The sequence below is a fragment of the Numenius arquata genome, chromosome 8 (genome assembly GCF_964106895.1).
Source record: "Numenius arquata chromosome 8, bNumArq3.hap1.1, whole genome shotgun sequence".
Lineage (NCBI taxonomy): Eukaryota > Metazoa > Chordata > Aves > Charadriiformes > Scolopacidae > Numenius > Numenius arquata.
In genome coordinates, this window is record NC_133583.1 from 34,339,587 (window position 1) to 34,400,534 (window position 60,948).

At 45.4% G+C, this 60,948-nt stretch overlaps 1 protein-coding gene across 1 annotated transcript; it reads right to left on the reverse strand.

Annotated features, from left to right (window-relative positions):
• Positions 1–53,222: 53,222 nt before the first annotated feature.
• TNFSF4 (TNF superfamily member 4) lies at positions 53,223–60,173 on the reverse strand. The gene is made up of 3 exons (XM_074152619.1): positions 59,976–60,173; positions 55,584–55,626; positions 53,223–53,578 (listed from the first exon to the last, which is right to left on the reverse strand). Exons 1-3 carry the CDS (start codon positions 60,171–60,173, stop codon positions 53,223–53,225), a joined length of 597 nt encoding a protein of 198 aa, XP_074008720.1.
• Between the last annotated feature and the right edge of the window lie 775 nt (positions 60,174–60,948).

Sequence of the window (60,948 nt, forward strand, 5' to 3'; positions counted from 1 at the left end):
AGTGCTGGTAGAAAACTGTTGATGTTGGGGTGGAGGTGTTTTTTCTGTTGGTGGTAAAACTATGTCAGAGACTATGTGGGTGGTTCATCCCACATCTGCAGTTCTCCAAATGTCCACTTTCCAGAGCAGGCATTCCTGTTCTTGTGTGATAAGGAAGGAGGTCTGGCATTGGGAAGTGGGAGACAAGCTTCTGCATGAAAGTGGCAGAAAGCCACTTCTTCATATCTGTGTCTTGGCTGTTAAGTGGAGCCTGGCAGCAGCTCTATGCTTCCACATTCAGAGGATCATGCTCTCTGGGTATAACTCTGGGCAGAAAAGTAGGGAACTGGGGGCAATGTTCCCAGGGAGACCAGCCATGCCCCAAACCCACAAGTAGCTGAGCACCTGCTTGTGCTGTCTGAACAGGAAAGGTAAGATTTGTCCTGGGGCTTCTGAGTCATGAATACCAGGTGTGAGAAATGAGGAGATGAGGCTGCTCTGCCTAACCCTTCTTTGTGTCTATCCATCTATCCACCTGCTCTGGGTTCAAAAAGAGTCTGCTGCCAAAGGTGGTTAGAAGTCACACCATCTTGATTCAAATCCACAAGGGAAGAGGATTGGTATTTACAACTACAGTCCCAGAGACTGAGCCAAGCCAACTGCGCCAAGCATCAGGTGCCTGATAACTTCAGCAATCATCTTACTCTACAGCTAGTAGAGTATTTATGTTCTACATTTCTTGTGCTTGGATTCTTTATTTCTTTTCATTTTCTATCTTTCATTAATTCAAAAAGACCTCATGTCCTTGTGTTGCTTAAGATGAGGACAGCCATATTTAATCTCCCATCTGAGAGGTACACTCCTCCTGCCTTTGGGACCGTAGCTGTCCCTGGCATTGAGCATTAGAAACACGGATGGTGGGAGCAGTCAGCCAAGTGAATAGAAGGGAATCAGAAGATTGGAGATGTTGTCTTCATGTTTTCCCAATCGTCTGCCAAGAGATTTCCCTCATGTGATATGAGAGCACCAAGTCTTGGGCAGTAGTTAGTGATGTTGTCCCAAATGAGTTCTCTAGGCAAACTTGCTGAGTTAGTCTCCATTTGCCCTGAGAGGTTTCCTAGGACTGAATAATAGCAGAAACCTGTAGTATCAGGTTGATGCACACAATTCCTAGGGAAAAATGGTCTTTTGCCCCCTCATCAATGCTGTGAGTGATATAGCCCAGGCTGCACTGGCATTAGGGACATAGCTTGCTAGAGAAGGATTCTTACTTTCCAAAGGGATATGGTCATTTCTAGCTCCTCTCTGCTACCTGCATCCATGTACTCAGTTTTTCTTCCACCATCCTGGATTGAATGGCAGCATTTATCTGCAGTTAATGGTGAATCCAGAGATGTCACAGTTGTCTTTTGAAAAGAGAAAGGCAGGAGTACAAGAATGAGTTCATGTTTCCATTGTGACTTGGAAAACATTAGGTGGGGATCAGAAGGGATGGAAAGGAGGAGACAAGTGAAATGGCAAGTGTGAATATCTAGAAGGGGGTCAGAGAAGCCAAGAAAGTAAGGCAGCAGCTGCTTCCAAGGAAGAGATGCAGTGAAAGTCATGGGCAATACAGCAGATGAGAAAATCATTCTAAGTCTGAGCTGATGGAGTCTGGTATGTCCTGACACTATTAATTCTTCTCTTAGAGCACTCTAGGCTTCAACTCCATTGCTGTGCCTCACTGTCTGGCTATGACTGAAAAACAGATATTATTAAGGAGGATTTTACCAATAGCATTCAAGCTACAGCAATGTCAGGATGCCCTGGCTGAGGTTGGGAACCTGTGTGAGATGCAGTATGGGTGTGAAGTAAACAAAAGTTCTGTACAGATCTGAGTCCTGATGGGTACACAACTGGCATAGAGCAGAGGACTGTCAAAGATGAATAACTGCAATAAGGACAGGCTAAGGGTGTCATTGGGGACAACATATGTCCTTCCAAAGGGCTGCAGTGGGGCACAGATCTGTTTTGAGGTATGATAGGTGGGTGTGCAAAATCAGCAAGATGACTGAAGGAAAGAGGGCAGAGATCTTGCTCTTCACGGGGTGGAAAGATCTCAGGGTCTTATGATCTCTCTCTGACCTTCTTTGTGAAAGAGCTAACTTGAGAAGGGTAGTTCATGAAGTTTCCTGCTTCAACCTTACTAATTCCCAAAGTCAGAATGAGATAGTCTCAAAACTATTGGCTTCCTGCATTTTTTCCCCTCTGAAACTGCTGCCAAAGTTCTTCACTTTGTGTGGGCATAATTGGAATGCCACGGACATGACTTAAATCTTCCCACCCAAGGTCTTCCTTCCCAGAGCAAGGTCACCGTTTTTACTGTTTTTCCTTTTTGCATTAGCCTTCAAGACAGAAGAAAAAATCCAGGGTTTTCTTTCCCAGAACAGAGATACTTCTAATACTCTGCTCATATGGTTTTCATGACTTCCAAACTGTCACTGTGCAACTTTTTGTATATTTCTAATACTTGAACTCTGTAGAATCCCATGACTTCTGAAACTATGTCAGCGTGTGCCAGCAGACACCATCTGCATCGGCCTGCCATTAAAGTGCTCACTTCCCTTGTCTCATTAAGGGTGCTGCTATGAGCCCTGGTCTGTGATGCCAACAGAGAAGTATGTGTAAGATTGCACATTGCAGGCACACAGAACCTGAGCTGATCAGCCTAAGATCTTTGATGCTCTCCGCTGAGACCTATGATGCAAGTGAAAAAAAAATGCAGCTGAACTTCCTGAATTTGTAAACAAAGAGTGGTTCATCAGTTTAGTCTTTCAGGTGAAGCAGTGACAGCTGGGTAACATGAGCACCGACTGCAGTAGAAGCAGGTTGAGTCTGTTTTGCAGGCCCACCAAACACAGAGACCTCAATGTGAGCTGTGTGGGGCCATGGGGGCACTCGCAGCCAGGAGCTGGGGCACTGCTTCCCACCTCTGCCTCACACAATGCTGCCCTGCTGACTATCAAGCTGCCAGACTCAAAACTCTTCCCCTAGGCCCCCTGCTTCTGTTTGCTCAGGTGGATGCCCCTGTCTTGTTCTGTCTTTCCCCATAACCTGCGAGGTACGTTTTCAACTTGTAGAGGCAGCATTGTGGCTGGAGGCTGAGGTGATGTGTAAAGCATTAAAGATAAGCAGCTGTTTGTCTTGAAAAAGGAATTTGTTGTTTGGCAAGGTGCAGAGCAGCTGTGTTATGCAGCCTGTGCACAGGAAGTAGTTTTTGACATAGTACAGGCTAATTTTGTTCAGGCTGTTCTGGAAGCAGGAGGCTGTGATGCTAGTTTGGTGCTAGTGCTGTACCAACCTGAGCAATGTAAAGGAGACAAAAGTGCTTCATTGGTAGAAGTGACTGCTTTGTGATTTATCATCATGTTTGCTAAAAATACTAGGGCTGCAAAACTACCCAGTTTCTTTGCTGTGTTATATGCTATCTTTTACTCAATTATTTTAGAATAATGTTAGACAGGAATAACAAATTCAAGAAAAACACACACATGAGGGTAAAGATAAGTCCTGATTTGAGAGATTAGTTTCAGCAAGGGTCTGTGAACTCAGAACCATAAACTATTTTTGCATCCAGATATGCCTTTGGACTGTAGAGGGTGAACCCCTTTGTTTCTCTTGGATACATTGAGATTGAAATCAGACCTGATCATTCAGAACTGATTGATGCTGTTGGACACTTGTGATAAAGAGCTGTTTGTCTTAGTGACAGTGGTGGCTTGCTGGGAAAAGCCAGGGTGAGGTTAATATTGCCTTGTGTGGCACGGTTGACACACTGGAGCGAAGGGATGCCATCCAGAGGGACCTGGACAGGCCTGAGAGGTGGGCCCGTGCAAACCTCATGAAGTTTGACCAAGCCAAGTAGAAGGTCCTGCACCTGGGACGTGGCAATCCCAGCCACAAATACAGGTTGGACAGAGAATGGCTGGAGAGCAGTCCTGAGGAGAAGGACTTGGGGGTGTTGGTGGATGAGAAGCTTGACATGAGCTGGCAATGCACGCTGGCAGCCCAGAAAGCCAACTGCATCCTGGGCTGCATCAAAAGAAGTGCGGCCAGCAGGTTGAGGCAGGTGATTCTGCCCCTCTGCTCTCGTGAGGCCTCACCTGGAGTACTGTGTCCAGCTCTGGAGCCCTCAACACAGGAAGGACATAGACCTGTTGGAATGGGTCCAGCGGAGGGCCACAAAGATGATCAGAGGGCTGGAGCTCCTCTCATGTGAAGACAGGCCAAGAGAGTTGGGGTTGTTCAACCTGGAGAAGAGATGGCTCCAGGGAGACCTTATAATGGCCTTCCAGTACCTGAAGGGGGCCTACAGGAGAGAGGGGAAGGGACTCTTTATCAGGGAGTGGAGCAATAGAATGAGGGTTAATGGCTTTAAATTGAAAGAGGGGAGATTTAGATTAGATATGAGGAAGAAATTTTTTAATGTGAGTGTGGTGAGACATTGGAACAGGTTGTCCAGAGAAGTTGTGGATGCCCCATCCCTGGAAGTGTTCAAGGCCAGGCTGGATGGGGCTTAGAACAACCTGGTCTAGTGGGAGGTGTCCCTGCCCATGGCAGGGGGGTTGGAACTGGATGATCTTTAAGATCCCTTCCAACTCTAATCATTCTATGATTCTGTGATTACAAATTTAGTTTAACTTAGCTCTACTGCCCGTGCAAATTCTGGAAAGACTCTGGATTCTGGCTGTTACATGTAGATGGCGGGTGGAGAGGAAAATTCTGACACTAATAGGTGGTATTGTCAGTACAAAAAAAAGTTGGTTAGGATGGCATATAGAAACATCTGGTTGACCTTGAAACTGAAGTGAGAAATTACCATTAAGAACAGTAAAGGATTTCCCCAGCTGAGCAAACACCCTAAGCAAGGGTTAATCTAGAAATTGCATGGAATGCAAAGATAGCATGAATATACCATGTTCCAGCACCTAGTTCATGGATAAAAAGTTGAAATGAAACATGGAAAGAAAACAAGTAGTGGAAGTAAAATTTTTCAGCCTCATAAATAGAACAGCAGCTGTGAAGAAGTGGAGAAGCAATACTTATGTATATATACACACATATGTGCCTTGGACATCATCAAGAGTCAAGTAAAACGCTGATCCCTATCTCCATGTGGACCTCTTTCATGATGGAAATGACAGTGAAATTCCAAAAATAAATATGAACTAAGCTAAAAAGAGGTGCCAGGAGAATTGAAGCTAGGACTGGCCCTACTTCATATGTTCATTCCTTATATAAATACTTGGCCATTAAGTTTGCAGATGACATAGCCGGGATTAATATTATTATTGTGGAGGGCTATTTTTTCTTACAGGAACATTATTAGATGATCTTTTGAACTGAGGATTTAAAGCATTACAAAGCGCACGGTTGCCTCATAAGAGAAAAGGAGCAAGAAATTTTGCAATACCCTGGGAAGTTATTCCTGAGAGACGCTGGAGTAGGAGAGAGAAGGATGGATTGTCAGTGTGACTCAGCTGTAAGAAAGTCTTGTAAGGCTGTGGGATACATCAGACTTTAAATTCCTAGGAGAGACAAACAAGGATTAGTCTAATTGTAGAAGCTGTTTTTAAGACCCCCTTTGGAGCGTTGGGTACAGTTTTGATCCCTGATGTTTAAAAGAAAGTACATAAACCGAAGAGGAGCAAAGGGATTCCTAGGATGGCCAGATCAGCTTCAGAGATTCGTTCTTATGAAAAAAAGAGTGGAGAGTTTGTTGTTTAGCCTAGCAGATAGATTTACAGAATATGCCAAGTTTCTCTATATACATATAAAGCAGGATTTTACTTCAGTTTAAGATTAATTCTGAGTCCAAGACTAATCAATTATGAATAGATCAAGTTGAAAACTGCCAAAAGCTTTGTAACCATTCTGAAGAGCTGTTCAGTTTTCTGTGTGACTTGTGGGATTGCTTCTATATGGAGTTAAAGGAGGAGATTATTTGAGGGTAATCTTAGAGTAAGGGGTGGAAATTTTAATGGTACAAATCCTTGAATTACTGGTAGTGTTAGTTGTGGTAAGAAAGGGATGGAGAATATTTGACAGCTGTTAATCTTTGGTAATATTAATATTGTTACTGCTCTGGGATTCTGCTTGTCATCTACTGAGGTCAGGAAGTTTTTGTTTTCTCCCTGGTGCAAGATGAATTGTGCATTTAGTTTATTTGCCTCTCTGTAGGTATCAGATAGGGGTGACAATTGGAGGTAAAGAGACTGCATGAGGTGTGCTGGCTCTTTTGCTGGCATCAGATACTCTGGTGCTCAGTGGTCTGCCTGGCTTAGTAGATGGCCACGTTTCAGAAGAGAAAGGAATTTTTTCTCTGAGCCTGACAGTGACTGCAGTGTAGAGCATAGCCTTCCAACCACCAGGAAGGAGTTTCACCTGATAAATTTCCTTCTGTTGCTAAGAAAATAGAAAACATTTTGTGTTTCTAAATATCTAGTAAGTGGTGACTTAAAACAAACTTCACAAACACAAGGTATGAGGCCACTCTTTTGGCTAATAGTCGGAATAGCTACTGTTTCTTGGAAATTCATTGACTGGAAATGGTGGAGGAGGACTTCAGTATGTTAAAGATATAATGCAACTGCATAGGAAGCATGTTCAGATTCTGGCTTCATCACATGCAGTCTTTCCATTTGAAAGATTTCTTATTTTCCCTTTCTTATTGTCTATTTCCTGAGAAAAGCAATACTGAAATGTACTGTGTGTTCCTACTTTTTCATTGTTTTATAAATCCCTGTGCAAATGATATAGTTTGCATGGTTTAAAAAAAAAAAAAAAAAAAAAAGGAGAAATTAAATTATAGCCTCAGGAACTTTGTCATTGTCCTGGAGACTTTTAGTTTGTACTCAGAGTGCTTCCCCAAATGTAGCAACTTGCTAACCTCTTGAATATAGACTTTAAGAGAAAAACGGCATTTCAAGAAGGGGTCCTCAGCCTCACTTATTTAAGCAGACGATTAAGCGTAGGATTGAATGATTGTCCTCGTGTTTTATTGTACATGCTTATGAAGTTTATTTCCATGTGCCTTTCTATGACTAATGGTCTTATTGCAGTATGTGAAATAGTTGGCACAGATTAAAAATAATCATAACAAATTGCGCAGGACTGTTGTGCAATAATGAAGACAGGCATGAGCAGACAGAAAATTCCAACCCTTCTCTAGGGTTTTATTGAGATGTTGCTAAAATTTATAAATATCCATTTCTTCATTGTCTCATCCCCGTTGGATGTGATCTTTCCATACTCTGAAGTGTAAGAGAAGTCTCTCATAAATACAAAAAAAACCCAAAAACCAAAAAACACAAACACAAAAATGGAGAGAGCATGATTTCCCTGTGACTTGAATTATCTCATTGTTTAGATGAGGAAAAATACTGCTGTTCTGATTAAGGATTTGCGTGCATTTTGGTGACTCTGGTAGGTTAACCTTGGCTGTCTGCCAGGTGCCCACCCTGTTGTGCTCTCAGGCTCCCTCCTCCGCAGAACATGGGGAGAAAATAAGATGAAATAGCTCATGGGTCAAAACGAGGACAGGGAGATCACTCTCCAATTACCATCACATGCAAAAGGGACTTGACCTGGGGAAGGTTAATTTAATTTTTTGCCAGTTAATAACAGAGTAGGGTAGTGAGAAATAAAAACAAAATTTAAAAAACCTTCCTCCCACGCCCCTTTTTGCCAGGCTTAACTTCACTCCTGACTCTTCTTCATCCTCCCCCTGAAGTGTGCAGGGGGATGGGGAATGGGGGTTGTGGTCAGTTCATAACACTTTGTCTCTGCCGCTCCTTCCCTCTCATGCTGTTCCCCTTCTCCAGCATGGAGTCCCTCCCATGGGCTGCAGTGCTTCATGAATTTTTCCAATGTGGGTCCTTCCCGTGGGCTGTAGCTCTTCAAGAACTGCTCCGGCATGGGTCCTTTCCACAGGGTATAGTCCTTCAGGAACAGACCGCTCCAGTGTAGGTCCCCCATAGGCCACAGCTCCTGCCAGAAAACCTGCTCCTGCATGGGCTCCTCTCCAGAGGCTGCAGGTCCTGCCAGGAGCCTGCTCTGGCATCACATGTCCATGGGCTGCATCTTTCTTCAGGGCACATTCACCTGTTCTGGCACAGGGTCCTTCATGGGCTGCAGGCAGACAACCCACTTCACCATGGTCTTCACCGTGGGCTGCAGGGGAATCTTTCCGTTGGTGCCTGGAGCACCTCTTCCCCTCCTTCTTCATTGGCCTTGGTGTCTTCAGGGCTCTTTCTCTCACATTTTTCTCACTCCTCTCTCTCTCAACTGCTGTGCAGCATTTTTTACCCTTTCTTAAATAGGTTATCACAGAAGCACCACCAGCGTCACTAACTGGCTCAGCTTTGGCCAGTGGTTGGGTCTGTTTTGGAGACAGCTGGAACTGGCTCTGTCCAACATGGGAACAGCTCCTGATCTCTTCTCACAGAAGCTACCCCTGAAGCCTACCCTGCTACCATGAGGACCTTCTAACGCCTACCATGGTGCCTCCACCTAGAAGATAGTAAGTTTAGACTCCCTTAGGCAATGAAAAAGTCCAAATGTGGGCTGCTGTTACAGTTTTGAACTACAGAAATGTTTCTGGGATCTTTGTTATATAATGTGCTGCAGCTGTAAAAGACAACTAACCACTCTGAAAGACACACACATTTTTAACCCTTATTTCTAAAGTCTGGCATAATAATGAGCTGAGTGTCCTTAGGAAGGTCCTTAAAAAGCCTGTCATGACTGCCTAAGCTTTCCCTTCTCTAATGGGGGGAAAAAAAAGTCTCTTCCCTATTCCCATCCTGAGAACGTGCCCGAGTCTGCTACCTGTTCTCTCCTACAAGCTATTCCTGCTGCTCTCTTTCCCTGCATCTCTTCCTCCTGTCCTAGGGTACCGAGTCACACGCAGAAATGTTTCCTGGTTTCTGCTCCAGCATCAGATGGTCCCAAAGAGCAGAGCAAGCTGGAAACCTGAAAGGACTCCAGCAATAGCCAGGCATGAGAGAGCTTGACGAAGTTATGATGATAATGAATGAGACATGAGGCTAGCTCACAGATACATTAGCTCTGCTGGATAAGTCAGTGAGGGCATGTCTATGTGAGTGTCACATGTTTGCTCCATTTGCTCCAGCTGACCAAAACACCGTACCCTGCCTTGCCAGGAAGGCCAGAGATGGTGCTTGTCTGGAAATGAGGCAGGAATGTACATGTCTGCAACCAGGCGCAGAGACACAACCAGTGTATCCCTCAGCAACCTTCAACAGCAGGGGAGGACATTTCCCTTCATTCACCTGAAAGCTTTCTAAATTAAGCAGATGTCAGCCTCTGTAATTTATTACAGCTCTGCTGAGACTGTTGGTTGAGGATCTGGTCCTACACATTAAAAGCATAGTTTTGGGTTTTTTTTAATCTAAATCTTCTGTCTTGAAAAGAGTTGTCTCATCACCTAGAAAAAGGATTTTTCCTACCATCTGGCTGATGGTGCCTATTCAAGTATTCTCTGTCTGTGACCAGCACTACTGGGAAGAAAGCTTTGAAGAACACAGAGGACACAGATGCAATAAACTTTTCCTGGGACAAGTTTCTTGCTGATTCAGAAACTAGTTATGGGCCTGTGGGAATATCAGTTGTAGGGGTGAATAAAGCCATTCTTGTTTCATCAGGGTCTGCCACATCTCCTTGAGGATACAGTTGTTACTAGCCAAAATGTCATTTTAGGATAATGCAATGCTACTATTTCAAATATCCCATGCCTAAAACTAATTAATTCTTACCTAAGTACATTTGATCTTTAAACGTTAGTAATTTGTATTTGGTGGATTTGAACCACAAAAGGCAAGATGGAACAGTGACTTTAGTCATGTCTGCTTGGTGTTATTTCAGAGCCACCAGCCTTTTTAAAATAAAACAAAACCAAACAAATGCACTGGAAGGACTTAAAAGCGCAAGGTGATTTCCAATAAGCTTCAGTTTTGTTCACAGGTTGTTGGTTTTTTTAATTCCATCCCTTTTATGTGTTGTCCTGCGATCATAGTCTTAGTCATTACATTACAGGGTGTGAAGTATTTGAGACATTTTCATGCTGAATAAACCTAAGACCTGAGTTTTAAATATAGAAAACTTTCTATGTTCAAAGTGCAGTATGTCTTTCTCTGTTCATGTGTCTCACCATCACTTGTTATGCTGTTTTGATGCAGTTATCTATTTCGGTCATGGACTTTCATAAGCCAAAGGAGCTGATCATTTGTGAAGTTTTGGTGGTCACTGATTCTCATGTGTAGTTTCAGAGAAGCCACATGATAGTGAAAGGAGGAACGTAACGAATACTCTCTCAACAGCATCTGAAAGGGGATTCACAGAGCGTATCTTGCTGAGGTTGCCAATTTTTCTGTGTGCCGTAAGCAGTAAATCACTTCTCAGAACAAGAACTCGGACATAAACGAAACGTAGCCAACTGAAAGGGTACCTGTGCTAACTTTCATGCAAATGGAAAGATGCAAGCAAAAAGCCACCCCACAGGAGTAACTCCTCCTTGCTTGCACACCCTTTCCACTCTAGATGAGAACCTGCAGGGATCAAAAATACAGTTCCTCTTGTCATGCTCCATGCTGCCCATGTTGGTAATCATTCTCCAAAAGTTATCCCTTTTGGCGCTGCCAAAAGTACCATGTTTGTGATTTGTAACCATCATGTGTTTGAGTTGTACATCCACACTTAATTGTCTCAAATTGCTGTGGTCTTTGTTTATAGAGGAAGCAGAACGTCAAACCCCAGCTTGTTCTAATGTAAGGAATTCTCAGTGTTGGTTGTTTTGTTTTTTTCAAGTTTCTTCATCTGTGTCAGTGTTCTTTGATATGATCCCTGCAGGCCTGGTCTAGGAAAGAAGAGAGGTGAAATTTGGACATCTGACAGATTTGAGGAGGAAGAACTGTGCTTGACCAGGGACTGGGGGTATTTTTTGTCTAGAGGAAGCCTATATCAAAAGAACAAATTCCATTTAAACTACAAGTGAAACAGGCAGCTGCCACTTCAAATCTAGAAAGGTGTCATCAGTGAGCCTTTCAAATTAAAGTGCAGGGGAAAATTCCCAGGGAGCAGAATACACAAGTTTCAAGATGACACACAACCACTACTGATGAAGTCACAGAATTCTATGTCCATGAGGAAAGGGTAGAGGACAGTAATAGTCAAATGGGAAAAGAAAAACAGCCAGGACCAACCAAGTTCTGTTTAAATGAGGCATGGAAAAGAAAATCAAAACAGTGGTGCAACTATTTCTAGGTTAGATGTGGTTATACTACACATATCAGAAACTTGATGGACAAAAGATAGGCAGTGGTGTTTCTGTTAACACCACGTCAAATAGTAGAGAAGAGAGAAAGAGCAAGATCTGCTGAGGAAGAAGTGAGGGAGATATATGTATAATAAATAATATGTATTTAATATTTCTTTAAATGCATATAGAAGTCATTTTAGGTCAAACTAGGTGAATGACCTAGCAATTTCAGCAGTACCATGGAATCCAATGGATTAAAATTCTGGGCCCAGACAGGAAAAGAATAGTTTAGGGTCTGTGTCAACAAGTGCGTACCAGAGTAACTATGTTGCCTGTGATAACCAAGAGACGTCACAAAGGCTGCATGGGCAGGAAAGGCATCAGTAATGGAAAACTTCCACTACCTCTCTCTTTTCCTCTCACCCGCAGATTGGGCAAGTGTCACATCAAGACATGATGTACGTAAGAAATTTTGAAATGCAATGAGTGGTGGCTTTCTGGAAGAGCTGGCAAGGAAGCCTGTAAGAGGCAGTGGAGTCCCTTCCTTTTTCTCTGAGTATCAGACATGGTCCCAAAGGCTGTAATTGCTCTGTACCAGCGTTGCACTCTCAGCATCCCTGCAGGAGCCATCAAAGATGAAGGAAGCAGGCCCTCCAGGCTCACAAATGTAACCAGCTTCAGAAAGGGAAGCTGTATAAGAATGAGGAAGCTTGTCAGGAAAACAGTGATAAAAGAAGCAGTAAGAAAGTTAAACTTTCCAGGAAGAAGGGGTTTACACCCCATGTTGGAGACTGAGCCAGCATGTATTGGCCATCCACATCTAGGGAGAAGCTGAAGGAAGCAGCTGGCTGAATGGCCAGGCAAGGGTGGTATTGGCAGCCACAAGGCATTCTTCAAAAAGTTAAATGAAATGAGGAAAATGGACAGGGTCTTGAACTCCACCAGGTTACTTGTAAAATACAACAAGGCTGCTCAAAAAAATCTGAGGAATGAGCATGTCCTTTTTTAAGCCCTTCTAGAGCCTAATGGGTGGGTAGGGGCTTCTGAGTACCAGAGAAGGAACCGCAGTAGGTAAGGTCAAAGCCGAAATGCTAAACAAATCATGTGGCTTTGCGTTGATGTGGGAGGAACAGGCAGGTTTCCTCAGCTACTGTGCGTCAAAGCATCTACTTAGCAGAAAGGTGTGTGAAAGGTGATGAGATGAAGCTTAAATAGCTGTTGTTGGTCACTGGTCGCTACATGGAGCTGCTTTCTGTCCTAGTACAGCTCTGAGAGTCAGAAAAATGTGTAGCAAACCACTTTGTAACCTTACACAAATCATTTATGCCCTACTGAGCATCCCTTGCTTCCTATAAGATTAGGATAACCACTTTCTCTTAAAAGTCCTCCATCAGTTATGTGGGATTCCAATACTGCAGCAGTCGTGCCTGTGCAACGCTGTGTAGACAGGACTTACTGTCCTGTCTTACTTGAATGAGTAACTCCCTGCCCATATCTCCACTCCATCACCTGCATGCAGAGAGCAATGCTGAATGAGCAACCTCTGTGAGCCAATATCTAAAATGTGATATTGAGGGCCTGTGAGTCTTTTTCTTGGAGTAGCTTATTTTTATGAATATCTGAGATGCTTTGAGCCTGATATCTCTGGGGTTGTGATCACAGACATCCATCTGATGGTGTGAGATCAGCTCTTCCGAAAATTATGGAGTGTTGGGGCAGCGGTAGGGCATCTTTTGGTGTGGCTTTGAGTTGTGGGTTTGGGTGTGGGGTTGAGGGGGAGGTTTAAGCATTTTGACTTTAAATTTAGTCTAATTTTAGATGCCTGAATATCAGGAGTTTAGCAGAAGATAGGCTCTAAGACTTAGTCTTTACTTTGTATATGACAACGTATGCATTTAGAGGTAAAGAGAGCTCAAGTATCATTGTTTTAGAAAGAAAACTAACTTACAGTAAGTCACAGCAGACAACAGATGTGTGGCCAAAGAGAAACATACATAGACAATCCTGGACATGATAATTAAATTGTAACCGACCCATTTTCTATGGAAAAGACAATAATCTTCCTGCTCAGTATGAGAAATAAATCTGAGACTTGATTCTTGACTTGTTTATAGATGCTGAGTAAGCAGGTTTTGTGCACAATAAGAGATTTTGTAAAATATGTCAGATTAATATTAATACTAGATATGTTGCAAAAGGTCTGGAAATTAAGATTAGCAGTGGCCACATGTATCAAAAACAAAGCAGAAATCTCTGTTAAATACCTCAGATTGGATATGTGTTGTTAAGTTACTGTAAAGATTGATTGGTCGAGCATTCAGAAAGCAGGAAATGCAGCCCTTAGAGCCGCCTCTGCAGCTTTGGCTTGGTTCCCTGTGTACAGAAATCAGGACAAGCTTTTATTCACTGACCGTATTCTTACTCAATGTTTGCATGTTTCAGGACCTTTCCTTCTTCAGGGCAAGGATTATGATGTTCCTTAATATTTTTTGTTGTTGTTAAAGTGCAAAATGACCTTTTCATCTAGCCTGCAGCTATGGATCCTTGTAGCTCTTAAAAACCAGAGTCCAGCATTTCAAGTCAGAGAATGAGGAATATACATTTAGCAGCCACTTTTAAAAGGTTTGGGTTTTGTCATTTGCTTAACAACACACAAACATGCTGTTGGCAGAAGGAGGGACGAAAGTAAAATGATCAAATCATCCTTAAGTCATCTATCTGTGAGGCTACTGTCTGCCAGCTTGCAGTCCTCTGTTCTGTGCTCTATACATGCCCCAATTTCTGTAGCAAATAAAACAGAGCTTAGACAGACTAGATCTTCCTTTCTTACAGAATCAGATCCACCCCTAATGGAGGTATTTGCTGTGCAGAAAATGAGACCTGGTGCTGTGAGAATGTGCCATGACATATCTTGGTGCACACGCACACAAATAGCTAGAAAATTATAATTAGCATTTGCAAAGCAGTTTACAATCTGATATTTCCTAAACTTTGAATACGTGAGATGATGATATGAAAATACTGTCTTTTAAAATGTTTTCTTTGTGCCCCTCTGTTAATGGTAGAAGAAGAGAGGCAAAAGAGGACTCGGGTCCTGAAGGATTAATTAAATAGAAATAAAGTGTCAAAATCCCCAAGCAGACCCCTGAGACTACTTTTGTGTAGTCTCCTGCAGCGAAGGGAGGGAGAAGCTTCCTGAATCAGTCTGGAAAGTCAAGGTGCCACAAGTGCTACTTGGGCTTGTGCGCAGGGTGGCTCAGCCTGGACAGTACTCAGCATAATATTGCATTGCTCCCTGCAATGTCCTGGGGCAGAGAAGGACCTGCCTTCTGGGTGCCTTCTCCAGCGGGCTTCATCCAGTAAATATTTTCAGGATCTTAACAGGAGAAAAATTTGGCCAAGTGAAGGAATAGTTATGTCTGCCTGCAGTAAAAGACAGCAGTGTCTCTTTTTTGCTACAATCTCTGCTCTGCAAAGGGCACACAGTCACCACCATAACCCACAGCAAAAAGTGAACAGGAAAGCCCCAAGAAGGCACATCTCCTTTTCCTCATCTGTGGGCATTTTTGTTGCCATTGAGGAACAGCCATGGACATTCAGAAGAAGTCATTGTCTGCTTTAAATTATTTTCCTAGGAAAAAGTATGAGGTAGACTTTACAGAATCCCGTGTTTATGTGCTTTGCTCATATAGTTCAGCCAAGTGGAAACAGATCCAGATATATACATTAGTAGGATGAAAATCTGGGAAATCGACTTCTTATTTAAAGCACACAACCCCTGCAGACCATTTTTAAAGGGACATAATGTCCCTTTAAAACAGAGATGTAAAGGACACCCGAGCACTGCTCTGAAGGGATAAATCATCTGAATGTCTTTATCACAAGGGATTTGGGTCTTCTCAAAGCAACTTGAAATTCCCACTCTGCCAGTTTAGAGTGCCACAGTGGGTGGCAGGAAAGTCACACACTGTGTAAGATGTGGCCTTTGTTGCTTAGTATTATCCAAAAGAGATTCATGGCTAGGCCAGCTGTCTACAGATGAAAATTGGACATCTACATTCTTGGCATGTCTCCGTGTTTTTATCCATCTCCAAACAAGGGAGATAAAGAATCATGTTATCCAGATCTTTGCGGGGAAGGTGGACAGAGGGTGAAAAGCCGTCATCATTTCATTGAAGTCCTGGTTCAGGAATGAAGGCAGAGTTACGATAATCCCAGATGTCTCCCAGGTCATTTGACCTCATGCTACTCACTTAGCCGCTTTGCACTTTGTTTCCTTTCCTTACAAGCTGGAATGCGAATTCCCCTATTCTGTACTTACAGCAGTTTAGCTCACAAGCAATTTGGGGCAGGGAATTCATGTTTGTGCAGTCTCAGGTGCCACAGGCCCTTTCACTCAAATTGCATTAATAAACAACTACTGGTAGAGTAACCAAGTGGCTTCATGTGTGCCATGCAAGGGAAAGACTGCCTACAAAGCAGGCTCCCTCCAGGCACATCAGGAACTATCCCACCAATGCCAAGTGAGTAGGTAGACCTAACCGAGTGAGACCTCAACTACCTGCTTATCCAACAACAGGCAGAGTTAAGATGAAGTATGCAGGTGAACTCCAGTAATGGAATAGTAGTTTTCTGAGCACTCTTTGAAGAAATGTCTCCCAGGTCTCAGTTCTGATCTAATGGTTATAGAATTTGTCCAAGGTCAGAGCCAGGACACCTCCTTTTTTCTGTGTTTTGGGATATATGGAGGCCTGCAGGACTCCAATAGGATTGCAGGAAATAACATTAAAGTAATTTGATCCATATTTTTATTGTGTTTCTTTGCTCATTTAATTGACAGTAACAATTAATCAAATAGTAAACTATTAGTCGAGCCTTTGTCCTTAGAGGCATACTGGAATCCCTGCTTGTATTAAAATTATCCAAATAAACTGTCAACGCAAAGCTTAGGATGATCCTTCCTAAGGGCAGGATGATGTCGTCAGCCCCCACATATTACAGATACATGCCAGGATGATTAGACGGGAGATGTTACTGTATTGGATTTATGTCCTCAGTCTCTGCCACTTACAGAAGAGTTACTATAAACAGTTAAAAATAAACTGTTTATATGGATTTTCCCACCAAATAGTATTAGTATTTCTAATGGCTATGGGCTATGGGCTTATGTTTTCAAAGCTAAGGCTGTTGTGCAACCATCTAAATTTCAGCACATAAGCAAAAATTTAAAAAGCATATATATAAACATCTTGACAGCTAAGAAAATATTTCCTAATATCTTTTCATCAATAGTGAATTCCCAGAGTTCAGCTCCAGCTGTACAGTTTTGACTCATATTTGAATGAGTTTGAGACAAATTCCAGTCCTGAAAATAGAAGCAAGGCCTTCTTTCTAACCTTCTTTCTGACATATAGTGTATGAAGATGGTTATTTTCACACAGTTTTGCCTGAGCAGCAAAAGAAAATGCCATACCAAAACCAGAAGAGTTTCATGGGTTTATGAAAGGCAGGTCCTGCTTGACAAACTGGATCTCCTTCTATGATAAGGTGGCCTTCTTAGTAGATAAGGGAAAGGCTGTGGATGTTGTTTACCTGGACTTTAGTAAAGCCTTTGATACCATTTCCCACAGCATTCTCCTGGAGAAACCGGCTGCTCATGGCTTGGATGGTCATACGCTTTGCTGGGTAGAAAACTGGCTGAATGACTGGGCCCAAAGACTTGTGGTGAATGGAGTCAAATCCAGTTAGTGGCCAGTTCACCTGGAAGTGGTGTTCCCCAGGGCTCAGTATTGGGCCAATTCTCTTTCATATCCTTATCAATGACCTAGATGAGGGGATTGAGTTCATCCTTAGTAAGTATGCGCATTGGGCGAGAGTGTTGATCTGCTTGAGGGTAGGTAGGATGGCTCTACAGAGTGATCTGACAGGCTGGATCGATGGGCTGAGGCCAATTATATGAGGTTCAACAAAGCCAAGTGCCAAGTCCTGCACTTAGGGTCACAACAAGCCCATGCAGTGCTGCAGGCTTGTGCAAGAGTGCCTGGAAAGCTGCTGGGCAGAAAAGGACCTGAGGGTGTTGGTTGACAGCTGGCTGAATATGAGCCAGCAGTGTGCCCAGGTGGCCAAGAAGGCCAACAGCATCCTGGCCTGCATCAGGAATAGTGGGGCCAGCAGGACTAGGGAAGTGATTGTCTCCCTCTGCTCGGCACTGGTGAGGCTGCACCTTGATTACTGTGTTCGGTTTTGGACCCCTCACTACAAGAAAGATATTGAGGTGCTGGAGCAGGTCCAGAGAAGGGCAACGAACCTGCTGAGGGGTCTAGAACACAAGTCTTATGAGGAGCAGCTGAGTGAACTGGGGTTGATTAGTCTGAAAAAAAGGAGGCTCAAGGGAGACCTTATCGCTCTCTAAAACTACCTGAAAGGAGGTCGTAGCAAGTTGGGGGTCAGTCTCTTCTCCCAAGTAACAAGCGATAGGACAAGAGGAAATGACCTGCAGTTGCACCAGGGGAGGTTTAGGATGGATATTAGGAAAAATTTCTTCACCAAAACAGTAATCAAATGTTGGAACAGGCTGCCCAAGAAAGTGGTGGAATCACCATTCCTGGAGGTATTTAAAAGACAGGTAGACATGGTGCTTAAGGACATGGTTTAGTGGTGGTTTGGGCAGTGTTAGGTTAACAGTTGGACTTGATGATATTAAAGGTCCCTTCCAACCTGGACAATTCTATGATTCTATCATTGTCCTGGTGCATGTGGCTGAATAATGGATTTTGGTAAATGTTCTAGACCAAAATTTGATCTTTTGAGGTCTTTCTTCATGGCCTACGTGAAGACTAAGCTACTATAAATTGTCATCTTTCTCATGTAAAGGGGAAAATCAGGTCAAGAGGCGTATGTATGCTGAGAATAAAAAGATTATGAAAGGGTCAAAATTCCAGGAAAGAGTTTAACATCAGTTACATGAAAAAGGTGTTTGAGGTTAATTCTTTACGGTTAGGAAAAGGCTGAGATCAGACTGTTTATCTGTATGCATCTGTGTATCATCTGTATTCACACTAACGCCTCCAACTGTTTTGCACAACCAAATAGGAAAGGGGAATCATCTCAATTTACTAGAGTTTTGATGTGAATGCAGCTGACTAGTACAAGACAGAGATCAGGGAACAGTTGAACCCTATCACACAGGGCAGTGTAAACTCCGAGTCCTGGAAGGACTTCTCTCAGAGCTGTATCTACTTTCAACACGAGATAATCCAGGCACAAAATCCAGGTTTATGGAAGAAGTAAGCTTTGTTCATCTCACTGTTTATTAAACTGCATGGCCATACCCATCCAGTGAGGACTGTAAATACTGGCAATTCGTGGGGAGTAAGTTCTGAGTTACTATCCCTTTTCCCTTTACTGAAAAGTAAATATTAAATGAAAGAGGAGATCTGCACTGTACTTGCATAGTCTAAAGCTTCCCCTGTGCCCAAAGGGGAAAAGATTTTCCAATTTTTACTTGAAGAGAGTTGTGCCAAACAAGACTTACTGTTACAGATTCACCCCTGGTTTCCCTACCCACTAGCTTTCGCATAGTCCCTTTTCAGAAAAGTACTTAAACACGTATGTAATTTTCAGCTCTGCTGTTTAGGCAGATGCTTGAATGGCTAGTTCATCAGGTACTGTGAGCTGCATTTCTGCTTAAGGCCCTCATCCGGCTAATGAAGAAGAAAAGAAAAGCTGTGAATATGAGTTGCAGTGGAGATCTGCAGAGGGGCAGAGTTTGAAGAGCTGTCCTGCGCCCACTCTGACTCTTTCTCAGATTAAAACTTCAGCACTCAAAGAAAGCTGCCTAACTTCATAAATAGGGGCTGCAGAGGCCTGTCAGAGTTCTGTGGTGTATGGTTTGCTTCCTCATCCATGTAAAGGCCTTTCCTTGACTTACAGCTCAGAGGTTGCTCAGGTGTTTGGTCTCCCTCATATCAGAGTACCTGTCCCCATTTCACTTATCATAGGTGTAGACTTGGTATTAAATATCTTGGCTTCAAGCTGCAGGTTCAGGCATCAGGTTTAGATCTGGAATTTGAAAACTCTTCCCAGCATTCAGTTCCAGCTGCACAGTTTTGACTCTTATTTTAAGGAATTTGAGACACATTCCAGCCCTGAAAATAGAAACAAGACCTTCTCTATAAGTTCATGGGCTGCTAAAATGAGCACAAAAAAGCCCCAAATTGGAAATTGTTTTTGTATTCCTTCCCACCATGTCATGCAATATTTCTTCCATGCATCTCAAAAATTTCTATAGGTTTTCCTAAGTTAAATCTCATAACATGGTCTGTAGCATGTAACATTTAAGTAAACTATGGCTTGTTGACAATGTCATAATGGTTTCCGTATATCTCTGATTTTTAGTAATTTTTCTTACATGCTTTACTTGTTCTTCCATTATTGCTAGTCTCAAATACTCAAAAATTTTGACTGAGACCTGAAATACTGTGAAACCAGCTATAAAATCTGAAGATTAACAGAAGCTAAAGGCTTAGTTTCTGTTATCTTGGAACTTTTTGATACCTCTGGGTTTTTTTTATTCTTTTTTACTTTTCCTCCAAAACCTCTCAAGAAAAGAGCAAACCCTTTAACTGAAACCTGCATTTCTGATATCTGGTGCTGTGATAAAGCCACTGGCAAGGCTTGTGATGAAAGTTTTGTGGCACTGTTTGGGGAGAGATGGCAGCGAGCTGTCAGCATTGCAGGAGAGTTAAGATGAGGGAGGGAAAGGATCACTGGGATCACTGGGAGCAAAAGCCTTGTACATAGAGGAGAGGGCATCAACCAGACAGACCTTTTTTCAGGATGGAAATGTTTGAAGGGCTTGAGATGACTCAAGCCTTCCAGTAGGAAAGATGAGTGCTAGGGAACATACAAGGGTGGAGCTGGGTGAAGGTGTTGCCTGTGATAGCAAGAAGTGAGTTTGGGATTGCAGAATGAAACAGCACCCAGCTCTCACTTCTTACGCTATCCTGTAAAAAATACATTGTGATTTTATACTAGGATTGAGTCATACCCTGTAACTTCCCTTCAGTGGCTCTTCTGTGAATTGTTTACTTTGCAAAGACAGGGCTTGCTGCTTCCAAATCCTTCCTACTTCTTCAGAGTTTTGTCAGAGGGGTAGGCAGGGTGCTGGCCCATATCAGCAAATGTCTTCTGCAGCAGCATGGCCATACCATGAGGCAGTTTCTCCAATACCACTCAGTGGCTGAGGCCTTGTACTGTTTATAAAAAGGTTCAAAACCTAATGTGTTTTCTGTGTTGTGTGTAAAGCCTTGCTGGCTGTACCCCGTCACTGCTCTGTGGGCACTGGGACCTGAGGTGCTATGAGATCTTTCTGTGTAGGGATGGCATGAAATCAGAATTTCTTTCCCACAGATTGATGCTGTATGTCAAAGGAAAAAAAAATGTTGTTGTGTCAGAAGCAGAAATGGGTTTCTGCTACCCAGCTAGCCAAAGCCCGGGGATCCATAGCGCAGGCAGGTGTCCTTTGGCTCTGCGGCCAAAGGAAGCGTTGGGTGAGCACTGTGCTGGCCAGCCTGCTAACACCGCTGTACTCTGCACCATGGTCACATTTGTGGCATTTGGAAGCATTTTTGTCCACTTCTGGGGTATTGTGAATATATTATATTGTTTCTTCAAAAGAGGTAACAGGTGAATGAGAATTGAATCCAGAGGTACACTTCCTGGGTTTGTTTTCTGAATGCTCTTATCACTGCTTTTACTGTCTGTGGTGAGGATGTTTGCTTAATACCTTCCCCTGAGTCGCATGATCAATTCTCATCTCTGCTTGTCTTGGACTTCTGCTGACTCTAAGGGAATCACATCATCTTGCTGTGCCTTTCTTCCCTATCTTGAAGCAACCCAAATTAAAGGTTGACATTTACTTCTTCTCCATGACTGGGCTCCCTGTTTGTGAAGAGAGGACAGCATCATCCGCCCGCTTCACCAGTCAGAAAGTTTACCTTGTTTTTGAGACACATGCATATGTACAGGGTTCTGCATGACAGAAATGAAGACAGAAAACCTCTCAATGCACAGTATGTTTATAACCAGCACGAGCAGAGAGTGTGTGGGAGCTGTGCTGGGACAAGTCTTCAGGGACTACTACTGCATGTTGTATTACTCACCTATCACCAGAGATGATGGCTGGGGACATAAGATGCTCTCAACACATCATCATCTTAGGCAGAAACCACTGTGACTTTGGGCAGTTCAAAACTGGGACTGCTTTGCTCCAGGGTCTGCTGGCTACTCCCTCTGAATGACCAGGCTCAGTAGTGTTTCTCAGAGCAGCCTGAGAAGCCCCTGTAATGATGTTGTTCTAAACAGTGTGTGTATGTGCAACAGCATCAGAAGGGTCTCTGTGTGTACTTAGAGGAAAGGTTGTACTGGTTTTCATGTGCCTTGTGGTGCTTTTTGCCCAAAAGTCTGAATTAAATTTTCAAATCATTCTATGACAAAAAATTGGCAACCTCTGTTGACTATGGAGAGTGTAGTGTACCAAGGTGTGATGATGATAGGTGGCTTGTGGCTTTTTGTTGAACAGAAAAATTGCTGAATATATTGTGGTTATTTCAACTCAACTATTTATTTTTTAAAAAAATCTAATTATTCCTTTTATAGGACCACATTTTTGCTAATTTCTGAAGACACAGAACTCTGTACTTCAAGAGCCATTTGCATCTCTGATCCTGGGTGGGGAGGGTGTGCAGTGTATTAAGCTTCTGGGAAAGCAGAAACTCCCTGAGTCCTGTAAAGAAAAAAAAGCACATTTTTTTCCTGGCTGAAGGCACATGACTATCTATTTATACAATTAATCTCATGATGCATTCACTCTCGTTTAAATCATACTTCCTGTAGATTAGAAAGCACATATAATTAAAAGGCATCATGGCACAGAGAAATATACTACTTTTTCATAACCCCACATCTCAGTGAAAATGATATCTGTGTGGCAAGTGATAATTTCAAAATGTCAAAAAAAGAAAGTTTTTTATGTAAATTACTTTTTCACAACTGCATTGATTTGATAATTGTGCATAACAGTTTTCAGAGGAGTCAGATTTTCAACATGAGGCGTTTGGGGAACCTTGTCTTTTAGGTCTGCTATGCATTCCCTGATGGCAGGGCAAGGCAAGGAGACACATTTCAATTTTCAAGGAATCTGAACTGAACAGTTTGGTCACTGGCAGGTTGGGGAGGAAGGGCTGGAGAGCTCTTATTATTTCTTGACATTCATGATGCTGGCCCCATGCAATGTGAGTACTGTTGTGTGAAGAGATTTATAGACGTGTCATGGGCAAAGCCCAACTCAGAGAGAGAAACAGACTTTCTTATTTATTTCTAAAATGAAGGGCAGGGATTGGAGGCCAAACAGCTTGCATAAGAAGCCATGGAAATCACTGTTGTGAGCATCCATCATCTCCACCTAGAGTGACTTTCTGGTGGGTATGTTGAAAACATCCCATGGAGAAAGGAGAACTCCAGATGGTTTCACTCCAGTGGCATTTCCACATCTGATTTCTGCTTTCATCCCTGCTTTGGATGCCTGAGTCTTGGAGGCAGACCTTCAGGCCAGGGTGTTGCAGAGTCTGGAATTTTACTGGTCTGAAAAGTAGAACAGAAAGTCCTTCATCCCCAGTGGACCATTTTGGGCTTGTTTTGTGTTTTGGAAAGTACCTGGGGAGGGTGGTGGTGTGTGCTTCTTGACATAACAGCTTCTGTCAAATTCTGAATCTTTATTGCTTGGGTCTCCTGCCTGGTGCTTTTCCTACCTGCATCAAGGCTTAATGTGCTTTGGTGTGCAGGCTGCCCTGGGTACAGAAATCCCCCCTCTTCCCCATCCCCATGAGGCTGGGGAGGATGCAGCTCACCTGCGTGCTGGGAGGAGGACCGAGTTTGGCACTGCTATGGGACTGTGCAGCTCAAACTAACCTTACTCCGTGCTGATACTGCCACTGTCTCGGAGCAGAAGAGACACTTTAGTGAAAGTAGATGAAGGGTAGAGAAATGTGTCAGTCAGTTATCTTCTCGGTCTGTATCAAAGGAGTGAGATACACTTGCGGTTTGTAAGATTATTTTTTTTTTATTATTTTAAACTAAGGGAAATCAACAAAGCAAAGTAAGAACAAGAGTAACATTCTGATCGGTAACAGCTTGTATGAAACAAAATACAAGACTGCAGACGTCTCTGCAGAAAATTGCCTCTCAGTTCTTTAGAGTTACAATACATAGAATATAAAATTATAAAACCAAATAGCCCCAGTCCACCTCAAATCACTATTTATTTCCAGCCAGCTTCTTGCTTGCTTTGCTTTCCCATGAAAATCCATCCACAAGACTGCAACATGCTCTGAGGAATGGTAGAGGAGTTTTCACCCATGAAGGTCCAGGTGGCAGGAAAGCAAAGCACAGAACCCCTGGGAGAGCCTGCCCAGGAATGGGAGAGGAACCATGCTATGGGACAGCTGGGCTGTTGTGCAGCCACAGAAGCCTGATTTCCAAGAGCACTTTGCCTTTGCTGATGCCTTGAGACCTTCCTGTGATCTGCAGATGATTTGATGCTCATCATCCCAGGAAGCACAACAGACATCCAAGGCCTCAAAGTGAGCAGCACCTCAGTACCTGCTGGTTTCTCAAGCGGGTAAGGGTGCGCTGCTCCCCTGCTAGCTCATGTTTCCCATGTCCCTGCTGTGGTACTGGCATAGCTTGTGCTTTGTGCTGGGTGTCAAAGCTGTGCCTGTAGTAGGGAGGGATGCTCAGCCCTTCCTCATTTTGTGTTAGGACTGTGTCTGCTCTGCCCTACTCTGCTTACAACACCTGCTACACACCATAGCAAAAAATGCAAGGCACAGTTCTCCAGTCCTCCATCCTCTGCTGTCCACTCCTTGCTCACTCTCGTCATATGCATCTTTCTCTTCTCCGCAAGCTCTACTTACATACAGCAACTTTCATTGCTTTTGTGTGCTACTTAGCCAGCAGTGATACATCCTTTATGGCAGCTGGATGCAAAACAGCTGCATTGGCTGGATCTGTAAGCTCACTGTGGTGTGTATGTCTGGACTGTGGCAGGGAGTTGACATGAATTCAACAGTGGTACAGTACTGCTTGGGCTTGACTGGAAAGGCCCTTGTGCTCTGAACTAACCATGAAGATGTATCTTCCCTGGGGAAGCTCCTATGTGGTGTTTCCTTTGCAAGAGGCAAGGCTATGGATAGGGCTGAGAAGATTTCCTTCCGTCACGGACTGTTTCTGAACTATTTCATCCCTTTGCTTGAGGCATGTCGTTTCACAGGCAGGCTGTGCAGGAAGGATATAGAATACCTTAGCTTTACATAGCACCTTTTGTTAGAAGGGACCCAAGGTACTGACACGTACCCAACTCTGAAATGCAACCTGCTACAGAGCAGAGCTCCTCCCCAGCTCAGAACACACTGAATACAGTGACCTGTTTTTCCAGGATCTCAGAGTCAACCACATAATGCATTGAGAACTTTTTCTCCCAGAAGCATCTTTCTTTCATCCTTCGTGATGATTAGGTGCCATCCATTAGTAACAAAGTTTGCTATTCACTTTGTTTTACACCTTACTCTGTCACTGCAGGATACCAGCCTACTATCGCATGTACTCCAGCAAGTTGAATTTCATACAAAGAGAAATTGCAGACTCTTCATCCATGCCCTAAGGTTTCCTGGAGGGAATAAGGGAGGAGCTGGCTCAGAGCAGAATACTGCTATATTTTATACAGGCCCCAGTAAGACTGATTCCCTGCCAGAATTTCGTCAAGATGAAAATTTGCTTTACAGTACAACTTATCTCCCCTCTGCAGGAAAAAGGGTCTCCCAAAGTTTATCGTGCCCTTGTCATCTCCCCCCTGTGATCCTACAACCTTGTTGAGGATGATGTTTGGCTCTTTGAACAGCATCAGTGTAAAAGACCGGTTCATAACTTCTCTGCGGTTGACCTGAGCGTAAATGAAGTAGTTGCCTCTCTGCTCAATCACGAGGTACTGGTCATGCTCCTTCTGCACGAATCCATTGCAGTGCTCTAAGTTCCACTCCCAGCTCACGGGATCTTCGATGTTTTGTATAGAATTTTTTACTGAGGAAAACACAGACAAAATGTGTATGGTGATTAATGATGTTTAAGGACAACCTTTTCCTGTATATGAGCATGTTTTGTTAGTTTCCCACTGGTATGTCTCACTCCTGAATTTTATTTTTTTTTTGTTGTTGTTGTTATTATTGTTGATCTTTTTGAGTTTATTAACTCCTCAGAAGTGCTAGGAAGGGGTCTCAGTCTGCCGGGAGAGGCTGTGAAGGACCCCCATGGTTATGAGTGACTTGCAGGGGCTTCCACCAGGACAGGTTAGCTGCTGAAAAAATGGGGAAACTTCAAGGCTGGGGTTGGGTCCGAGCTGGTCCCTAATAAGAAAAAATTCATGGGCAGATCTTCAGCCGGATCTAAGGTTGATGAGGGTGGTTACAGTAATCTGCTTGCTGGCTGCTGTGGCTATAGTCCTTCACGAGAGCTAAGCCTGCATGATCTTCTCAGTTTTCCCCCCTCTCTCTGCACTGGATGGACACATGCTGCCAGCGTTAAAGCTAATGATGGGTGGCAGCTGTTGTACCCCTCGCCGCGTGCACTGACAAACTGGGTAAGGAGACAGCAGCGCACAGCAAATGTTAGACTGCATGCCATGGGGGTATAGGTATCTGCGGTACATAATGCAGTGGGGGATCAATGCAGAATAGATCAAATAGCGTATAACGGGGACACTCAGCTCAGGCCACAATGCTGGTCAGTACCTTCAGCCACTGCATCTGCCTGGGGGAGCTCCTGGCTGGTTAGGCTCTTGCACAGTCAATAGTCATTAGCTGAAGTTTTATGCATGCAGAAGTTTTTAATTTATTTAATTCAATCTCTATGAGGGTCTGAGGTTATATATAGGGTGTTGGTTTAGGACTGCCCTAGGTTGTGCTTAGGGAACTGTTGACTAACATTTGGCAGCAGTAAATCTGACCCTTGTGACGCTGATTTTACCAGCCATTTTCAGAGAGGTGCACGTGGCTGATTCTGGCAGAGAGAGATGGTCGCTGAATAATAGCCCTGGGTGCAGCACTGGGGAGCTTTGTTTGTCATGGCGACAGTGCCCTATGGGCTCTGTATTTCTGCAGTTAGAACTCACACCTGTCCTTGGAGCAATTGTAGCCAGGCATGAGGGCTGTGAGGTGGTTGTCTTTGTCACAGCACAAGTCTGACAAAACCAGAAATTGGGTCTCTAGCATCTGTATACTCACAAGATCCATGTGCCCAGCACAGCTCTGGTGCCTGTGGAAAGAAGCAGTGCTTGGTCAGTGTTTTGTGCTGCAATTTTTCCATCTATCAGTGAGCTCAAGAAGAAGATTATCATTACAAGAGCACAAAAACATTCTCCCAGGAAGGGAAATAACCTTTTTATGCATCATTCATAACAATCACAAGCAATGATTTGTTATGAAAACACAGTTGTTTTCCAACAGTTTGAAATGTTTAAGATAGATCAGCATTTTTCATATCCACTTTGGTGGTATTTTCACAAAATAAAAAAGACAACCACCAGCAGTGCATAGAGGAGGTCTATGCTCCTCTCGGGTGACAGAACTTTCATTTCATCCCTGGACTCAGCTCTTATGGACTTGTGTGGACTTGTCACAAGTGATGTCTCTGTGGACAAAGACTCGACTTAAAGCCAGTGCATGCACATGGGAAGCTTTTAAGCAGAATGGGGGGAACTGCTTCTGACTTTTAAGCCTACTTCTCTTTAACCACTATACTATGCTTAGCTCAAGGCGACAGGCACAGTGCTTTCTGATCCACTAGTCCACTAGTGATCTGATCCACTAGTAGCTTTCCAGTGCCCTTCCAGCTGAGGGAAGGAGGTGGCTCTGTGGGTGCCCGGGTGGTAAACTGTCAGTGACAAGAGATTTCAGTCTATTCCTGTGACGCATGGCTCGGTGTTTGCTTATGGAGGTCATGCTCTTCCTACACAGCAGCTATGTTCTCTCTCTGGCTAGAGCCCATAAAACTTGGGATGGGCTCACAGACACAAGATCCCAATTCTGTTTCACATCTTAAAGGATGCAGGCTCTGAAATGCTTAAAAATCACTGCTGAAACACAACGTCATCTGTTCCTTAGGAGGTTGCTGTCCTGAGTGCTGGGAAGGTTGTCATTTCCCTCACAGGGAAAGGCTTTCTTTACCCAGTCCCGCTTTCTTCAATTGATGCGAATCAACAGGACTAAAGGCAGTTCTTTCACTTAATAAAGTGACTTTCTGCAATACAAAAAAAGAGTGGGGGGTGTGGAATACGTGTGCAGTGCTGCATGCATCTGCGTGCTCATTGCTATCAGAGGGATGCAGTTGAGACTGCAGGTCACTGAACTGCTGCTTCACAACTCCCAGATAGATGAGAAAGGCTGTGGGAGTGGGACTAAAAGTACCAAAGCAATTAAAAAATATTTTTTCTTTTATATAGTCTGCTAAGTGATAGTGCTGTAAGATGCAGAGCAGGCTCCTCCCTTGTGGGAATTTAGCAGTTTTCGTATTTTACAGAAACAATCCATGCCTTGTAGGATCAGCCCTTAGAGGGGTTCCTCATGTCATTATGCCACAAGAAGCTGACGGACTATGAGAACAAGCCATCCTGCCTCTTAACAGGAGGGGACTTTTTCCTTGTCCTTTTTGTCCTCAGAACTGAAACTGGAGGGAGTTTACATCACACGGGATATGTAAACCAGCATCCCAAACTAGCACTTGGATCCTCCAGAAAGACTGATTCATGGCTTGGAAATCAGAAAATAAAAGCCTGGCCTTCAGCAAATGAGTCACTTGGCTCACCCCTGTATTTCTGTTCATTACAGTACAGAGATACAGACAGAAAAAGAGCACTGAAATCAACAAACGAAATGCAGAAGACAACTTGACTCAGTAACCGCTAGTTGGGCTAGATTGTATTAGCACTTAGTAAAATCAGGAGTGAAAAGGCTTCATGCCTGCTGAAATACCAGGATTCCTCAGCCTCTCCTGTCCTTACAGAATGTCATCAGTTGATATCACGTTGGGACAGTGTACATCATTTGTACAGGAGAGAAAACAAAAGAGAAATATTTTTTTTAAAAAAAAAACACAATCTTACAGAAATTAAAGCAAAATACTGAAGACATTTACCCAAGGAGTTGATGGAAATGTTATCAGCTGATATCTTGAAAAGTAAAAGCATTAGCTGTCTCCAAAAGAGAATGACTAGGTTGCGGTTAGTTGATAGCATCAACACAGCGATGTTAATCATTAGGAATAATACGTGTGTTGTATACTCCAGAGTTAGGAATTTTGCTTTGTCCTTACCTGCTTATGACGAAGCAAACAGAAGACTACAGGAACCAGGGCTGAAATCATAATCAAAACAAATATTAAAGTATAAAAAGCCAATTGATAACATGTGAATTTCCTTTGCTGTGGAATATTTCCATTCTCCAGCAAGTTTGGTGCTTCCATGATGCTTATCCTCAAGACAGCGAGAGGTAAGGATGCAAACAGCACCAGGATCGAGAAAGACACTGCCAGAATTCCCGAGTTCCTTATTGCCGCAGCGGAGCATGGACACGATTATATGCTGAAGATTTCCCCCAATAAAGCCAAGAGGAGGAGCCACAGTGTGTTTCGTCACTAGCCTGGGCTAAGAGGCATTTCCTCGTGAAACTGAGGCAGAGAACTTTCATTTGGCTCCTGGCCCAGAATGACTAAAATGAAACTCCGGCAACAGGCTGCAGGGGCTCTGAAAATCACCTCAGACTTTCATGCAAGGAGTCAAGCTTACAAACTCTCCAGCAAACATGAAGTGAAGGGATGAGATGCCAAGCACAGGAACCTGCTTCTGTCTCCACAAGTACCGGTGTTTTTTATGGCTGAGAAACTGGCATCAGATTAAATCTATTTCTCATTTTGACAGCACAGATCTGAGCACTGATGACAGAAGGGCATTTTTGCAGTTCCCTGGAGACATGATTCATGCATCAAAAGTGAAATTACACACACTTAGAAATATGACTTCGAGCAAGCACTGCTGTGGAGCCACGAGTATAGCCTTAGTGGCAATGGAAAGAGTTGCACGCAACCACCAGCCTTGACTTCCATACTGACACCATTCAAGGAGAAAGAGGGAGAGTAGGAGAAGAGTTGCGATTTTGTAAATAGCTCTCAATTTGCAGTTCGAAATGGGCTGGAAGATTTTCAAAGTCCTCCTAAAATAATTTTTAGTTTTGCCCTTTCTTTTTCCTACCTACTTTTTGAATTCCTTACAGTGGGAACAAAATTGTGAGTTAGGAGTTGGGGGGGCACGCAAAAAAAAAGAAAAAGAAAAGAAAAAGCAGATAGGCATGAGAAGTAAAACACAAAGGAAAATTTAAACAACACGTAAAAGAAATATAACTTTGTCAACCTTGAAAGTAGTTTCTATTTTTACATTCTGCACATTCTTTTGAATTTTCTTTCAATATGAAAAAGTGTTCTTTGTTGGTGTTTATTTAAAAAAGAAATTCTGACACACGCAGATGTCACTTAGACATCTCTGCCAGCTCTGCTGTACTCCCTTGCTGGGGATGGGATACATGGAAAATGTCCTTTATATGCTTTAGTCTTGCTTCTGCTCTTCTTCCTCCTCTTCCCAACCTACAGAAGAAGCCTCAACTCTTCCAGCTGCACAAGACCAAAGTTAAATATTTGTGTGTTGCAGAGGGTTGGAACGGAAACAGAAAACTGGAAAGGGCACAAGAACAAAACTAAAAAACCTGAACTGTTGTGTTAATACTCTGCTTCATCTTTCAAATTCTCAGCGGTACAGTGGGTGCTTGGCATGCCTTTAATCCAGGGTGAGAGAGAGGGAAACCTGCTTGTGCCTGCCTCCAGAAAACTGCTGAGCTGCTGGGGAGCTCCTAACCATATTGCTGCTGATATGGGAGAACATGCCATCACCAGCCCAAAGCCACCCACCACTCCCCTGGCTTTTTGCAGTCAAACCCAGAGCTTCTTAGAGGAAAATGGGAGGGAGTTACTTGGAGCGAAGCTAAACGTGGGAGGACAGTGATGGAGGCAGCAGCGAGCTGCCTGCTCAGGGCTGGCCCCTGACAGGGTTGTTTGCCCCTCAGGGCACACTTTGGTGTAGGTTCAGGGCAAGCTGCGGGAATTAAACGCCCCAGACAGCCCCAGCGTTACTTTCCTGTGTCCCCAGCCCATATAGGTTTTCTGCCTGCCTTGGTAGTGATTCCTCATGACTAATGTAAAGGAGACGGGGTACTTTCCACAAACTCCTCCCTACAAAAAGCAATTAAGGACTTGGTCTGTGTGGGAAGACCTATTAACCTCTATGACATATGCCTTCCTCTGCACCCTGCCCTGGTGTGACCCCAGGGAAGAGCAAATGACTGTCCCTACACTAACATTAATTTAAGCCATGCATGCGAGAGCCCCTGCTGATCCAGCTGTTCCCCTAAGCAGGACCAAACCTTGTAGTCACCCTGAAATGCAGCAACACCAGTATGACAAATACATACCACCAGCTGCAAACAGGGATTGTTTATAGACAGAAAGCCTGCTTCTCCCTGGGCACTCCCACAGGCTGGTTTAGAAGCCCCGTTTTAACCTGCACTGGCCTGCGGCTCCAACCCCACAGCCCCAGACGCAAAGCCTGCCACTTGTTAAACTCCTGGCTTTAACCACAAAAAAAGGCCTAAGCAATCTTCATTTTAAAGCATGCAAATGAGACTTCCTGTGACATCCCATATAGTGCAGAGGCAGCAAAAGATCTAAAAAGAAGTATATTTAAAAAAAAACAACAAACAAAACAAGAAAATATTGCAAGAAGAAAATAAGATCTACCAACAGCAATTTCAGCATTTTTTTTTTAACCTGCAAAACAACCACCTTTTTTTGTTCAAACAAAAAATTATCATTTCTACCACAAATAGAGCTCAGGGGCAGAAAAGGTCAGTCCCAGTACCCAAAATTTGCCAGTTACTTAGATTAATACAGGGTTAAAATGGGAAGGATCATACAGGATCAATAAGGGGCTGCAGTTGGATACTTACAGACTTTGAACAAGCACTTCACTTGGTGGTGGTGGAGTCCATTTATTTTTATTAATTACATTATATTCTATAAGTATGGATACAGTAGCTTGCGTGACTCACTGTTAAGTGGCAGCACTGAAGGACTGTGGCCAGGGACGGTAAATCTGCCTTTCCATCATTTTATCTGTAAATATACCACCTGGAGCATGGCGGGGAGAGAACCCCAGTGCTGTAGCACTGTGCCAGGATCCCAGTGATGCCACAAGCCCTGTGCTGGGCTGGAGGAGCCCTGGCAGCAGTCGGCAAGTGGCAACATTTCATTCTGCAGTTCCCACCAGCCTCAACCAGGCTTGGGAGCTGTGAAAGCACTGTTTAAATTAGGGGGTTCTTTTTCTTTGCAATAATATTTATGGCTGCATCTCCACTATATTTTCCCTACAGACCCCAGGAGTTTTTGTTCAGCCGTATTTAACCATGTTACCCCTGGTCAAAAAACAGACTTATACTAAGCACAGCAGACCAGCGGATGCGATCACTGCCATGTTTGGGCTCATTTTCTTCCTCGTTTCTTGGCACTTCTCAAAAGTAGCCTTAGCTCTTGAAATATGATTTTGCAACGAATATGTTTATTAATAGGGCACCCACCATAAGGTCTTGTCCTTCCTTTTCTTTCCTTTCTCTCTTCTAACAGCCTGTTAGGAAGGGATGGAAACAAATCCAGTGCAGAAGCAGCTGCACTCCATACGAAGCAGCAGGATGTGATTCTTACCTGCCTTTTCTCCCTTGCTTCCTTTTCCTAGTTTATTTAAAAGAAAAGTGTTTGACAAGCTTCACACTAGCAATGTCACAACTCAAAATACTTGCAGTTTATCTCTAGCCTTTGAATTTGCATTGTGTTGGAGTGCATGGGTGCAGGCATTTGACTCTGCCAATTGACTCTGCCAATTTTAAAATATGAAGTATGTGTTCAGAAGATTAAAGCAGAATGGGAAGTTCATGTGTTCAACTGCTGTGCAGTCCAAAGCTCACTTCCTCTGCCTAAGCCTGGCCCTGGGGACTTTGCGGTAATTTCATGGCTGAGGCCAATATGGGACTCGAAGACTTACCACAGCATATTCAGGGAGGAACTTTCCATTAGCCTGCTGACGCTATGTGACAACATTCATTAGTGTGTTTGTTCCAGCCCCTCTCGCTCAGACATGGGACTGTGCTTTGCAACCTGTCCCTGGGGAGCTGTTTTTCAAAGCATCATCAGTCACAGAATCCTGTGTGGTTTTCATCATCAAATATTAGCACCGCCCAGTATGACATCTGCGTAACTTACCCTTGTGTAAGTTTTCCAAGTCCTGACCAGCTTGTTTTCAGTGACAGCAAAGGTTGCCCCATCTTTACTTTGTGGTGCAGCCTTTCTTTATGTGTGTCTATGGGAAGACTGGCATGTTTCCAGTTGCCACAGCTTTCCAAGGATATGAGAAAGGCTGAAGAAGCACAGAAAAGCCCTAGTGGAGTTTCAACCCCAGTCTGCAGGAGCAGAGAAAAAGAAAGATTAAGAGATCTTGAATTTCAGATCTATCTATTGCATTGAATGTGTGGGCATTACTGCTGTCCTCATTTTCATCGAAGTGTTTTGGAGGGGCAACAAAATCAACAGGCAAAACTGAAAAATTAGCTGCCATTGGGAAAATGAACCGTGGTAAATTGCCTTGTCAGTGCAGCCCATGGGCACCGTCCCATGCCTCAGGGCTGTGGACCCTGGGGTTGACCCAGAGCCGGAGCAGGGACAGCAGCGGTGAGCCCCACAGTGGAAATCCCTGGCAGTAGGCACGAAGGAAGCGGTGGTCCACACTGACAGCCTGTCCTGGCAGCCACTGAGGGCAGCTGCTGGTATGGCTCCTGCTGAAGCAGGCTGGAACGCCTGCGTGTCTTGCTCTGTGTTGCCTTCTAGTACTCACAACCACCACATGCTAAAAGTACTCTTCTAAAATGTGGGCAAGCTGCAGTGAAACCTCTGATGTCGAGTAAGGACTGCAAACACCTAATACATCTCTCTGATTCAGGCTTCATTTGCTTTAAGGCCTAGCCGTTGCTAGAAGTGTGTGACTCCATGCCTGACAGTGAAAATGTCTTGCTTTGATTAGGCTGTGCTGAGGGTACTCACCCGTGGAGGCTCAGTGGGAAGCTTGCCACTCCTGACATGTGCTTCCATGGGACCAACAGCCACTGGGTGGTCCACCCAAGCTAGCACCAAGCTAGCACAGGGGTGCAGAGCAGGGAGGTGGGAGTGATGGTCTGACAAGAAGCACTTTTTGCACTGGTGTTGGCCAAAGGGCCCAGCTGGTGTCAGGAGGACAGCAGTAGTTATCAGAAAAGCCTTGAGTGTTTCCCGCTGCAGGTTTTTTCCAAAACACAGTTCTTTACCTGAGTACAATAGTCAAATTTTCAACTTAGCAAACTCTCCCTCCTTACATATTGCTTGCTGTCTCCCTGGGGTGCAGCCTTCTCCTGGGTGTTTGGGAGATTCCTCTGATTTTGCCTTATGCTGTCAGCAAAACAGTGGTGCTTTTGAGATTGAAGACTGGGATGAGTCCTGCAAGGACTGTGATGCCCATGTGGTGCATCTGCCCATAGCACAGGAGAAGATTCCTCTGGGGCCTTGGAGGGACCCCAGGCACATGAGCTTTCCCCAGCGTACAGCTGTTGGAATGATGTCTGTACTTGAGCTGAGGACTACAGACTGTGTAAAATTTGTGATGTTCCTGCCTATGTTTTTCCCTCAGCAAAGTACTCTCAGTGTTAAAGACTTGTGTCTTGTGCATTGTCTGTCTTCAGTTTCTATCCACTATATTTCTTTTGGCCCCTGGCTGCCAGGTTAGTGAGTGGTATGATCTGAATAGTGACTGATTTCAGGGGTGGGTGAAGCAATGGCTGAATAATAAATGGGACCTTAGGCAGAAAGTTGTCCTCTGTGCAGTTGATGTTGTGGCCAGTGATTGGAGCCTTAATCCAGCAAAGCCAGCAGCTCCTGGAAGAAGGCTCGAGGCAGTTCCAGGCCATGAGGTGATGGGCAGCATGCCCTCCTCTGAGGAGAGCTGTGGGAATGGGAGGAGTGGGAAGAGGGGCTGAGTCCAGTTCACACCTGTCATCCATAGCAAGCTGTCGTAATTCTGAGGGACTTAACTACATGGATGGATGTTTTGTATTTGAAATGTTCCATTGCACAACAGATGCTTCTGGTTTTGGTTTTCCAAAAGCTGGTATTCCTTATTCCTGTTCAGTGCTTTTGATCAGAGATCAAAGAGCATTTATTCTGGTGCACAATATCAGCACTGCTCCTACATCTTCCCATGGAACCAGGGCAGGTTCAGGGCTGGAGGCACCTCCCCACTAGCAGCAGGGCTGGCCCAGGGTTTTGTCTGGCTCCCTGGCTATGCTGAGCTGCTCACCGCCTTGCTGTGTTGCTAGGTTTGAAAAGAGTTAATGCAGAGGCTGGCTGTCAATTCAGTTTGTGTGTTGACTGCAAGATAGCAAAGTCATCTGGTGTTTTGTGGTAGGCTCCCAAGAACAGGGGAAGGGGATGGTAATGTGTGCTGCCTTTTTACTTGGCATGAAGTGTCTCCCTGCTGCAACATGAGTAAGATGGGTGTGCTGTGCCTGGCTGGCTTTCCACCTGCTGGCGGTTGAATACAACACAAAATTTTCAAGGTGCAGCATATGTGGATGGTGGAAAAGGGAGAGGGGAGAGCATTGTGCTAGCCTTTGACAAACTGTGTTTATTTGTAATGGGGAACAAGCTGTTGCAGGTCTCCCAGCTTCACGCAAGTCGCCTGTCCCCTGTGTTTTCTCTCACCACATAATTTCTTTTTACTGGTGCCAGGTATGAGTGTCAGGTGGGCCAGCCCACAAAACAGGGCTGCACTTCTGAGCTAACCCCTCTGCTCCCGCACTCATCATCTCTCATAGTAGCCTCCTTTGCTTTTCACCTCTGCACTGACATTTCAGAGTTAATGTTCACTTCCTCCTGGTCTCCCTTAACCAGCAGCTGTGTAGGACGGTGTCGTCATATGTAAACACTACAGATGACGCATCCTCTACCCTCCTCTTCCTTTCCTTATGCTGACTTTCCTCTGCTTTCTCTCCCAACGTTTTTCCTTTTTGTATTTTCCATTTGTGCACATTTTATCATCGTAAAAGCTGGATCTGCCACTGGTGCTCCACTGAAGGTAACCACTCTCCTCTGATGCAGCTGATAGAGCTACCATGACAAACTTGTGTGAGGCATAGGTGGTCCCGTACCATGGTGTTTCCCAGCAGGGGTTTCATCAAGTAGTGGGAAATTCCATGTTCTCTATTACATGTTCAGGCAGACCAGGGTTCTAGCTTCTGTGAACCCAGTGTTTGCTGGTTGTCAGCAGGTTGTGTGCTGGTGTGGTGAGGTTGTCTCTGACACACACCAGCGTTTTGTCTTTTTGGAGTGTGTTTGTACTGGGTTAGTTCCTCCTGCTTTTTCCAAATTGTTAAGCAGCACACATTTTGTGAGGTCACAGAATTACCTTGGGCAGTGTGCCCAGGCTGCTGTGATTACCCTTCTAGGTAGAAGTGAACATGCAACAAAACAAAGAAAGAGGTTTTGCAGTAATATGTTCAGGACAAGCAGCAGGGGTGCAGGCTCTGCCTCCTCTATGCTGCTGTAGGCTTTACTCCTCTAAATAGTGAGGAGAAGCAAGCCTTGCTTTGTACCTGCTTCTAAGTCTGCACTGAGCATGAAAGGTCTCTGAGATACAGTGGTGTCACCCAAAGCAAACCGCAAGAACAGCAGCTCTGCATCTCATCTCTATAGGGAGACCAGATCGCTACCACTAATACAATGACTGGTGTGAAGACTAGTTCTGTCCATCCCAGGTCACCCCTCCTAGAGCCACTGGGCCAGGCTCTCTGCAGAATCATCTCTATTCATTGCTGAGACTCCTCCATGACCACAGACACTAGGGCTTTTTTTCTTTCCTGCAAGTCCAAAGGTACAAAAGAGAGATGCTTGAGAGGATCCCATCTCATCTTAAGCAGCCTCACCAGTTTCCCTCTAGGCTTAAACCAAGAAAGTGTCCTAGCAGGTCTCTGGGTTTCCTACTTGCTCCTTCAGTTTGCTCCCCTCACGGCAATCATACATGTGCCCTAAATGTTGGAAGCTGACTCTCGCAGCATTTGAGAAGGATTTCCAGAAGTGCTTCTTGTGTTCCTTCAGATGCTAGTTGAGAGCTGAAGTGTGGTGTTAAACATGCTTGCTGGTCCAGAGCTGAAAAGCAGCAAGCTGTGCTTGGCTGCCTTGAAGCTGAAATATTTTCAGGACTGAATAAGCATCTTAGAACCTGGGAACTTTCATCAGAACTTATTCAGGAAAATTTTTCAAAAACTTCTGGACTCCTGTGGTATCATATGAATTACTCCAGAATCACATTTTACACAGATAGTCAGTTGGATTTCGGTGAAAGAGGCTTCCTTGGCTTCCTTGTGTGGTTCTTGGCTTCTCTGTGAATGTTTTTGAATTGAGTGTGGTTAAGAATTAGTGACTGACAACTTGGAAACTTATCTGAAAATTAGACTTGTTTCTCATATAAAAAAATTTAAAGAAGTGTAAAGTAAGAGTAATCTGAGGAACACTGGAAAATTTTGGCTGTAGTATCTTCTCTAGAATTGCTTTTTCCCATGTGAGCTTAGAACTATGTTTTTCCTGGTGTGTGAGGAAATTATGCGTTGTGTGTTGTGACATTGGATGCCCTCCAGCTGTGATGCTTTTACCAGCAGCCTGTAGTCTGTAAAGCCTTCCTCTAGAGAGACGGCATTTTGCTGTCATCTTTCCTTCCCCTGCCAGCTTTAGTCTCATTCTCCCCACTCCGCTTCCTGCTGAGTGCAGCAGCAGTGGCGGCTGTGCAGAAGCCAAAATGGGAGCTTTTGAAAGGACTTTGCCATAGATCCAAGTGTGAGGGGGCTTGGGTGAGTCTGTCCTAGGTTGAGCCTGTGAAATGACACCAGCTATCCCTGGGAACTCTCTCCCTCTCCCCATACTTATTTCTCCCTTAGCAGCCCATGGCAAGAGGGGTGTGCTAACTTGGAGCTGGGCAGTATCCACAAATATCCCCTAGCAGCAAGATAAAAGATGTGTTTGAGAAAGAAGAGGAGCTTGTATCTCTGCCCAGCTTCTATTCAGTAGGAAGAATGAAAAGCAATTGCCTTGTCTTTATGCCCATTCTGTTCTAGTTCTTTCCTGTGAAGATGTATGTGTCAAACACAATCTGATGGTGGAGTTACATTTAGCCACTTTCTTTTCCTTGTTCTCTAACTAACTTTTTCCTTTGGTAGTAATGCCTGTAAACGTTAACTGTTAAAGTAGCCAATTTGAAAGCTATCAGAAACCATAACAGGAAAAAATCTCACCAAAGAAAGCAACACAAAGGCAGTGGTAGCACCATGTGGTTTGGGTACTACTATATTGCGACAAGGCTTGAGTGTCTTCATCAGCATAATGAAAAAGAACAAAATATAGAGAAACCATAGAGCATTATTAATTATCTTTGAATGTGTTCTCAGCTTGTATCAGTAGTTAGAGATGGGCAAGAGTCACCCTTTGGGCCAGGGATGCAGGTCTAGGCTTGGTGATATGCCTGTTCCAGGCCCTTGGAAGTGCTTTCCCAGAGCTAAGGGTGTCGGGGCCATCTAAGCTGTAGATGGTCTTTGAGGAGGGTTGCACAGATAAAAATTTGAGTCTCATGTTGCAAATGCTAGTTTGTTGAAAGAACTCAGAGTCTCCATCACAGAGCCAACTCATTCCCCTTGCTCAGGTCCTGCACTCTGACTGAAACACAAGCAGGGGACTCCAGATAGGGAGATACTTCTCTGTCTCAAACCCTGTAGTAAAACGGTGATTTGTCTAGTCCAGAAGGCTGTAGAGTGCTTCCCAATTCCTCAGCTGCTGTCACTTGGGTTGGAAAAGGCAGTGCAACCTCACACTCTGCTTTGCTTCCTTTTGTTGCAGAAGCTTGGGTGCTGTAGCGTGAGACTGTAAGCATTAGCAGAAATGGCATGAATGGGACAGGGTGGAAAAAGTTCTAATTATGTCACAAGGTCTTCTAAAGAGGCCAAATAGAGAAGTGGTTGGTCTCATGTTTGAGCTGTCCTCACCCAGCGAGTACCAGTGGTCTTGGTTTAGCTAGGAAATCACAGTGGTTCTGCACTGGCCTCAGAAAGTCTGTTTGACTCAATTTTTTTGCAGACAGATGGGTGAGTTAGTTCTCAAGTCTCAGTAAAGCTGTCCCAGAAAGCTGGTGCTTGTTCTCTCCTTCTTCTGTAAGCATCATGTGCCCCAGGGAGGTCCTCTGTCCCCTCACCTCATCCCATGGCAGGAGCACCAGTACTTGCATGGTACCTAAAAAGGAATTTGTCTAAACTGCTCTTAAAGATCCCAAAGACACCTTCTGTTCTAGGGCTCCACTCTCCTTAAAAATGTGGAGTTTCTCCTCAGCCTCCCATGGGCTCCCGGACTAAGCCTGTGGCCCCTTTCATATTCACGACAGGCACAGAGAACAGATTATTCCTTTCTCTTTGCATCAGTCATTTACAGACCTGATATCTGTCCAGAGGACAACAGGACTCTTGGGAGATGTTTTCTACACCTCCAAATATCCCACTTTTCATTTGGATTATGTGTGACTGATTCCCACCCTTTCTGGAAGGGGACAATATTCGGGACTAGTCACAGCCCTCCCACATGTTTCTTCAAACTTTCATGTACAGCACGATGTCTGCCTTGTCCAGTGTCATCTTCAGCCTGGTCCCAGCACACTGTAACCCCCAGATGCTTGTCTCTCAAACTGTTTGTTCTTTATTGTATTTCTGTTGCAGATCATTCCTGCTTAGGCAGAGCATAAGCTTGCATGTTCTTTCTGAATTGCGCCTCATTTTTTCAGAGCCTCTCTTCAGATGTCTAGATCACTTGAGCTTCACCCTTCCCTTCTGTAACACTCCCAGCTTTGTGTCCAAGATTGAGAGCCTACACTTATTGTTCTATACCCAGCCCCTCACATAGCACAGTAATCTGAGTCAATTTTGGGGTCTCACTGTAGGAAGGTATTCACCTTGGCTTCAACAGGACTTAAGCTATGCCCAAGAGCTAGCCTCATGAGGTTTAACAGGGCGAAGTGCAAGGTCCAGCACCTGGGTTGGGGCAACCCGCTGTACCAATACAGGGTGGGGGATGAAGGGATTGAGAGCAGCCCTGCTGAGAAGGACTTGGGGGTACTGGTAGATGAAAAACTGGACATGAGCCAACAATGTGCACTCACAGCCCAGAAAGCGAACTGTATCCTAGGCTGCATAAGAGGAAGTATGGCAACCAGGTCGAGGGAGTTGATTCTACCCCTCTACTCCATTCTTGTAAGAACCCACCTGGAGAACTCCATCCAGGTCCTCAGTTCAGGGAAGACATGGACCAGTCGGAGCAGGTCAAGAGGAGGGCCACAAAGACAATCAGAGGGATGGAACACCTCTCCGATGAAGAAAGGCTGAGAGAGTTGGGGCTGTTGAGCCTGGAGAAGGCAAGGCCCCGGGGAGACCTTATTGAAGCCTTTCAGTATTTAAAGGGGGCTTATAAGAAAGATGGGGACAGACTTTTTAGTAGGGCCTGTAGTGATAGGACAAGGGGTAATGGCTTTAAACTAAAAGAAGGTAGATTCAAACTAGATATAAGGAAGAAATTTTTTACAGTGAGGACAGTGAAACACTGGAACAGGTTGCCCAGAGAGGTTGTAGATGCCCCATCCTTGGGAACATTCAAGGTCAGGCTGGACAGGGCGTTGAACAACCTGATCTAGTTGAAGATGACCCTGCTCATTGCAGGGGGGTTGGACTAGATGACCTTTAAAGGTCGCTTCCAATCCAAACCATTCTGTGATTCTATGATATCATCTTGGTCCATATTCATTACTGGAGCTGCAGGGACTTCTGTTAGTAGAGTGCTCAGGTTATTAGTTTAGATGGATTTACTTCAGTTACAAATTTGTCCAATCCTTCTTTTTTTTCCTTCTCTTTCACATGCTGTTTGTGTAACAATGGTACTTGGCTCCTCTGTGGTGTGGAACAAGTATGAAGCAATCCCCCTTCTAGCACCATGGGAGGTTGCGTACAGAAGGCTGGGATCTGGTTTTAATGTTAAATCATTGAGTTCTTGGGCATGCCGTGGACTGTGTGGAGTAGTCCCTGGGCACACTGGTGTACCCAGAGCATGTCATAGCCAAGGGAAGAGGAGTGGAGGAAAAAGAGCAGTTGTTATCTCATTCATCTCTTTCACTTTCCTTCCAAATCGCTTTAAGAAAGTGAAGTGCTGTTTGTTTACTCATCCATCCTACTCCTCATCTGGCAGAGATCCCAGCCTGCTGAGATGTGCAAGAAGAAATCCTCCTAAAAGCTGTGAAACGTTGGCGTGTTTCTTCCCCAGCCCAGGGCTGGGGAGGCTTGCATCACCCACCCCCGGACACTGAAATTCTCCTTCTCTTTCCTTCAGAAAGCCTTACAAATCAGCATCCCACATTGCATCAGCATCTGGCAGCCTGCCTCTCTGCTTCTGCCCTCACTGGTAAAATGAAACTATGGCCCTGCTGTTGCATGTCACTCAGCTTGGAGCCATTTGTCTGTTCTGGGCCAGCCTGCTGAGACACCCGGCTCTGAAAACCTTGGCAGTGCATTAGCTCAGCAACAGCAGCGTGCTAGACAGTGTAAGCCATGCAGGGTAAATGGCCCTGTGTGAGAGCCAGCTCCTGCCTTTCATGCCACACCTGACTGGGCAGAGCCTTGCTGTGGGGTAAAGGTCCCCAGCCCCTGCACTGCCCATCTCTGCCCTGTCTGTCCCTGCTCCCCACAGTGTTGCTTAAGGGTGGCTGTGCTAGTTGTATTTTCATAGCCTTGTGCATGGATGTTTTTTTAAAGTTTCCCCCTCCTGACTTCCTTCACATTGCATCATCAGGCGCTGATTTTATTTCTTCCATATATTTGAAGAACCATTGCATTACCAGCAAAGCCAACATTAGGAAACAGTGGAGCCAGGGCTGTGCGAGCAGCCTCTCGTGCCCTGTCTTGTGGAACTCCCTGCTCTTGATCACACGTGCTTTGCAAGAGGGCATTTCTTCCTCTGGCAGGGCAGTGGGCGGCGGGTGCTGCCACAGGGGCAGCCAGCCCTGGCACACTGCAGTGAGCGTGTGCCCCCACAGGGCCCACAGGCACACAAGGGCAAGCAGCCTGGGCTGACAGTGCTGTGGCTTGGGTGCATAGTTCTGTGGATGCATTTTTCAAAGTATTTACCTTTCCATTCAATCTTGTATAACAGTGGACAAGCAGAGTGGGCTCAGAAGCCCTCACAGCATGGTATCTTGCCCTTATGCATTGAGACTGCAGTGTATTCAATTTCTTTGTGTTCAGTAGTTTGTGAGGGATTTGTCTTGTGTGAATCTACTGTTTTCTGAGCCTATCCAACCTTTTAGCTTCCTCCTGCTAAAACCTGCTATTTGTCCATTTAATGAGATGCTTACCTCTAAGTGACTTTGCTTTCTAAGGAGCAGCGAGCATCGGTCACAGCTCACCCTCCTGACACTGGTCACTCTTAGGGTCCATTTGGCGTCATGCAGCTGCAGGGCTTTCTTTGGTCTTTCTGGAGTGGTGTGGTTCAGGGTGTCCCCTTTCTCCTCTGACCATTCATGATCTGGGGATGGAGGCAGGGATCTGGCAGAGAAAAATCTTTGGAGAAAGGAGTTACCGAACCCCTATGCCACTTCTGAGGATATCAGTGCAGGGAGTTTTTTGGAGTTCGTAGCATTGCGCCATTCAGAAAAACAAAAAGCATCTCCTGTGTAATTTGTGGTGAGCAAGCCAAATTGTAAATGACTGTGAAACAGCAGCCACGCTGTGTTGTGGCCCATGCACTCACTAATATGCTCCAAGAGGACCACAGGCTTGAGCGGGCACGTGTCAGGCGCCTGTCCTCAGACCTGCCTCTGCTCCCTGGGGACAGGATGCACACGCGCTCGTGGCCAGCGCCTGAGACACTGTGACCTGCCTCTGGCTGCCTTGGCTGATGGGCTGGGACCCACAGCAGCCTCTCCTGCTAGGAGCTGTTTCTACTTGGCAGTTTGCAAACCCACTCCACTCCTAGAAACCCTGTGGCTCTGTGTCAAAAGCTCCTCTGCAGGAGTTTCCTTCCCATGTTTACTTAGCAGCTGGTTTCTGAGCTCTTTCCAGAAGGAGGGGAGTAGGATGGAAACGCCATGAAGAAAAGCAGGCTGGGGATCCCAGTCACGCACCAAAGGCAGCCCCTTCTACTTTCATGCTGGGCTTGCTGAAAAACTGGGGAGTGATGGCCTAGCACTGGCCTGGGGCTCAGCCAGGGGTCAGTTCTGTCACCCATCACCCTGCAGCCTCCCCACCGAACTGGGTGGCTGCCTACCATCTCTGCTCGCTTGCTTTTTGCCTTCCCAGAGCTGACCTTTTGTTACTGCTGTCTCCAGCAAGGTTTAAGAAAACATGAGTCACGCTCAGCCCAGATCAGAAGTAGAATCCAGCCCTCCAGCTCCTTCATGCCTTGTCACTGCCAACCTTCCAGGCTTTTAGTTACTCACGCAGCCTTCCTGATGCCTGGGAGATGTCCTGGACAGGCTCTGTAGCTTGTTTGAAAAACCAGTTGAAGGTTCCATGGAATGGAATGTTTGAATGTCTGGTTTACTAATTCACTGAAAATTGTAAAAATCAAGAAAGAAAAGCATTTGCCCCTGCTCCTCTTTGCAGACAAAAATATCAGAAGTTCAGTCACCCTCATATGAAGCGTTTTGTTTTGCTCTTACAGTCTTCATTTGTTTGGCTTTGAAACAACCACTGTTAGTTTTGAAATGAAGCCTTATTTTTAAATGAAACATGGAAGCATTTAATCTTGAAAGGAATTAACAGGAAGTTATTTCCTGTGGGAACGTGTCTGCTCTAATTTCAGTCCAAATGACTCAGTCCAACCCCTCAACTGATTTTATTGAACTACTGAATTGCATTCAAAGGAAACAGGTTGGTGGTTTTGGCAGAAATTAAGGGATTTCCACCCAAATCAAGCATGCTTGCTCAGATGAAGAGCAGTCATAAACTTTATCCTAAAATCTAACCTGTGAGAAGACCTTTCAGAGGCATGATGCTTGAGAGCCTGCATCAACAGCCACCATTTTCTGTATGCTCAAAGCCCTGCTCACAGCTGAGGTGTGGATGCTGAGGAGCCCAGCACACTGACCCTGGGCTCATCTCCCTCCATTTGCTGAGTCCCAGGCCCCTGTTCCAATCACCTTCTTCATTGCCTCTCTTGATCTGTCATTGTATTCACTGTTATTGGAGCTTCACCTCTGCAGCTCGGTGTGTCAGGTCTCCAGCAGCGATTTAACTGTTTGAATTGCATGTTGTCCAGGTGTGCTGTGAGCTGCTATGCAGGACATGGCCATTTGAAGACTGACATTTTGGTGGTGTTACCATTGCCAAGCTGCAGTGTGGGTGGGTGGGCAGCAGCAGTAACAGCTCATCCCCAGGGAAGGCACACTGTACTTTTCCATGGGCTTTTATTTGATAGGGTTTAACTTGCTGTGTTTTGTTGGTGGGAGAGAAGGATATAGAGATTACGTGTTGGGAGTGTCAAATGGATGATCAGTCATACTTTTTAAGTTGGTCATCCCTTTCCCCTGTGACAGCAGTCATAGCAACCTGTGCTTGGCTTCTGCATGTCCCTACCACAGTACCGGCATGAGCGAGTTCATTTCAGTAGAAAGCTGAAAAAACAAGGAAATTCCCCCAAGCACAGCACATGTGGGAATACAGCCAGCAGTTGAAGGGCAGCTTACCTGATGTTTTACACCCCGCTGGTGCGTGGAGGTTTGAAAGTGAAAGCTGACCCTCTCTATTTACTTATCTGCTGTCTCTATTTACTTTCAAAACAGAAAAGCTGATTGAGACTCAGCCAGAAGCAAAATTAAGACTTTGGGCAGTTTTGCAGCCATAGTGAGTTTTTCTGCCTAGCCCCAGGAACTGATGATCTGGCATTACCAGTTCGCACCTGTTGCATCCCTGTTTAATTATTATCCTCCTTCTGAAGCCTCTCCCATCAGTCTCCCCTGGCAAAAGGTCAGAAACCTCTTTTCCTGCTCCTCTTGGCTAAAGGAAATGTTATTTATGAGCTCGGAGAAGTGGACAGAAGCTGACAGATCCCAGCTGCCCACCCGATACCTGGCAGGATGATCTCATTTGGCACAGTGTTCATCCAAGGTGGGGGCAAAGGAGAGGAAGAGCAGGTAGGGAAGGTGCAGCCGGAAAGGGGGTGTATTTTCGTTTGCAAATGTTCTGACTTCAGGGCATCCCAGGAAAATGGAGCAAGAAAGGTCTTGTGATGACAAGGCAGCCTTGCAGGGTGCAACATGCCCCCTCACTCTTGCTGTGATGCAATCCCTTGGGAGCTCCCACCTCCTCATCCACGTAAGGTTTATTTTGTTTACAAAGATCCAGATGTTTCCCACACACATACGAGCTGCTGCTCACGGTGTTTACAACACCTGCCAGCACATCAGGATATATCCAGTCCTCATAAATGTAGGGACATCTTATGCATCTTTTCTCCCCATGACTGCCCAAGGGAGGTATTGTAGTTAGAAGCCTTTCTATTCGGCCTGAAGCTCCCATGGCAGTTAATTTTCTCATCCTGACATGACTCAGTGTGCCTATTCTCAGAAAATGCCTGTTTCTTCTCACCCTGCTCAAGTTCTGTTGAAATGCAGATGGAGGCTGGAAATCAGCTAAACCTCCATCCCCAGGGAAGCTTGAAAAATCAGACAAAGACCAAAATTCATCTAGTGACCCTGGCCTGCTTTTGTGTGGTGATTTACACTGATGTGGAAGACAAGCAGCAGGCATCGTTCAGCCTGAGAAAACTTGCACCCAGAATGAGGCCTCTCTCCTTGCTGTATGACAGCCAGCTGCAACCTCTCTGTTGATCTTGTGTCAGCAGGCAAAGATGATGGGACAGGGAGAAGAATAAGCCAGAGGGACCCCAACTCCAGCTGAAAGGCTGTGATGGGTGGGACATCCTTCATAAATTTTGCTTTATGCCTTCTTTTGGATAAGTACCAAAAGCAGGTCCAGTAACAGGGACCATATATCCAATCCTAACCTCTTCTTACTCATATCTCTTGGCTTAGGGCCACAGTGGCATACCAAGTAGCAACAGAAAGGCTTCAACATGGCTTTGCCTGCGGTAAACCTGCCTGCCTCCAACCATGGCCTGCTGGTTGGAGATGACTGGCCTCCAAACTAATAGGGCACAAGCACTGCTCTCCAATAGGGTTGGCACACAAAGGACAGGCACTCTGAAGCCCATGTGGCCAGTGAGGACCTTGGGGGCTGTCTGGGGAGGGGGAGAAAAGATGATGGCTTCCTGATGGCCTCCTCTCCAGCCTCCTAGAGGAGAAGGAGTTGTGGGAGCAAGGCAGCCTGGATTGCCCTCTGCAGGGCTTCATAGGCACCTACCTCCCATCACTCATAGAGGGGAAGCAAGGTTGCCCTCTTGGGGCCAGGGGCCTGGTGTTTGGGGCAGGGTGGTGCCAAGGTGGGCACCAGAAAGAGCCTGGACACTGTGGTCACCAACTCTTTTGGGACACCCCAGATTAGGAAGAAATCCAACATATTCTGCCATGGTCAATGGTTACATTAACACCAGATGACTGATGACTTGGAGGAGGTGTATCCAATTCTGCATACCCAGCAAGGCAGTGAGTTGCTTAGAAAGTAACTTTTTGGGGCAGAATCATGTTTTGTGGGGACATCTGTGCTGTCACAAATCTCAGCTGCGTGGGGCTGGCCAGGGGTGGGCCTGGCAGGGAGGGGACAAAAGCTGTCCCAAAATACAAGTGCCCTACAGACCACTATGGCTCTCCCAGGAGAGCCTCTCAGGAACAGCAGTGTTAATATGGGCTTTTAAGGCTCTAACTGCCTGCCTCAAGCACTGCTCTGCCATTAGCAGATGAATCAGTGCTGGAGTTCTGAATCCAACCACAGACGCAGCTGGAGGCAGCATATGAAGCTTATGAAGTGGTCGTGGTTGCACTGGCTGCTGTCTGAGCTGTATGGTTGATGGAGCCATGCTTTAACCACCTGCCCAAGTGTGACTTTTGCATGCTGGCTTTTTATGTTAACTCTTGCTGCGTTCATTGTCACTGTCTGGCAGCAACCAGAGCAGAAGCAAGAGAAACTCTCAATCATTTGAACAGAGTTGGAGTGTTTCCTGCAATCCCCCAGTGGCTGGTCTGGTGTTTCAAGCTTTGGGAAACGACTGCAGCAATTCAGGTCCATTTCAAACAAAACTGGGAGACTGGCCCAGAGGTTAATTTTTCCACCACATTCCTGAATTCATACACCTTGCCATTTGCTGAAGTCAGTATTAAAGGAGCTGTGACAAACATGAACGGTTCACCTTGTGAGCAACCAGTATCTGTAAGAGCATTAACAGCATTATCTGTAACAGGCTAGGAAGGTGCAACTCTCTAAATCCATTTCTAATGAAGGTTTCAGATTTGTCTGTATGCCCTGTCATAGCACCAACCTGCTAATTACAGTGCTCTCTGGTCTTATTGTCTGTGTTTGTGGCTTTCCTGGGTTCCAAAACATGCTGTTCTAGGGAGTTTGTGTGCAGGAGGAGTGCCAGTCAGCAGCAAGCAAGGGAACACAGAGGGGAATGCTCATCCGCAGGTCAAGAGCTCGCATGATACACACAGAGGAGACGCTTGTCTCTTGGCAAAGCTGTCTTCATGATACACTTGGAAAACCCTTCAGACCTTTCCCTGCCAGGTGCCCTTTGCCTGTGTTACTGCTGGTGAGGTACCTCCTTTGAGCTACTTGTGAACGGGTTTAGCCGCAGGCAGCTGTCCTGCCTTCTGTCACTTTAAGTATGCTTTGCCTACCTCTGCACCTCACTGTGGCTGCAGAGCTGGTTTTTGGTTATTTTGTCTATCTCTGCTCTTTTGATCAGCTGTGTTTACAATGTGAAGCATGACAGGTGTTAACTATGCAGAAGAGGTTGTTTCCACTAAGCTCAGGTTTTAGTTACTGACTCAGCCTTTTCTCTGGTTCTGACACAGCTTTCGTTACGCAGCAATGATGCACTGACCTAAAATCTTGGAGTATTTATGTCATGCTTCTCGACACCAGAAGCTGGCGACTCATCTCCGTGCTGATGACCACAGTTTGTCTGGTCCAAACTGCATGCAGGTACCTGGGAAATCCTGAAGGGTTAGTGGAGGGTTATCTGTCTCCATCTGCTGTTACTTTTTTTGCTGTTATTCATACAAAACCAGGCAAGAGTCATGGGTGTATGTGACTGTACCCGCAACAGCAAGGAGGAGAGTCCTGGCTGCTTTCTGGTGACAGCTCAGTCAGCACAACCTTCAGAATTTGGTGCGTGGGCCGTGAAGCACTGGCATGGGAAGGTAGCACCTGCCCCTGCTTCAAGAAAGGACACTTCTTGTAAAAAGAATTAAGCATAACTCAAGGTGTACCTGGGAGATGACTCCAGTTATTACAGCCAACTGGAATGCAGTGAGATTTTTCTCATACAGGCTGGAGCACATCTTTTCTTGTAAAGAGTGAATACTGCTAGAGACAATGTATAATCTGGTCTGGAGGCTTTTCAGAGCTGGTGAGCAGCCACCAGAATTAGTCCTTCACATCATCAAGAGTGGAATATATGAAACATAAAAGAAGTTTCTTATTGGCAGGTGTGTTAATGTTCTTTGGGTCTTATGGAAAGTGATGAAGGGAGAAGTGCAGAAGCAGAGCAACCAATGTTTCAAAATACTGCACATAACCTTCAAAAAAATCTGAAACCAAATCTCATCTGTTTGTCCCCGTTGAATGTACGCATCCTGCTAACTTTCTGTGCTGGTGACAGTAAGCCAAATAAGCAGATAATGGCAGTAATACAAACCTCACATTAACAAAACAAGACAAAGGAAAGTGAGTCCTTTGAACTCCATGAGATAACACTAGTGATATCTTGTCTCGGGGATCTACTAGATGATGAAATTAGTATCCTTTATGAATCAGACCCTGTGCTGGGTTAAATATTTGATTATCCTTGGAGGTGTGTTCAATACCATTTTTTTCTTTATAAATTAATCAAACAGGTCTCTGGATTGTCAGTAAATAGGTGTGAATTTTGCCTTAAAGCAAACAATGAAAGCAATTATTAGGAAACACAACACAAGTTTTGTCTTGCCCCAAACCTTGTCCTATATACTATCTGAACACTGATGGACAATCCAAGCCCCTTGGCCAGAGGCCCAGTTCCCCACCCTGGTGCCTTGGCTGGCCACCAAAAAGCAGCATGGGCTACCAACCCCAGCAAACCACAGAGGCAGGAGAAAGTGGAAGCCCCAGAACAGGAGCTCATTTGTGTTTCTGAGCAGCTCTAGTTTATAATCCCCTTGGGATAACCTTGCCTCGTTAAGAGGTGAGCAATATTACAGAAGAGTTGGTACCAGCTGTCACATTAAAAAGGTAATTGTGCAAAGATTTACATTAAGAAGAGGAAATAGGTGTTTGAGGAAGCAGCGGTTGAGTTTAGATATTTGCAGAAGTCCGGCCCACTGAACGTGGGCTCACAGGAGAAACACTCCTTTAGTCTTGTCTTTTGTCTGTCCTTCATGATATTCTGAAAGTCCTAAGCACAATCCATGGACTTGCTACCAGCATCGCATCTCTCCTGATCTTGCCTGGGCATTCTGCCCAGTTTCTCCCCTGGCTATGCCAGCCCCACTGCCCCCTCCTGCCTTGGCCTGTGGGTTTTCTAGTCCTTAGGCTCCTGCTTCCTGGTGCAGTGAGGCACAGCACATGGGGTGCTGCCAGGGTATGTTATGCCCTGGGATGCCGAGCAGCTGCCAGCAAGTGAGTTTATTGCTTGGCACCTTGATGGGGAGACATGCCTTCAGCCTCTGCTCTGCTTGCCCGGGTTGCTAGCCCTTTACAGCCTGCCTCATCGGCTTAGAGAACTGAGCAAATAAGCTGTAGGATCCTCCCTGGCTTTAGGGCATACAAGGTTGCAAATGGCAAACGATAAATCCTTCTGCAGCTCTCTTGCCACTGTCCCTTTCTGGCCTGGTACCAATGTCCCTTCTCCCAACGTTACTTAACTTGCTTTACTTGGTGGACTACCACATAGCCAGAAGTAAGCATCCCTGATGCTTGTCCAGATCCCTTGGAGAACAGTAACCGTCAGCGCAGAGAACAGCTCTACTGGTTGAAGTTTATGCATGTTGCTGAGAAAAGTCTAGTAAGTCAAACTTCCCTGACTAGTTACTGCAGGAGACTGTTGGATTTTGTATCATGCTTTTCCATTTTGATACTTGAATATGGAAACTAAATTCCTGTTCTTTCTGCTGTCTGAGCTGGACAGCACTAGGTTTACAGCTGTGGGATCGATTGCACTTTGCCAAGCACACTCCAGCTTTCTTGTTCTCTTTGGTTAGTGAAACAGACAGGCAATAGCTGTGACTCATGCTGGCTGATGAAATGTAAGCGGTGTCTAAAAACCACAGGCTCATTATCCACCATTACTTGTAACCATCTGTGGTAGAAAAGGAGATGACTTTTAAAGGGACGTGAATGGAGTTTCAATGAAATGTTTCCTATTGTCTGATCTTGTACCCGTGCAAAGAGAAGGAGCCCCCATCCCATTCTGCTCTGCACTACCTTCAGTAGTTTCTTCTCAGCTGGAAAGCAAGAGACCCCAGCTCTAATGGGTGCAGTGAGGCCACCTCCTTCTTCAGGGGTGACCGTGGCTCTTACATCAGCTTTGTCACCCTGTTCCTCACTTCACGTGAGTGGGGAGGTAGGAAAGAAGAGAGAAGGGAAGGAATACACAGTGGCCACGTTTGTAGTTTATGCATTAGCGTGTGTTAAACACAAGACACAGCAGCGGTGAGATTGCTTTTAAATCTTAGAGGAGTCAGTAATCCCCGGTTGATGACTGTGTTCTGTGAAATGTGTCTCATGAAAAGCCCTGTGAGGGACAATGAGGTCCCGTTTCAGTGGCAGTAAGCACGGGAAGGGGAATGCACTGTCCCTCCAGAGTTAGGGACTGTCTCCAGAAACTGCCAAGTTTAACCTTGCACTTGACACCTCCAGCTGTAATGAGCTTCGAGGGGTGACCTAAAACCTCAGTGCACTGACGTCGTTGAACAGAGCACCAAGATGTGACTTTAGCACCATGTACAAGCTGCTACAAGGCCTTAGCAGCCCCAATTACAAAAAATAATGTTTCTCATATCAAAGAGACCTTTTAACCTTCTGGAGGAAGAGGTCACCAGATACAAACAGAAGCAGACGGTGTGGAAACTTACTGGTGAGGATAGTCAGTCCGTCAAGCAATTAAACTCAGGAACTGAATTGTTTCAACCTTTATTTCAAGACAAGTGCATGTACGTATCTATACGTAGGTCAGTCTAGTTCAGCCTGAAAGTGCAGAGGAATCAGTGTGTGAAATGCCCTCTCCTATTCTAAACTAGAAAGGGTGCACCCTTCCGAGGTACAAATCCATTTGTGTTCAGGCTTAATCTTTCTTGCTGTCCTGTTCACCCCTGTCCACGCCACTGACAAGGCCTGCCCTGCCTATGTTAGCCCACATTGGGAAGCACCAGCCCTGCATACCCTTGGAGAGAGCTGAAACTGAAGCCAAGCTGTAAAAAAATAAAGTATGTGAAAATGTCTGCTCAAACGCAGTGAATGTGTAATTCATCAGTCCCCACCCCAGTGGACACTGCAAGGTTACAAAGGAAAATTTTATTAGCTTTTAGGAAGTGAAACACATTCTCACTTCATCCAGGGAGTGTGATCATCCCCAGCTTGAGGGCAGAGCGCAAGATGCTTTTGGTCTCAATGACAGGCAGAGCAGCCAGCGATAAGAGCCAAAAATGCCCCTTGCAGTTGCGGAGGAGCATCCCGCAGGTCATCCCACAAGTCATCCCACAGCTTCTCAGTCCCGGAGATGAGAAAAAGCTGCTTCTCGGCACTGCATGAATAATTGCTTCAGCCACAGAGGTTTCCCCTGGGGCTGTGGCCTGACCCTGGGTAGAGAAGTTCATAAAAATCTACCAACAACAGCATAAAGCATATGGAAAAGCTCATCAAGGCCTGAAAGATTTTCTCAGCTCCCTTTAGCACTTGAGCCTCAGGAGTGCTCAGCCAGGAGGAGGTCACCCAGGGAACCACAGCGAGCAGCAGCACTGTGCCCATGTGGCAGGAAAGCTCCAGTGCATTGGGATCATCTGCAAAGAGGAGCTCAGCGCTGACAACACAAAGTTTGAAACCTTCCCAGTGTTTCTAAGAAATCTGAAGTAACGTTCTTATGCCTATAGTATAAATACATAAATACTTTTAACAAAAGACTTTGGAATGCGTACAGCCAGCAGTGAGATACTGAAATGTTGCTGGAGTTCATTTGAGCCAGGTAGTCGACTTGGCCTTGAAATCTGCCCCACTCCAACCAAAAATACAACCATTGCTGGCTGTGCTCAGGTTACGTGCTGCCTGCAGCGTGGGCAGGGCAGGACTTGTCTTCAGCAGCCACAAGCTGTAACAAGAAGAGGGGTGCACAGCCCAGGGTCACTGAGAGTAGCCTGACTGTAGCAGGAGCCAGGCAGGGAGCACATAGGTGCACAGGTGCATTATGGTGGTTGTGCCTGTGAATCTCTCTGGTGTATACCTGTATGACAAGGTCTACTGTGAGGCTCGCAGGAACCACCTGAGTCCTCCCAGAGGAAAGGATGCGCAGACCTGCAGGTTTTACTTGGTCCGTTAGAGAGAACCCACTAAATCCACAGCCTTAACGTTTTTCCAAATTTTTATCATTTTTGGGTTAAACCAGTCTGTGTGCGTGTGCTTGGAGGAGATTCTCCTTCAACTTAACCACTCCAAGACCTGGTGTCAAGACGTAAGTGTCCCACCAGATATTCCCTTGGCTCAGGCTTCAGTAGTCTGTAGATAGCTGGAACAGCCAGTGTGCCTCTGCTCTTAAAAGTTGCTCCTAAAAACATCGTAGTCACTGCAGGACCTGTGTTTCTGATGTCCAGTGCAGTCCTGTTAGCTCATTTCAAAATACCACCTTCCTTTCATGGTCTTTAACTGTCAGAGAGCATTTATCTGGATCACTGCAAAGGAAGTCCCTTGCCGCCTCCTCTGTGTTTCTTGCCAGGTAAAGGGCTGTTGAGCAGATCTGTTCTCCTCCTTCTCCAAATGGCTTCAAGACACTTGAGGTATCTTCCTGATTTACCAGAATTTTATTTTAGCAATTATACAGCACATTCGTACTATGTACAGATACTGTCAAGTAAACAGAGAAACCCAGGATTTCTCTGAATATGAGCTAAGCTTAGGTGACTTTCTTTGGCTTTCATTTCTGTTCTCTTCAAAGGCTCCATGCATCCCTCTCTCCAGTGCTAGAAAGATCCATCCCAGGTAGCAAAACAGCTGCACAGAGCTCCAAAGAGATGAACACGGCATGCACTATATAAAGCCTGTTTGCACTGTGATTTACCTGCACTCTTACTGGGGCTCTCCACAGCCCTAAGGAAGGAGGCTAGAGCAGTCTGCCTGTACAAGTACAGCCTGTGAGAACAAGCCTCCCACAGGCAAATGGATTGGTAGGAAAGGCTATACGTTACACGTTACATTCCATACATCGTGTTCTACAGCGAGCAATTGAAGGGACTTAGTAACACAAGGCTAAACGACAAATCTGAGATGTTGGCATTGGACCTGGTCCACAGGGTGATGTTATCTTGACCAAACAAGTAGAGCACTGTGGTTAGATTTACTGAGTTGCCACTGCCCTGGACAGTTTGCTCCCAGAGGTCAGTGCTGGTCTTGCTGTCTGTCTTCCCCAGTGTCAGCTTCAGCGAGTTCTCCAGGTCACGGAAAAAGATAAAGCCCTTCAAGGACACTAGGTAGAGGCCATCACAGGTGATCATGATGGAACCATTTCTGATCTGAATAGACCCTAGTTCAGCAGTGAGATTCATGGCTACTCCTTTGATGCTTTCACCTGGAACAGAAGAAAGCAAAGATGATCCCGTGATGACACATGTCTTCTTGGAAATGGGTTGTTTTATATAGACTGACTGCAGGAAAGGTGGGAAAATATAGAAAAGGAAGAGAGTAAGCTAGAGAGTAGGGCAGACCAGAGCTAGAATATCATCTACTCTAGACAGGCATCATCTACAGTGGAAATATCTAGGTTCCTACTCCTAAGCAAGCTGTGCCTTTTGGACTACAACTCTACTTTATATGACTTATTCCAAGTTTCTATTTATGCATTTTTTATTTACTGTATGTCTTAAAATACAGACATGTAAGTAAAGCACTTCTGTGAGTTTAGGAAGCATATGTTCCTAAAAAGAACAGAAAATAAAGACAGTAAATAAGTGTTCAAAGCTGGAAGGGAGAGAAAAGGGGCCATCTGTGGAGATGCTGATAATATAAGTCCTTGTCTTTGGGTTTGGTTTTGCTTTTTTTTTTTTTTAACAGAAGACAGGATAAAAGAGCAGCATAGAGACACAAACGGAAGAAACTAATACAGAGCAGAGTAAGGAGAAATTAAAGAAGAATTTAGCATGAAAGGTTTTCTCTTGAAACAAGCAGTAACAGTTCCCACAGCTGTGCTGGAAATGTTTTCCTGCTGTGCTCCTGGGTTTCCAGCTCGCCAGCTGAAATCCCTGGGACATCACCAGAAGGTTTCCTGGTAGACCTGGCAGGTCTGTGAAGATGCTGATAATATAAGTCCTTGTCTTTGGGTTTGGTTTTGCATTTTTTTTTTTCAACAGAAGACAGGATAAAAGAGCAGCATAGAGACACAAACGGAAGAAACTAATACGGAGCAGAGTAAGGAGAAATTAAAGAAGAATTTAGCATGAAAGGTTTTCTCTTGAAACAAGCAGTAACAGTTCCCACAGCTGTGCTGGAAATGTTTTCCTGCTGTGCTCCTGGGTTTCCAGCTCACCAGCTGAAATCCCTGAGACATCACCAGAAGGTCTCCTGGCAGACAACACAGCCCCTCTGGGGTAAGGACAAAATTCTCAGGCTTGTTATCTAAAAACATGGGCTTCTACTAGGTTAGACTCATTGCAACTTTACAATATTAACTGAAAGTAAAACTGTCAATAATAGTTTTAGTACAACCTAAAAATTTTAGTATTTGCTTATATTGTTGAGGTATGTCATCTGGCAAAACATTCAGTGTAGGTGGCATGCAGAGCACCGCTATTTCTGCTACTATGTGTATGCTCGCTCACCCGCTCTTCCCCAGGAAATCATTTACGTTTTTCATATATCAGGAAATCATTGACTTGCTTAAGAAATACCCCAAGAGCACACTGTGTGTACTCAGTAAATTCTCAAAAATACTTTTATTGTTCTTTTGCAGAGTGAACACTTGTTTTAGTAGGTAGGTAAGGATTGCAGAAATCCACGCAGATTTTCAGGTTTTTTTCTTCCACCCCGGGAAAACCCTTTTGTTTGGTTTTGGCATCTTGCAGCATTGGATCAGATTTGGCCCCTCTCCCGCCCCCGACAGCTCTCCTGGCACCTTCCTCCATCAGAAGAACCAGCCATTGCTGTGACACGAAGCTCTTAACAGCCTCCGGCATTTTAGGGGCCACCAGCTGCCACAGTGGTCCCCGGGGACCGCGGGCCGGTACGGGACAGAGTAGGCAGCCGGGAGGCCTCCCGGCTACCGGGGGGAGCCCTGCGAGTGCACCGGAGTACTGGGGAGTGCAACCTAGGGAAGCCGGGAGCCGCCGCGGGGCATCGAGGGAGCCTTCTGGGGGTACCGGTATCCCGGGAGCCCCCCGCGGGAAACGCTCCAGGGAGCCGGGAGCCGTCCGGTAAGCGGGACAGTGCTGCGGCGGAGCCGGGAGCCCTCCCGAGGTGCCGGGAGAGCGCTGGGCAGCAGCGGCTGCTGTGCGGGGGCAGCACGCCGGGGGTACCGCCGCTCATCGAGGGGAGGGGGTCCCTCCCGGGGTGCCCCTCTGCCCCGATGCCCACCCACCTACCTGTGTACCGGATGTGGGTCCACGGCACTTCGTCGTTCCGAGGCTGAAAAAAAAGAAGAGAAATCCGCGTTAATGCACTGGGCGGGCCCCTCGCTGCTGCCGCTTTCGTTTCCCCACCGGGACCTGGACCGGGACCGCGCTCCCAAGAGCGCCGCAGGCATCCTCCGCTGGCACGGTTGCTGCTAGGCAGCTATGGGCTTTACTTGCTTTTATATCGGTATTATAAAATACGATGTTAGAGGGTTTCCTAGCCAGCCCGACGTCCAGCTTGGTGCTGAGCCTTCCAGAGCACACCAGGTAGTGTTGGTCCTGTTTAGAAAAACATTCTGGTGAATGTAATCAAGTCAGACCAAACAGTAAGGAGGGACCTTGGGGTGCAGAGTCTCTTCTGCATGACCCCCTCGAGCCTGACTTACAGCCGGGGGTTCCTGTTGGCAGAGCTGGGACCCAGAGGTATCCTCTCCTCCTGCAGGGCACTAAGAGGTGGATCCGGCTTTATGGTACCCTGCACGTTGGGGTCAGGCTGTTACTGGATGTGTGTTTCTCAGTGGCTCCCTTAGAACTACATTGAGACACGTTTAAAATTGATTGAGTATAAAAGAAAAAGTCAATGAAAATACAGAAGTGTGTATCTTACTGATCGGATACACAGAACACCAAACTTCTGTATTAGATTTTTAAATCTGAACTTTGCATCTCAAACCCATCTCTCATCTTAACCACAGGAGACCCGAATCTGCAGTCTCTTCACAACCACAGGTCTTCAGCATTTGCCTGATTAAAGAGTGAAAGGTTAGGCTCACTGCTCCGTGTGCTTCTCGTTACCTATGCTGTAGGTTTCGTAAAGGAGAAGGTGGGCTGGTGATATGTGTGTTGGGCTGACTCCCATGTATTTGGCTGCATGCGTAACAGGAACAGAGCAGCCCCTTCACTCTGAGAACAGGGACCGTGTTGGAAAAGAGTAGAGAGTGAGCACAGACAGGCAAATCTGCAGGTTCAGTGCTGTACCCTGGTAAAAGCAAGTGGCAGGGGAAGGAGGTCGGAGCCGGTGCGGTCTGTACTCCTGGAGGGTCAGGTGGGTGCTGGCAGTGGGAAAGGTCTGCTCTGGCACCCTCTAGTGCTGTCACAGCTGATGCTCTGCCACTTGCCACTGGCAAGGCTCGATTTGACTACCAAATACAAGCTTTTGTTACACACTGGCTCTGGTGGAACTGTCTTCCCCAACATTACTGGTTCTATCCATTGCCTTGGCAGCTTGAGTATTACACTTAGTCTTTTTCTAGACACCTAAGCGCATGAGCATTTCACTCTTTGGCCCAGGCAGCTGGGATTTCCAGGTAGTTTCCCAAGAAGACGATAGCCAAGCACAGGACCGCTGAGTTTCTGAGGTCAAACAACATCTACCACAATCTGCCCGATCTGGCCACTGGTGGACCAGGGTGTATTAAACGCAGTCAGCTTGGGTGACAGTCTTGTAGCAAATGTAAGATTACCAGCCCCGTTGTCACTAATGCACATTACCTGTTTTACATATCTCTGCTAAGTGTTGCATGATCTCAAAGAACTTTGCTTAGTAAGTTCTGCTGAGGAGAGAACGTATCTGTAGGACTGGATGGATGTCCGCAAGTTGTAACATAGCCCCCTCTTTCTCTGTTCTGCCTTCTTATGGTGTGTGGGAAAGGATGCCAGGAGGGCTGAGGGGACAGAGGTGCTCCTTACTGACTGCTTCAGTTTCCCCATGTCATTTACACAAGGAGTTTCCACATAATTTTTGCCTGGTTTGGACCCCCAAACATGAGATTTCCTCCTATCTGGGACATTGTGTCTAGAGCTGTGCCACGTGACAGAAGTTTCATGAATAGGTTCGCACTGCACAAAGCACAAATCTCAGGGGACTGTAGCAATACATGCTGATTTAGAGGACTATTGCGATCAGGTGCCTGACTCCTTGTGTCATACAGATTGCAGACGGCTGTGCAATGGAAGTGGGTTGTACCTTCTCTACACCAGGAGATATTAGGATTATGGCCATATCTTCCTTATCTACATTAAACCTCTGCACAATTACTCTTCCTGCACCTTTTCCTGCCCTGTTCAGGCAAAACCATCCTGCAACAGTTCATTAGAAGTCTGAATTCCCAAAAGCTGCTCAAGGCTTTTACCTCCCATGCATTTACTGTTGGGGGGTTTCAGACCCCCTGATTGCACCTGTGAGTGGCTTGCCCATGCCCTGATCCCAGCTAGTGTGGCAAGAGGGGGTAATTCCAGCAGAAATGGGAACTCACAAGCTCTGCAGATGTGAAAGAAGACTATTGCTACCTTTTTTTTTTAACTTGCTCATTTGAAAATCACAGCTGAGGCTTGCTCTCCAGGCGGCATCATGACGGAATTCAGATCACAGTCCTTTTTTTGTTAAGCACGGTCTGGGCTGCAGATGCTGACTTTCCTGAGTGTGTGCCATGACAGTATTTGTGCTGTGTTTCACAGAACAGCCCAGGGTGGGTTTTTTTCAGGAGCCACGAGGACAATGGAAAGTAATCAAATACTTGCTATGAAAAAACACAGCTACTGTCTTGCTTCTAAAGTTAGTGTGGCACTCTCCAGCCCTGGAGAGCAGAAGGAGACTCTTCCCAAGAAAAGGGACAGCTTCTTGGTTGCTCTCAAGGACCAGCACTCCCAGCCTGCCACTCTGATGCTGCTGTGCCCTTACTTTGATAAAGTCTATCTCCCTAAACTGCCTCAAGAGTCAAATCAGATTGGTACTGCTGCCTCTTCGATAGATATTTATATGGTCAGCTCTCGGTTATCCTACTGAGCCCTGTAGTTCCAGTGCGATGAAAGCCCACTGTGTGCAGCCTGCGAGACCACTCCTGCACAGCATGGTGCAGTCAAAACAGGACACCGTGGTTATCTGCTTAAAATAATAGAAACCAGTTCTAAGCCTGCAATTAGCAAGTGTTTAAAGCTGAAAAGGTCCTCTGGTGACTCCCAGAGCCTGGACTTGTCTTCTGCTGCAGTCGCTGCTCCTCGAGCACCCTGTTTCAGTTGTTTCTGTTGAGGAGGGAAACTCCAGGCGCGTGCTGTGTCCCCTCCTCAGCTGCTGCTGTCTTGGGTTTGTAAGGCTCACAGGCAGCAACGCCAGCCCTGCCATCTTCCTCTGGAGGAGGATGCGGATTTGAGTTAACATTTTTACAGAAGAGAGAGATACTGAGAGGTGAGGAGTCGCAACCACAGTGTGACCCAGGAGAGGTTTCTGCACCTTGAGCAGTGTCAAAGCTTCCCCTTCTCCATTGGCTTACAGTGCAACTTCTCTCTTCTAAAGTAGTGGAAGGAGGACTGAACTGAATGAAAAGCTTTTTCTTTCAGTGTTATCAGGGTCATAATTCTACAGTTTAATAACCTCTGTGAGACTCAGGTCAGTGAAAGTTGTGTGGAGCATGAGGGTTTTCCTTAAACAGACAAGGACCCAGAGCACGAGGCCATCCCTCCCTTGCATGGTTACGTGCCTGGCTGGCTTCTCTACCAAGTCTAAGTGAGAGGAAAGAATGAACTCTGGTAAGACAAAGCACAACAAGCTTTAAAGTGGTACATAGCTCCTGGAGAAGATGTGGGAGGAGAAGTAGCTAGTGCATAAGCAGCACTGAAATAGCAGTGAAAGGTTGTTGACAATCCACCAGCCTGCAAAGACATGAAAGTGGCAAATGTATTTGCTGCAATTTTTGCTAAGGTATTCTAAGTTTCAGCCATCTCTGTTATTTATATTGTTTGCAGTGGTGTTATATGTACATGAAACTCTCTCTGGCCACGTCAGTCTTTCTCTCTTTCATGTACACACACACAGAGGCTGTCCTCTGCAGATATGGGTGATGACTCCTAAAGCCCAGTATACGTGCAGGCTGAGAGCGCTGAAATGTTTCAGGTGTCTTGCTAGAGATGTGACAAGCTAGCTTGCTCTGTCACATATGTGTCTGCACATATAATAAATTTTAAAAGTTCAGGAGGTGTTTATGAGCAACCTGGGTCGCTTGTTGAAAGCAAATATCTACTCAGATGAACCCATTTAATTAAATGGAAATAACCACGAGTCACTGCAAGAAGGGGAGGGAGCAAGAGGGGGGCAGACCTCCCCTGGCTGATGCTAAGAGCATTCTTGGAATGATCCTCCTTCCAGACAACCTGTCACTAAACCCTGCACTGGACAACACTGGATGTTGTTTTGAGGACAGGCAATGTAAAAAAAAAAAAAATGACAGTCATTAAGGAAAAGATTAAAAACTTGGGTTTTGAATAGGGATAAACCTAAATGCTTTTTTTCTTTTCTCAAAAAAAATTAATAAAGCCCATAAAAAGCTTTACAGGCCAGCAGACAATGGGTTGAACATGAGCTCTTACCGTTGAGGGTTGCAGAGAATCTATACCAAGGTAAATCAAGCAGGCAAGCAGTAATATCCACTGAGCAGCTGCAGACACGAGGTGCAGTGTGTTCCTAACCTGTCCTCTTTGCCAGCTCTTCCACTCATCCTCTGCAGGTTCCCTTTCAGGATCCATCTGGTCTTGGTTTCTCGGCTCTGCATCCATCTGTTCTTCCATCTCAGCTGCACTGCCAGCAACTGCTGGGGAAGGGGCCAGGAGCACAGCAGGAGCCTGGAGGAGCAGGGATCAGATGTGCTAGGTGCTCTTGACCGAGGAGCAGAGATGAAGTGAAGACAGTGCCTTCGGGAGACTGCTTTATGCACAGAGAAGCAGGCGGGGGAACTTCTTTGTGACTAATCTGAATTTCCCCTTCCTTCCTTTCTTTCTTTCTTTCTTTTCTTTTTTCTTTTTTTTTTTTTTTTTGGTGTGTGAATGTGGGGGCTGATTTATTGCATCCCAGTTCAGTTTTGACTAAGGGCCTTTAGAAGTAGATGTGTTTATGTCTTTCATAGCTTGAGCTGTGGATGTCTTGATATGTGATGTTTCCAACAATAGCTAAGAGTTGGGTGGACAGTACTTGCCTTCACTCATTCTTTCTCAGTAAAAGCTCTCAACTTTCTGTTCAGCCTCAAGTGGGGGGTTTACAGGGCTGGCTCCCTCCCTTAATAGCAGCATATAATGCTCCTGAAATCTCTTTTCTTTAAAGAAGCAATGAATAGGAATAGATGTAGGACAGGTGGACGGCATAAAGAATTGGAGAGAAAAATATGCACTTTCCATTTCTCTTCACCTTTGTCTTCTGTCTTTAAAGCCATGGGATGCTGCATGAAGCCTAAGAGGGAGAAAATAGAGAACTCTGCTCAGGGAACATCCCTTTTTACACACACTGAATCCCACAGCCCAAGGAATGCAGTCGGAGGGCCATGCCTGGTCCATCCCAGCTTTCCTCCTG

Bases quoted from the DNA above. Each gene is read 5' to 3' on its own strand.
- TNFSF4 (XM_074152619.1), bottom strand. From the start codon at position 60,173: ATGGAAGAACAGATGGATGCAGAGCCGAGAAACCAAGACCAGATGGAT. The intron at 55,627-59,975 runs GTAAGAGCTCAT...CTTTTTTTTCAG, and splicing joins ATTCTCTGCAACCCTCAACG to CCTCGGAACGACGAAGTGCC. The intron at 53,579-55,583 runs GTAGGTGGGTGG...CTTCTGTTCCAG, and splicing joins GACCCACATCCGGTACACAG to GTGAAAGCATCAAAGGAGTA.